At 31.9% G+C, this 72,089-nt stretch overlaps 1 protein-coding gene across 1 annotated transcript; it reads right to left on the bottom strand.

The window, feature by feature from the left end:
• Positions 1–27,763: 27,763 nt before the first annotated feature.
• On the bottom strand, positions 27,764–35,282 carry LOC126744057 (vanin-like protein 1). Its single transcript, XM_050451387.1, has 8 exons — positions 35,128–35,282; positions 34,947–35,054; positions 34,762–34,884; positions 34,566–34,708; positions 34,307–34,512; positions 34,051–34,253; positions 28,307–28,518; positions 27,764–28,204 (listed from the first exon to the last, which is right to left on the bottom strand). Exons 1-8 carry the CDS (start codon positions 35,188–35,190, stop codon positions 27,799–27,801), a joined length of 1,464 nt encoding a protein of 487 aa, XP_050307344.1. The 5' UTR covers positions 35,191–35,282; the 3' UTR covers positions 27,764–27,798.
• Between the last annotated feature and the right edge of the window lie 36,807 nt (positions 35,283–72,089).

The raw sequence follows: 72,089 nt of genomic DNA, 5'->3' as shown, positions 1-72,089 counted from the left end.
TTTTTCTCGAAAACAATAAATTTTTCGTTTCCTGTCTCGGGGAGGCGCAAATCTCACAATTTTAATTTCCAGGGGAGTTGCTTTTAACAAAATAGCTTTTAGGCCGGCGTAACTCTGCAGTTATTTTACCCGTAAAAGAAAATGGTTAATTTATGCACCGGTTATTATCTTGGCTGTTTGCATAAAATTCTCCCTCCGAAGGGTGCTTATATATCTCTTTGTTTTTCCCTTTTACGTTCGCTTCGGTTTTTGTTTTTTTTCTAACTGAATTAAACTTTTGTTAATTCAGTTTTTCATTTGGATTAAGAGAAAATTCATTTTCTTCGTATAGACGCTTTTTACGTTCGTTTTATTATTTTAATGCTAGTTTAGAATAAATTACTATTACAGTCTTATACAAAACGATCAGCTTAGTCTTTGGAGATGTATTAGCAGAGAATGCTCAGATCATTTAGTGAAAAATTGCATTAATTTTTAAAATTTACTTTTTCGCTACGACTTCAAAAGGCCTTTTTCGACATTGCCTTTTTGTAAGCCAAAAATGGGCAATAGGGCATAGGCCAGGTGCACATTGATCTTTTTAGTACTGTGGTTACAAATTTTTGAATTTCTTAAAAATTTTTTTTTAATGTTACCCTTAATAACCCTTCGATAAATTACAAAACTAAATTCAAACACAACTGATCACATTTAAGAAATTATCAGATTTTTGTTGAACTTGTGTTAAAAATCGTGTCTTTTGACCATCATTTCCCAACTTTAACTAACTGTCCTGGAAAAGAAAATCACTTCACTGTTTGGCAAGTGATTTCAAAAGTTGTCGTATCTAATCTAGATTTCAAAGTGGTAAGATACTTGCTAGATTATTGGTTCAATAGCGGTGTTTTTTTTAGTACATAGTCAAATGTATGCCGCTACTGTAAGCTAAGTTAATCTTTGTATAGTCAAAATAAATGAAATGAAACTTTTAGTCGCAACTAGTGTTCAAATTGTCCGCCTTTATTTCTGATACGACGTTTTAAATTGAATTAGTGTACACATTTTTTTTAGTTTTAATTTCTCACTTTTTATTAATTATTTTCCCCCGTAAAATAGGTAAATTTAAATGATTAATTTAAATTGGGTAAACATGGTGCCAGGCTATTCTTCTATGCTGCCCTATCTACATGTACGGGTATTTCCTGCTTAGAAATACTCCTACAGGGTAAATAACACAGGTAGTGATGCAACTTCAGACAGCAGGTCATTAATTAAGATCTTTGCCACTGCAGTACTGATTTTAGGTTGATTACTGTAGATTCGGATTGAAAGAAACCATGCTGGTTTGGTAATATTAAATCTTTTACTTGGTGAAAGAGACTATTATATAGGCAAATTTCAAAGACCTTAGAGAAGTTTGATAGCATGGAAATTAGACGATAGTTTTCCACTACATTTTTTTCTCCCGATTTAAAGATGAGATAAATGTTGGTAAATTTCCAATTTTAAAGAAAGGTGCTTGTACAAAGAGATAAGTTAAAGGTAGTACATAGAGGTTTTACAAATGCAGAGGCACAATCACGAAACAGATAGGATGGCACACCATTAAAACCAGAAGTTTCTTTGTTTTTCAGTTTTTTAAGAGCATTTAGCACATCTGCATTATTCAGTTTTGAAACTGTTATATTTTTGAGAAAAGACATCATCATTAAATAAACTACGGAAGGGTAGAGATTGATTAAAAACATTACCAAAAAAGTCGGCAAATGCATTGACTATGTCATCAGGATTAGTTAAACTGATATTGTTAAAACTCATTGACCCAAAAATTCTAGACGTTCTTCGCCTTTCCTGTATAAATTTCCAAAATTTTTTTGGGTCTTTTTTAATATATTTCTCAGTATTGACTATTTAATCCTTATAAGCTAAATCGATATTTAATTTAATGGTGCACCTTAATGCTTTAAAGACATTGTAATCAACAATGGATTTAATTTTTTTCCATTTATTATGTAGCCTAGATTTTTCCTTTAGGTCTGTTACAATTTAAGAGGTATAGCAACTAGGATAATCATATTTGCTATTACGCCTTTTAACAGAGGGACTGATTGTGCAAAAGCGGTATTTAATTTAGTGTAGAAGCTACATATATCAGAACTACATATATCATGCAAGAAGTCCTATTAGATCTCAAAAATAAGATGATATACACTTATAGCCCACACTTTGAGAGTTAGCCGCAAACTTTCTTTGACTCTGGATATCAACTCTTACAAAAATAGAAATAGCAGGATGATAAGAATCTTTAGGAACAAGTGGAAAACCCCTAGTACCAGGTCAAGGATTCTGTTGTGAGTATTTGATATAGTGTTATATAGAAGCATGCCAAAAAATTACAAAAAATCATGTAATAACGTTAATTTCCCATCAACACCTTGTGCTGGTACATACAAATTAATGTTAATATCACCAACGATTAGGACCTTACGGTTTTGTACACAATTTAGGGTTTAGATATAGTCAAAAAGAGCCTGATACAATTCCGTGGGCGAGTTGGGTGGCACATAACAAACAAATACAAAAATAGCATTAGAGTCAAAATATAACAAGTCTAAATATATCGAAAACAAACATAAGGATTTTTAAAAGGCTTCTTGTACAGGATTTGCATGTAGACAATTGGTTATATTAAACACCACAGAATATACATTTTTGGGTTAACATATTGATAACAAACCTAACTTTGAAAGACACATCAATATCGTAAACAATAATTCCTTATCAAACTGTTTTGCCTTAAAAGTAATTTTGAATGAGAGAGATAAAAATATATTATGCCGAGCACATTTTGCATTAATAGAGTGGCATTTACGTTATGGCATATATTTCTGGATTCTTACGCCAATAGCAGCCAATTCGTACAGTATTTCTGCTGTAAAAAGGGCTGTAAGAGGATTGATTTGAATTAGGCTAAATCCAGAGATTCATTTCAACATATGTTTTAAACAAAAGATATCTTATTTATATTGGGAACTATCAATGATCCACAAAAAATATAGGATAACCCTAGTTCAAAATTTAAATACTCATAATACAAGGCAAACCTATAACCTGTTCATTCCTGTACGGTCTTCCCAAGTTCGTAACTCTATTACCTTCTGTTTTTGAAGGTGGTAGACAATGGTACAGTGAAAACATCTTGTCGGACTTGCATTGTCTTATTTATTTATTGTAACACGACGTTTCGGTTGGTAAGTATCTCCAACCGTTATCACCAGTTTACACTTGATAACGGTTGGAGATACTTACCAACCGAAACGTCGTGTTACAATAAATAAATAAGACAATGCAAGTCCGACAAGATGTTTTCTCTATTACCTTCAACGGTCATAAGCTATTTAATGGTTTTCCCATAGAGATAAAGAAATTATCTATATATATCAATATTTAGACGTAGAGTAAAAGGCTTGCTCTTGTCAAAATGAGGTAGAGAATATATATGTTGCAAAATTTTTTCTCTTGTATTTACATTTATATGGAAGTGTTTTTCGGTTTGTGTCGGTATTTTTGTTTGTGTGTATTTATGTTCGACTAAGATATAGATGTGTATGCATGTTTTACCCATTTACAACATACAAAAGTTTTACTATTTTTCGTATAATCGGGTACATACCTTATTTTTACTACTTTGCTTTTTAATATAGTTATAAGTCTCCTATCTCCGTTTACTACACATCTTTCTGTATTCGAGTTGATATCGTGATTATTTATTTATTTTGGCTTTTTGGTATTTTTTCGATAATTTGACTAGGCTTATTGGACATGATTTCTGGATTTATTGCGGTAATATGCTAACATGCATCTCATCTATGAAAAATGTCGATGCAATGCTAATACTGCCGCTAGGCTGTATCGTCAAACGTACCCAAATGAAAAGCGTTATCGAGATAACAGAGTATTTCTAAATGTGCATCGATTACTTCTAGAGGGCCGATTTACAAATCAAATGAGTGGTGCAGGTAGACCACGCTTGCCCTACGAGGCTGAAGTCTTACAAGAAGTTGCACGTGATCCGAGTACCTCAGTGCGTTAAATAGAAATAAAGACAGACATGTCTAAGAGTTGTGCACATTAAATATTGAAAAAAAACAGTTACATTCGTACTACGTACAACAAGTACAAAGTTTATTACTTCAAGACTACCCGGCAAGACTTGAATTTTATCAAACAATGTTGCAAAGACATAGAGAAGATCCGCGATTCTTGAAAAGAATTATATGGTCCGATGAATCAACTTTTAAGAAAGATGGATACGTAAATCTCCAGAACATACATGAGTGGCATGTGGAAAATCCATATTTACATGGAGAGGACCGGTCACAATACCAGTTTAAAGTAAACAAGTGGACAGGAATACTTAATGGTAGAGTTATTGGACCATGCGAGTTCCATGCGGAAAATTTGAATGCCGAAGTGGACCTAGATTTCTTGGAAAATTATTCAGATTTACTAGAAGATGTGCCACTTAATATTTACCGAAACATGTGGTTTCAACCAGACAACCGCTCGGCCCACTATGGTCGTCCAGTAAGGCAATTTCTGGACAGAGAATAGCCGAACAGGTGGATAGGGCGGAGTGGAACAATGAAGTGGCCGCCACATTAACCCGATTTGAATCTTTTACATTTTTTTTATTGTGGAGCAAGAGAAAACAAAGTCTATAACAATCCTATAGAAGACGTAGCCGAACTGCGCCAAAGAATCCACGCAACCACTGAACAGATCAAAAATGAGCAAAAATCTGATGATTTTCTTAAAAATGTGAACAATTGTATTTGAATTTAGTTTTGTAATTTATCGAAGTGTTATTCAGGGTTACATTAAAAAAAATTGCTAAGAAATTCGAATATTTAATAATTAACCACAGTACTAAAAAAAATCAACAGGAGGTGTACATTTTTTTCTATGAATGCCTATAATTTTAAAAGTACTTAAGATAGATTTTTTTGAATCCCTGAGCACCTGGTCTATTGCCCGTTTTCAACTTAATTTTTGGGACACCCTATATAAGGGCTAGCTACCATATTAGCAAACCCTTTTATTTCAGTACCTTATTAAAGTTCAGTCCTTATTACTACCTAAATAATTCAAAACATACCTGACGCGTGCCAGGATCATTGTCGATCGTGCATGATAAAACCCTAAAATACAAAACATATTGTTTTGGTTTATTGTATAAGCACTCCGGTGGTGAGTAGCGTGATAGCTGTCAATAATACAACGTCAAGTAGGTTCTTCCGCTCACGCAACCTTCGTCGATCGCTATTAATAACTAAAAAAAAAATAAGGGCTATGAATGCTACTCATATCTTATTGATATTGCGTGTTATGTAATTGGTTATTTGCGGTCTATTATTTAACTTTTTGATGTTATGGGGTGATTATGATTTCCGATTGTGTGGTGTTAAGGGGATATACTTATGGGAGGTTTGTTTTAAATTCTTGGTAAAGGTAAGGGGTTGAAATAACATTCTTGGATTTGCCCAGATTTAGATCATAACCAGGTGAATTTTGAAGTCAATAATTAATGGAGAAATGTAAAATTTAGGCAAAATTGTCTTAAAGAAGCATCGTTTCCATCCCTGTACATATTTTAAAATCTACAGTTGAGTTTTTATAATATGCCAAAAAAAAGAAAATTTACTGTACACCCAGTATGCTTTTATTCTAATATAAGATCTTAATAGTCTCAAACTATCCTTTACCCTTCAACACGAAATTTAAAAATAAATTCTGACAACAAACTTATGACTATTAATCATGTCAGAGGGCTCGCGCACCCGAAAGTACGAACCGCTGTCGGTGATTTGTTTCCCCGTAAAAGTGAATGGAAACCGAAAAGGCTCCCCAATATACCTGCGAATTATTAAGCGATTCGGAAAGTGTCGGTTTGTGAATTCTTACAATTGCTTCAATCATTTATATTCAAATCTACAACGGAAATACATTTATAAGTCGGCCAAAGATAAATGATTTCGCGAGGAAAGTTCGCTTACGACCCGGGGTCCGATTTAAATATTTAATATTTTCTTTTAAGGGGTGGGGTCGGCGAGGGGTGCCAGAAAAGCGTGAAATTATGACGAATTAGGGATAATTTTGGGGTGGGTTTTTTTTTATTCAGACGTGAATTATTAATAAAATAAATTTGAATGTGATAGACCAATGAACCGAGATGATGTAATAATAAGTTGTTTAAGATAATAACAAAATTGGAAACAAAAATTAACAAAGCAGGTTTGTATTACTAAAAAATTTATATTATATTGATGGTCCCACATTGTTGGGCGCCAAAAATTAATAACAAAAAATTTCTTAGTTTGATGATAAATAAGATTACTGCAAAATGTATAATATTTTCAAATTCTGTTATGCTTGGTTCATTAGGAGCATAATTTAGAGATTTTCCAAATGATACATTTTTCGGTACTAAAAATATTTATTTTATTGAAATTACTTGAATCAGCTTGCTTGCTAATATATTATTATATACATTTTCATGAACTAATATCAAAAAACATACATAGAATAATTCTCAGTTTCAGTAAGTTCTTTATATCCTCAAGAAAATCCAGTCTGGTTATCTGGAGGGCAAAAGTGCAATATTGCAATATTTAAACTAACTGACCAAGTAAAAATAATTCATAGATTCAGACCAAAAGTGCATCGCTATTTTTTGTGATTCGGTCAGACATTTGATATTTGAGTTTCGATACTGGATTCATAAATTATGCCTCTTCAAGAGCTACTTATATTAAAGAACCCTAATTGTTCAAATAAATACTACTTAGAGATGATAATTTACATTAGTGTAGACACAAGGTTCAGTACTCGCTTAGTCCAATATTATTCATATGCTACATAAGCTTCCTTTTGTATAATGACATCAACGATATGCAGATGTATTTTATTCTATTTTACTTGTTCATTATAAACAAAAGAAAAATTAAGTGCATTATATACCAACGAACTTCTTATTAGTAGATAACTAAGCACTTCTTACACATAAAAGAGCTGAATTATCGTACTATATCTTTATCTATGTCCGTATGTTGTCTGAGGTCTCATATTTAAAAGTTTTCTGTATTCAGTATATGTATTACGGTAATTAACCAATTCACAAAATAAATATAGTATATAAAATATTCAACAAAATAAGATTTTATATCGCAATAAAGCACTTGAAGTATTAGTACATCTTAATCATTAAATATCTAGTATAAATATCAGATAACAGGTAACATCAAAAAATATAAGGATAACAATGGTTTTAAATAAAGTAACTGCAATAGAAAAGAAGAGCAAAGCTTTAAGCAAAGTCAAGATATAAAATTATATTGCACTTAAGCAGAATATAAAACTCCTTAAAGTAAACTCAGAGAACAATGAAACAAATCTATACTGACACTATTTGAGTTAATCATCTACCTATTACAGAGTTTTCACCATACAGTGTTCGATGTTGTTCAAGGTAGAATAATCTAGTCTGTCTGAGCACTGTAGTAGGAGGAACATTCAAATTAAGCTGACACAACAACTTAGGAGACTGTATTACATTGTTAAGAATCTTGTATGTTGTGACAATATCGCAGTTTTTACGTCGAGTCTCCAACTTTTCAATGTTCAGCAATCTATACATTTCACTGTAATTAATATCAATACAAGGAATATTAAGCTTGTAAGCAATGTATCTTATAAATTTACGTTGAACTTTTTCTAGACACATTATATATTTAGCATAATAAGGTGACCATACATGAATTCGACTCAAGTTGACTGCGAACCAATGAAAAATACAGAAGTTTGATGGAATCAATACTGCTGAAATCATGAGTCTCTGATACCTTCTCAATAAGTGAACTCATTAGATGGTACTGATGAAATGGTGGACTAAAACTCCTAGTAAATTGAATATATTTGCATTTCTTAGCATTTAGGACCATTCTATTGTTCTTGCACCATAATTCAAATTTGTGAAGATCAGAACAAAGTTCATGATGTGCCAAGTTACTGTCTATAATTCTAAAAATCTTAACATCATCAGCAAAAAGCAACACATTACAATAATCAAAACAATGAACAACATCATTAGTAAAAAGATTAAATAAAAAAGGGGCAAGATGGGCACCCTGAGGAACCCCAGAAGTCACTGGAAAAGGACTAGAATAAAAGTTATTTATCTTTACAATCTGTGTTCTTCCAGACAGATATGACTTCAACCAGGCCAAAAGACAACCACCAATGTCATAGAGTGACAACTTTGTAACCAGGAGAGAATGATTAACCCTGTCAAAGGCCTTGGAAAAGTCAGTATATATGGAATCAACCGACAATCAACCGCTCTGCAAGGCCCTCGACAAAGCTGTTTGGTAAAGCAACAAATTAGTGGTAATAGACATACCCCTGACAAACCCATGCTGCTTAGTTGAGATTATGTTTTTAAATTTCTCTGATAAAAAATCTGTGACAAAACTTTCAAGAACCTTTGCAAAGTGACAAGCCAGAGAAGCAGGACGATAGTTTTTCACATCATCCCTCTGACCTGAATTCTTAAATATAGGAGTCAAATAATTTAACTTCCATGAGGTTGGAAATCTACCTGTCTTGAAAGACAAATTATAAATCAGCCATAGTGGACAAGCCAAAGCAAAAGCACAGTATTTTATGAAAACAGCTGGAATACAGTCAGGCCCAGGGCCCTTATTAATATTGACATTGGTTAACTTTTTAAAGACTTCAGATATTTGTACATGCATTTCATTAATATTAAAAGAACATGCAATATCAGGCTGCGTAAATTCCTAAACATTAAATTCATCAGGAGAGTAGACTGAAGAAAAATATTGTGCAAATAAAGATGCTATTTCATGGCCATTTTGACCCACTACATCTTAATATTTCAGAGTAGATGGAATACTGTTATTTTGTGTCTTATCTCTTATATATTTCCAGAAATATTTAGGGTCACCGGAAATAGAAGATTGGATTTGCTCAATATAGTTTCAGTAGCACTGATCGGCCTGATTTTTACAGATTGCTCTAAGATTACTGAACATTTAATAGTCTTCAACGGCCTTATACTTTGCATGTTCCAATCTTTTTTGCAAGCCATTTGATTTCAATTCTGCGCTCAACCATATTGGAAACTTGAATTTATTGTTAATTATTATGATAGGTACAAAATAGGTGAGAGCGTTGCCCAATGCATTATACAAACAGTCCACATTAGCGTTAACATCAGATGAGAATAAACTATCCCAATCCGCATCAAGAAGGTAGCTGTTAAGACCTGCATAATCTGCATTCTTGAAGTCGTGTATTTATTTACAATAATCAAGAGATTCAAAATTGTTTAACTTTATAAAAATCACCAATGCAGGATGATGTCGATCACATTTAACTAAAAGATCATTTGAGCATGATAGGGTATCATTACTATTGTTACTAAAAATTAGATCTAGATATACTCCATTTGCATTTTGAATGTTATTGATCTGATACATGTTAAGGTATGGCATTGTTTCTAGTAAAGATTCTGCAGGCCCCACAACACCACTACTAAACATTCCAAGAGAGTCATTACACCAAGTCAATTTTGGTAGATTAAAATCATCGGCAATCAAAATTGAGCTGTCACCATAGTCTTCGGCCACCCTCTCGGTTATCTCACAAAAACGTTGGTAGTCTTCGGGCTTAGAATTGGGAGGTGTGTAAAAGCAACAAAAAATTCGTCTCACTTTACCAAAAATAATGGAAACCCAGACGGCTTCAGATTCTTCATGAGCCATAGGCAGCAATTCAGACTCTACTCCACCATTCCTGGTTTCACCAGTCCGTTCAAGACATCTGTCCCGTCTATAAATAGTAAAGCTATGCAAACCCAGTTCACTGTCCAAGAAGTTGCTGTTCAATGAAGTTTCACTCAACATCATCACACCATATACTGAAGTTGAATCATTTTTGCAAACCTTAACCAACTTTGTTCTTAAGCCATTTACATTCTGATTATAAACTGTCCCCTCCTTAAGTGTTTCTCTGTAAATGCTCATTTTAAATGTGTTTTTGACTTATGTCCAAAATTTTAAATTGTGAGTCCTTTTTTTTCATTATAATATGTGTTTTTCTTTCTCGTTTGTTTATAAGTGTATATCTAACGTTGCTTGTACTACAATTATGAAAATCCATTTTATTTATTTTAATTTCAATTTTAATTAAATTTTAATGTAGTTTTTAATTTCACACAACCTTTTTTTGTTGTCTTAGTTATTACTATATTCTAGCGCCCTAAATATATTTTGAGAAACGTCGGCAAGTTTAAATAGGATTGGATTTTTATTTTATTAATCCCCAAACCCAGCAAAATTACAAACCATATAAGGCTCAACTTTCCTTTAGCTGCAATCAGTTATGTAAGAAATTTTGGTTTATTTAGTTTCTGGAAGTTTCTTAATGAAAATCTACGAAAAAATGTTTGTGGAAACGCATTTTCTATTTTCCCACTTTAAAATAACAGTTATATAAGAAAATGTGATTTATTTAGTATTTGGAAGTGTCTATTAAACCAAAATTACCAAAATTTTTCTGCGAAAGTGCATCGATCATTTACAATTTTCTGACTTTAGAATAACAGAAATCCGTTACATGAATAGATGTTTTTGATTTATTTTTAAAATATTTTTTTAAATATAAATATGCTAAAAACACTTTGCGGAAATGCATCGTTTTTTTGCTAATAACTGATTTCTGCTAAAGGAAAGTTCAGTCAGTTGGGTTGAGTTGGGTTGGATTTAAGTTAAAATAAATTTATATAAACCGAACCCAACCAAATGCCTTATGAAAAAAATGATGCATTTCCGCAGTGTTTTTTTAGCATATTTATATTAAAAAAATTATTTAACAAATAAATCACCTACATCTATTAATGTAACTGATTTCAGTTACTCTAAAGTCGGGTAAATGATCGATCCATTTCCGCAGAAAAATTTTGGTGGTTTTTGCTTAATTGACACTTAAATATTAAATAAACCATATTTTTTAGTTAACTGATTTCAGTTATTCTAAATATACCTTATACCTATTATATACCTATATTCTACAGTTTAATAAATATACCGTAATCATAATTATACGCTTGGTAAATACACCAAAACCAAAAATTTCCTTAAAAATCCTTGCTTAAATATATATTTAACAAACTTAATGTATGTTGTGTGGCTTGGGATTCAATATAAATATTGTTAGGTAGCATCTTTAAGTTGCGTTCCTTGAATGGAAAGTCACGCAACTATACCAAAATGATAACTATCCTCATACTTAAATTAGACGTCTTCGCATCATCCTTCATTCAATATATATATTATATCTGTGATTCAGTAAAAAAACCCACATTGTTGGGCGCCAACAATATCTATTTTATGATACAAAAAACACATTTAATTCATACCTCCTATAAACTAAAGCAGTTGCCAAAAGATACTTCGCAATTGCGTACCTTTTATTCAAGTCATGCAACTATGCTAAAATGATAATTGTTCTTGTACCCAATTTGGACGTCCTCGCATCATACTATATCCATATAGGGTATTATTTATTGATTCAGTAAAAAACCTTTATTGTTGGGCGCCAACAATATTTATTTTACGGTAAAAAACCCTTTCAATTCATACCTCCTATAAACTAAAGCAGTTGCCAAAAGATACTTCGCAGTTGCGTAACTTTTCATTCAAGTCACGCAACTATACCAAAATGATAACTATCATCACACACAAATTGGACATCCTGGCATCATCCTTCATCCACCAGAGGTATTTATTGATTCAGTAAAAAAAACCCACATTGTTGGCCGCCCAAAATATTTACTTTATACCACAAAAACACATTTAATTCGTACCTCCTATGAACTAAAGCAGTTACGCCAAAAATCACGCAACTATTTCAAAATGAATCTATCCTCGCATGATCCTTCGTCTACCAAAGGTATTTATTGATTCAGTAAAAAAATCCGCACAGTTGGGCGCCAACAATATTTATTTTATGCCGCAAAAACACATTTAATTCATACCTCCTATAAACTAAGGCAGTTAAGTTACTTCGCAGTTTCGCAACTTTTCATTCAAGTCACGCAACTATGCCAAAATGACAACTGTCCTCATCCCCAGGACCATCGGTCGTCCCCGCATCATTCTCCTCCAGTTTTATCCGTTTGCAGATAAACTGCTCAAGAAACGGCGGTCCGTTGTTACCGGTATAATATCGACAGAGGCATCAACAACGGAGGCGGCATATACCGCCGTCGTCGGCCGGCGGCGCTTGAGATTGCGTGATGGCCGTCGCACCCCCCCGCGTGCCCCCTGGGGCCACCTGCTGACCGGGCCCTGCCCAGTGCCCGCCGTCTCCATGACGACCACCTCTCGTCATTAAAGCATCGCCTTATCATAACCGCCGAGCCGACCCCGGCCATCTTTGGTCACCGCCGCCGCCGCCGCCACCGCCACTTCGCGTTTGTCATCGGCAAGGGGGGTTGTGCTGCGAGGAGAGGAAATATCCACCACTATTCGATTTATATATACGTACGATTTTCTATATATACATTGCAGATGCTGCAATAAAGGCGGCAAAAATAAAAGGAGTCGAACTGCTGCGGACTTTGTCCAGTTCATAATTTCATTGGGTGTGATTGTCGTGGTCTCTTTTTATACTTCGATGTGTTTGTATTCGATTGGGGCTTCTCGTGTGGTCAAAGGAAATCGTTTTCGTAAAATAAATAACAATATATTACTAGTTACAGTTGAAGTTTGTAATCGACAGAAGAAATACTGAAGGATGGGCGTGAAAGTATTGACTAAAGTATATAAAGTATTGCCAACCGAAAAATCTACTAAGAGAATTTTTTAAAAAGGATCGTCGATTCATGTTGTTATTTAGATTTTGAGCACAAAAATGTAAACAATTGTCACGATCAGTTCATTTTAGCATCAATAAGCCCAGCTCCTTGGAAGATTCTCTGTCTTACTTCTTGCAAATTTCTTGGCTAGGTTTTGTACACTTTTTTTTTAATAACCCAATAAAAAATATTCAAGAGATCCACCGGTTAGAAAAGTCATAAATACATTTATTTTTGTTACACCCTGTAGATATAAAATGTCAAATTTTTAATAGAACTTACCACATTCGGTGCCTCAAAAACAAAAGATTTCATGTAGACTTTTTTAAATGTTCTGCGTGATTAGTTAAATATAAATATTGTTTTATGTCATAAAAGGGAAATGTAATTAACTGCACAATCATCAGTGTCAATAATTATAAAATTGAAATGTTTTCAATCTTGTTATTTTTAAAACTAAACAAATTTTAGTTGCGCCTAAGAATTAAACACACTTAAAAAATTAAATGAAAAAAATATCTCAAAAAATTAAATAACTTATAACTTATGGCTCTATTAATGCAGAGTCTACTTAAATTGCCAATAACTCCCCCTTATTTTAATTTAATTTTTTAAATAAAGCGTAATATTTTATAAAGAAATCATGTTTAAAGTCTGATAATTATTGATTTTTTAATTGTTCTGCGTTCAATGTGGGTCAAAAACTATACAAAATATAAAATTCTGATTTTCCCTATTTTTTGTTGATTTTTTATTTATTTATCACGACTTTGGTAAAATATCTTTATTTCCAGCTTTAGCCTTTTAGTCCAAACTTAAATTTATAATAAATAAAAGTCGAGTCCCTCCGAACCGCACGCAGTAGCAGCAATCTCACATATCAAAGGAAGTAATATTCGGGGAATTGTTCTGCAGTATTGCAGGCGAGCAAGGGTCAGAAAACATCCATTTGATGGAGCGAGGTCTCTAAAACGGGCATCGGTCAGCGCACCGGGCCCAGAATCCTCTCGAGGATTCTCCCCATACATATAATGCCCAAATTGATTGCTTTACGCGTTACGACACAATCGCCTTCATACATTTATACATTTTGGACAACTGTGCGCTTTTATTTTTCATTTAACGAGTTTTATTTCTTTGTTTTACATCGTCTTTTGGCCCTAGGGGTGATGTTGGAGTAAGTTGTTTTTAGGAAACTATAAAAGAATATACATACTGATTCGAGTAAAACGATATTAATATGTTTTGGACAACGTGATTGTTTCAGCCATATATTTTAGGATTTTAATAGGGTAAACCACCCAGTTATTGGACATTTAAGGATTTTACAAAGTTTGAATTTACGCAAAAAAAATATTTTTTTACCTAGAGACTTGAGTGATTGCTAGTTTGGATCGAAAATATATTGAATTTATATACTAGTATTAACAAGATTAAGATAAAGGGGTATATATTTTTTTGCAAAAAAAAATCTGGGGCTATGTCAAAAATCTTAGTTATTGGACAAAATTTCTAGTTTTTGGACACACTAAAAGCAGTTATTGAACAATTAAAAAACGATACGCAAGGTACGATCTTTTAATTTTTTATTTAGGTAAAAACGCGTTAAACTCAGTTTTTGGTCTACAAACATGTAATATAGGCAAATTCCATTATTAATCATTATTAACAATGTTTATATTCATTTTTATATAAAGCAAAAAGTTCATCCACTTCTTGATCCTCGTCCTCATCATTTTGTTTGTCTGCGTTTAATTCACTTAGATCATCGCCGACTAGTTGCTCACTATAAAATTGATTAATTTCGTATATTCCCTCATTTTCTGTTTGATTTTGGTCAATTAAAATATTCTCCGACATGTCAGTCGGTCATGTTACTTTCTCCGAGTCGATAGCTTTTACCATTTCATCTTCTTCTTCTTCTTCTAGATAATTTATATTTGCCATGCTCGCCAGATCCTTAAATCTTCGTTCGCCAATGAAGACATTTTGTTCTGTTTCTAAATCCTCAAAATTCTCCTCACTATTAATATCTTCATAATTTTCTTCTTGGTAGCAGTTATGAAATAACAATAAATCGTTATCATCTACATCGGGGACATGCTCCTTATGTTTTTTTGCGATACATATGTTATGAAACTTTTTATGGCAAATATTACATGTCCAATGTTTACTTTTGGCTATGCGTTTCTTACAGACCGAGCAGATGGCACCTTGTTTATTTTCGGTTGATTTACAAACTTTTTTATTTTTTAGGTTAGGTTTAGTTGCAGCTTTTTCTTCCCTTTTACGTTTTTTTTCAATCTTTTTATTTTCTTCCTCCAACTTAAGAGCCTTTTTAGCCTCAAAATTTTCCTGGTAGGCTCGTGAAGGTATAGCAAAAGATACACGTTCAACTTGGCGCTTATTTTTGCGCTTAGGCTTATCGGGAATTTTAAGGAAGTCACTAATACATTTACCTATTGGTGAAAAGCTAGGTGTCTTGTTCTTCAAATCGGTACCTATTTGTTCGTTAGAAGGCGCAATTATCCCAATGTCAGGAGAAATGAGAATAAGTACATTAGCAATTACATGAATTTTCTTACTGTTTGAAGCTTGACTTGAAATCGAATCAATTTCTCCATTGAAAGTTTGATTTTCCTGCCTAGATTCTTCATTTTTTTCAGTGTAATTTTTAAAGTTATTTGGTTCATTCGTTGGATTGTGTTGATTAGAAAATTCCTCCAATTCTCTGGCATTAGGTTTCCTGAAGAAACTCCACATCGTATGGAGGGCTAAAAACTCAGGAGTAAATCCTTCTTTGATGAGAATGGCGTCATATGATTCGAATTTAGTAATAAGGTCAGCCCCAACAAAATTACTAAAAGTCTCTTCATCCATCATTACAGGAGCAGATATCGTTTCCTAAATATCAAATAAAGTAATATGAGAAAAAAACGGAAGTAAAGTAAGAATAACTTATAAGCTTACCTCAACAGTTTCATGGAGCTTTCCTAAGCATTTAGAATAGTCAATAGCATCCGGATTCAATGGATAGAGTTCGCATGCTTTAAAACCATTGATAAGCGTCTCTGTTTTGACTGCTTCTGTCACCACCTTTTCTAATAAGGGAGCAAAAAAGATTTTAATTAAAACTTGTCCTGGATTTTGCTCATAATAATAGCTTTTATCCAGCCCATCTTTATTGGTCTAAATACCGCAACATCACAAGGCTGCAATAGTCGAGTTGCATTAGAATAAAGGGCAAATACTTCTATTTGTAGGTCATTGCAGAGAATACTTAGATCATATGTTAAGTGGGACTTATGCCCATCCAAGAATAATACAACTGGAAACTGAATATTGTTTTCAACTAAGTATGGATGGAATATGTTTTTAATATAATCATAAAAAGTATCTGATGTCATCCATCCATTATCGGATCGCCCGATTTCCAAATTTGGATTCACTGTAACGGCTATTTTTTTCGGTATTCTTTTGTAGGGATATATTATCATTGGTGGAACTGTCAATCCTGAAGCCGAAAAGCAGAACATAACAGTAATATTTTTTTGGGCGGGAACTTGGTGAGCGCGGTCGGTGGGGTGGTTTGGGGTATTTATTCTGTGATGGCGAATGATAGTACCATGCAAGATCAGCAGGTGCACACTGTGTTCAGTGTTAGTCACGTAAACATACGTTCTATAAAAACAGGCTTTGATGAATTTGTAAATTATGCCTCTGACTTTAATTTTGATATATTGGGGATTTCAGAAACATGGCTTACTCCTGAGGATGACACTTTATATTTTAATATTCCAGGATACAATTTTTTAAGAAAAGATCGGTGTTCTCGTGGAGGAGGTTTGGGCATTTACGTAAAAAAACATATAAAATTTTCGTTAGTCACATTTGAAGATGCCACAGATGACTTTGAGTATCTCAGTTTTAAATTTACGTTAAATAAAAAAAATATCCTTGTTACAAACTTATACAAGCCTCCTTCTACGAATACAGGTTTCTTGATTTTTTTGAGGACATGTTAAGTGTCTCTGTACCATATTATGATAGTGTAATTCTTTTTGGTGACTTTAATATAGACTTATTAAAACAAACTACAATTACTCAAAAATTTAAAAATACTTTAGAAACGTTTAATCTTTCTCAGAAAATAATGGATCCAACTAGAATAAATATTTCCTCAAATACATCTACCCTTTTGGATCTAATAATAATTAATGATAACCTTGAATACATGAATGCCAAATCTGTATACATGCCAGAGAGTGTAACTGATCATAACCTAACATATATAGAGCTAAATATTCCTAAATATCAAGCATATAAAAAAGTTATAAAATATCGTGACTATGCAAAAACTAATACCATAGCTTTTAAAAATGAGGCAGAACAACTCCCGTGGCATGATATATATTATACTTATAATATTAGTGAAAAAATTGCAATACTAAAAAATAATATTACTTACTTAATTAATAAATATGCACCTTTTAAAACTAAAATATTACAAGAGAAACCTTTTACTCCCTGGATCACGAGCAATATAAAATTTTTAATGAAACTTAGAGATAAGGCACGTCACAAATATTTAAAACAGAAAACTCCTGGGAATTTAAATTACTACAGACAGCTTCGAAATTTCACTAAACATGCCATAAGTAGAGAGAAAGCGGCATATTTTAAACAATTTTCCTTAAAAAAAGGTAAAGATTTTTGGAATACCGCTAAAAAACTTAATTTTACAAAAACTAAAACCAATCCTTTACCAGAAACACTAAATAATGCAGTTGACCTAAACTCATTTTTTTCTAACTCCGTGGCTTTTACAAAATCAACCTCAAATGAAAAAATTGACTTCTACAAAAATAATAAACTAAATGTTAATCAGGAAGAGTTTTATATCAATTTAATTGATGAGGAAAAAACTGCGAATATTATAAAAAACATTGGAAGTAATGCAATGGGAGTTGATGAAATTTATATTAAAGATTTAAATATATGTCTTCCTTATTGTTTAGAGGCTTTAGTTAATATTATTAATAGTTGTATTTTGCAGAAAATTTATTCTAGTGAATGGAAACAAGCTATTCTTATTCCTTTACCTGAAATTTCCTCCCCTGAAGAATTTAAAGACATAAGACCAATAAGCATTTTACCAGTTATATCAAAAATATTAGAACGTCACATTTATAATGAACTCTCTAAATATTTATATAAGTTTAAAATAATTTCTGATTGTCAGTCGGGATTTCGAAAATCTTTTAGTACTACAACAAGTCTCATGAGCCTTATTAATGATATTAGAATTAAAGAAGACAAAAAATAGATAACTTGCTTAACCCTACTTGATTTTAGTAATGCATTCGACACCATTGATCATACATTACTATTAGCTAAATTACACTATTTTGGGTTGTCTACAAATGCCATTATATTTTTCCAATCTTATCTTGAGGGTCGGTCTCACTGCGTTCGGGTAATCAAAAAGTCAAATTATGAGTTCTCCAACTTCTTGCCTCTTACCATGGGTGTTCCACAAGGATCCATATTAGGACTGTTGCTGTTTTCTCTCTATGTGGCTGATATGGAAAAGTGTCTTCAAAATTCAAAACTCCAACAGTATGCTGACGATTCCCAGGTATATATTGCTTTTGATACTCCAGGTCTGCATGAGGCGCAAAATAAAATAAATACTGATCTACAGAGCTTGGCCGTGTTTACTGAGAATCATAACTTAAAACTTAACGCATCAAAATCGTGTGTAATGTTTGTAACACATAACAAGAGTCAGCTGCAAGAGGTTTCAAACAGATTTAAAGTAGTTGTTAAAGGCGAGTCTGTTCCAGTTGTAACTGAAAAACGTAATTTAGGTGTAGTTATTGATTCAAATCTTAACTTTACTTCCCATATTAAAGTCAAACTTCAAGCCGCCTACATCAGATTAAAGGGCCTTTATCAGTATAGGAAAATGTTGCCTTCAAAAATTAAATATTGGCTGTAGTTCTTTCATTACTTGACTATGGGGATATTGTATACGGCGATTCTTTAACTAAATACTTATCGAACAAAATACAAAAACTTCAGAATAGTTGCATGAGATATTCATTTAATATTGCCTCTAGAAACCGCATAACTCCATATTTAAATTCTAATTTAATTCTGAATATGAGCAATAGAAGGAAAGTCCATATGTTTAATTTAATTTATAAAATAATGAAAACCGGACAGCCTGCAAATTTAAGAAATTTATTTTTTAATCAAGATATTCCTTATAATACAAGAAATCCCCATTTGCTTAGAATTCCTTTACATAGAACAGCAACCTTTAAAAAATCTTTTTTATATATGGGCATTCGGATGTGGAATGAACTACCTATTTATATAAAGGAATGTTCGCCTAAAAAATTTATTATAAACTTAAAAAAATATCTCTTAAACACGCAAATTATGGTAACCTAATGTGACCGTATTTTATAAAATGGTATTTTTGTTTTAATTAATGTTCTGCACACCTGATCTTGCTAATTGCAAATATTTACATTAAAATTAAATTCTCACTCGCCTGTTATCTACCCTTCGTGCTCGCCCCTATACCGTTCTCGCTCATCTTTGGATTCTTTTGTTTTTTTTTTGTTTTTCTTTTTGCCCAGCTTCATAGCCACTCGCTAGTTCATTGTAAAATGCACATATTGTCCCTTTTGATTTTGGTATGGACCTTATTATATAATATTACGTTTTTTAGAAAATAGTTTATTTAGGAACACGGGTTGTACAGCACATGTACAAGTAATCTATGTACTTGCAGGTGTATCGGTTTTTTTTTATAAAAATCGCGTTGCACTCCGATTACCAAACAAATTGTTGTAATTTTGAATTATTTGTATATTCATGGAATTTTGTTTCGTATATTCTGTAATAATGTTTAATAATTTTGAATGGTAATAAATTTTTTTTTTTTTTTTTGAGAACACGTTTTTAACTCCTTTTCCAGCGAAAACTTTTCCAGTGCTAGGACAAATCTGGAAACCTATTTCGTCCCCATTAAAGATTCAGGATGGATTATTCATATTAATATTTTTTATCGTCAGATAATCTTGAATTTCCGTATATCTTTTTCAGAGATACAAGCACTTGCGTTGCTAACTGCTTCACTGGTTCTTTGCACGATTGTCGGATTTATCCGTAGGAAAGCCTAAAAAAGCCGTCAATGAAAATTTAAATAAATTAAAAAAAAAGTCCTAAATAAGCATAAAAAATGTTTTTTAAATACATTTACCTTAAACCAACAGTCGCCGGGCCAAACCAACAAAACGGATTAGGTCGTGGATTTTCGATTAGAAACTGTTGAACACTGTTGAGAATATCTTCTTTTTTTTTGGAAATCCTCTATTTGCTAACTCTTCTATCCACCTGTAAGAATAATCACGTATGGATTTACTATATTCATACGGTTAGATGGTAAATATTTAACCTACTTTACAAGCTGTTGTTCCTCTTTTAAGGTCAATATAGGTGATGGGCCGCAAGTTTCCTTATGACCAGGGTTATTGAGTTTAAATTCAAAGGTGGACTTTGGAACGCCATATTTTTTAGCCGCCGCGCCGCCCTTAATCCCACTTTATTATTCTTAACCTCGTTAATTGCGGTGTCCATAGAACTGGTATCATATTGACCCTTTTCAGGCATTCTAGCAATACCTAAATACAAAAGTTGTAGCTATTGGACAGACCAGTACCATTTATTGGACAATGTCCATTAACTGCTCGACAAAAGAATATTTCAGGCAAGCCTATATTAAATTAACCGGAATTAAAGATTTGAATTTTTAGCGAAATAACCAAAAATAACCGCCAAATTCAGTTATTGGACAAACGTCCAATAATTAAAAAAAAAAGGTTACTCATTTCAGTTATTGGACACACCTTATATTCTAACCTAACTAATAATACCTTCTGTCATGAGCCTTTAAATTCTTACCTTAATTAGGTCCTCAGGTATTACGAATATCCTAGACAAAATAACCACACTTTTGCACAATTAAAATAAAAAACTTACCTACACTGTATTTCTAAAGAAAACGATAAGTTAAGGCTCCCCTTTGTTGATGTACCAAAGACTAATAAGATTTGGCGCCACAACATGCCGATACTACAGAGTAAAAAAATAGACAAATCGGAGATATTTAAATGGCGCCATCTAATATTATTATCGATGAAATATTAGAATTAGGAATCTTGTTTTTATTTGTTTAAATGAATATGTCCAATAACTGCAACATGTCCAGTAACTGTCCAGTAACTGAATAAATTTGCAAAATCGACTTTGAAATGATGAACCTTGATGAACCTTCAAAATAAATATTGTAATCGATAAATTAAGTTAATTTAAGAAAAAAAAATCAATTTCTTATTAAAAATAACTTGTAAGCCATTAAATAGATCTTATATACGTAACCTAAATGAACAATCTTAAAAATAATAAAATGAACAAAGAATAACACAAAATAAATTTTTAAAAATATGATGGTACATGAACGCCATCTTTATTAAAAAAACTTTAAAAAGAATGTAATATCTGGTCCCTTAATACTCACAAGCCTTCTTATTATTATTATTATTTACCCATGATTTCTTTCAGAATGCTTTATATTTAATTTGCATAAAGGATGAAAAATATTGTTGAATCAATTATCCGAGTAGTTAGAAATATGGGATACGTTAATAATGGCAAATTAAATAAATCATGAAAATTGTAACTGGCTGCATGGTTAAATGCCACATGCCACAAAAAAATAAAATAAATATAGGTACGTGATATTTTATTTTCGTTTAATTTTTATGAGAAAATTCGTTTCTTTATCGTAACAAAATTCTTATGGGAATAAAAATTGAAATTGGATTCTAAGCATAACTTAAATGGATCTGAGCCTGCTTTTCTTACTTTAAAAACATATTATTGTGGGTAGTATTGATTTATATAAGAATAAATACTTGCAATTAAACCGACGGTATGTTAATAGAATTTGGAACATAAGGGAATATTTTTCCAGGCGCTTAAACACCTCCGCGACGATTTATGTTCCATGTCGCGTCTTGTTCGCAACCTCCGGCAACTATTTCCGCAAAATCTCATTTTTCGGGACCGGCGGGGGAGGGTGTGGGGAATCTGTATAAGATTTTACCAAGACATTTTGTAGGAGTCGGGTGGCGCGTATCCAATTATAACTTCCCGGCGAATTTCTCATTTCGAGACAATTAAGCGGCATATTACAGCAGCAGCCAGCGGAGCATCCTCTCGCATCGCAATACACCCGGCTTCAGCAGACTGGAGGCCCAACTCGTCTCCACAAATTATACTTTGGGGAACATTAATTTTCATGATGGAACAACTTCTTCCCGACACTTTTATATATTTGCTTTTGCTGCAGTTTCCTTTAAGCAGCTCCCGGAGATTTATGAGTTTTTATTTGGGTTTTTCTCTAGTTTTAATGGCCTTTCGTTAAATATATTGTCTGTGCCCTGTCAGAAATCCCCGTTTTTTTTAAGATTAATCTTTTTTGCGCTTATCTATGTACAGTCCATCTGCACTCAAAAAAGAACCGTCAGTTTTGAAAAATCTATTCAAACATTGTTTTTTGACGAGACCTAAATCCACAGAACCGAAACTGAATATCGTCAGGCAGAATACATACATTTATTCCAATGTACTTTTGAGTCATTTGGCTTTATGGATTTGTATTTTTCATTTTCTCTTAATTTGGTATTTCATACATTTCAAATATATTTCACACCTATATGGAGTAATAAAATTGCATATACAATTTAATTTAACTTTTCAAAATTATTTTATTAAAGGTATATGACTTAATATATTTTTCATGTAAGGGTTGATTTAGTGTATCATACGATAATTTTTTTTTATGACTAGTATACTGTTATCTCAATGAAGAGGACTTCGCATTGGAGGATTATTAAAAATCTAGGTATAATATTGAAAATAAACTTAGAGTAATAAATCTGAACTAGTTCATGTTTTCTTCTTCTGAATCAGTATCATTTTCAAAAGGTAATTCGGGTGTTATATACATTTGAACCAGAAGATGAACAAGGTAAATTTTTATATTAGTCTCGTTTTTATAAGGTCGACAAAATAACGTTTTTGTTGCAAAGCTTTTTTTTTCCTAGCAACATAGATCGGCAATTGTCTTCGATATAACAGCAAAATAATTGTCTCTTTCAAGCATCTTTCTTTAATCTTGCGATTCGAAGCTCGTCTGGTAAATTCAATATTAATTTGTTAATATTATAGTAAAGTATGTTTGGAAACTGTTTATCATATTTGAAGCATTTTACTTTCAACCAGTTAATAGTATTCCGACTTTGGTCTTCATTTTTGTTATTAAGTTGAACCAGTTTCTTTAAATCAAAAAGTCGTCGAATTGCACCCTAAGGGGATGACACTTCTACCAACCCTGGCCATTTTAAATACATTAATATATTTATGCACACTGACGCTAGCTCTCATAGACTCCATATAGGACTTGATTTTACAATGCAATATGTTTTTTCTAAATATTAATAAACTCTGTTATAAATTCAACTTCATTATGTTTTTTTGAGCCATCCTGCATTTATTTGTTGTTAGCTACCATACACAGGACAGCAAACAGCGAGCGCAACAACAAGCCCAACAAAGATTTCAAATCAAACTGAAAACCGGCGAACCGCCATCAACGTGTTTCGCTCGCGTTGGCGCCAAACACCGATTGGCGAACATACGGCGAGCGCAACCATGTTCGCTAGTGAATGGGCCCCTTTAGTCTTGTAAGAACCAACGGCTACTGTCCAAAATGTCAAATGACGTCACGGTGAAGGCTATTTCTTGGATGGGATGTTTTAATATTGCGGTCAATCGGTTATTTTACTTGTTTATATGTTTATTCTGTTGTGCTGTACTGTATTGCACATGGACGTTGTTCTTAAAACTTCATTATTCGTTTGAATGGAATTTGTTAGGAGCGTCTGCGACTATATTATGCACGCGAGCCCGGGTCCGAAAAATCGTGTTTTTTGGAAAATAAAAATTCATATCTTTGGCTGTATGGATAGCGAAACGATGAATTTTGGCACAGGGCCTCTCAATACATTGAGAATGATGGATCCGTAAACAATTTTTTTTTCGGTACCTACAAAGGGAGCGGTACCGAGTCAAAGTAAAAAATTCGTAAAAAAACGGGTTAAAATTCATTTTTGCACGAGATCTCAGTTTTAACGCTGTCAAATGTATTGAAATTTTTAGACGTAAAAGACTATATAGTGATTCATGTTTGTGTACTTTTTGGGCCAGATCGGTGTACAGGGTGAGTAATTATAAGCGAACAAAAGTGACCAAAAAAAAAATTCAAACTTCTCCAGAAGCTAAAAAAAAATTCTTATAAAAAAAGTGTTTCGGCGAAAAGACTTCATTTTATAAGAGATTTGACATACTTGGAGCTTTTTTTTGTAAAAAAATTATTTTACGAGTTCTGGCATTTTCAGTTTTTGGGAATTTTCTGCCAAACGATACTTATTTAGGAAAAAATTTTTTTTTTCAAAAAATGGCTTCATCCTTTGTCTTTCATATGCTATATAACCGACATTTTTGGGAACCGTATAGGGCGAGCAATAAGGAACTTTACCCATGAAGGTCCGACCCAAAAATCACATTTTATTTAATAACTTTTTAGTGGTGGCACCTGGACCATTAATATTCTCAGGTATTAAATACTTTAATAACCCCATTATTTGTGTAAAATTACAATTTTCCAACTTTAATAGGTTCCGAGCAATTCGAATTTTCGCGTTTAATTCATTTGCCGCGTCCCTGTACATGGTGAAAAGATCAGACATCTAAAAAGATCCGAAATTTTGTTTTACAACACACTAAAATTTCAGGGTTCCAGCGATAGTACAAGTACCCGAAAATGCGATTTTATAAAAAAAGTCATTTTTTTTGCGTTTTTGCAGGTAATTGGAGGTGTCAACCTAAACTCTAAAGAAATGGCTTGTGGGAACAATACCTTGACGCCTGGTGTGGGAAATTTTTTTTTTATAAAATTATCAATGAAAATGAACCGGAAACGATCAGGGAAAAGAAACACCGAATCAGAAAATGAATATGTCCATATCAATTGGGGAAATTGTGTATTGCGGCCAGGAAAATTCGACAAACATTTTGACGTTTTCGAAAAATGCCTTTTTTTTTTAAATGTCAGTGTTTTTATACCGGGGTGAGTCAAAATAAAATTTGTCGTATTATTTTATTAAAAATATTCGAATGTATACGCGGGTCATTCGTAATGATCCATTTAATTTAAAATATGAATTTAGATATTAGGTGAGTTTTATGCTATTTAGTGTAATAATAATAAATGTTAATAATTCCTAAACATTGGTTTTGGTGCGATTTGGTTGAAATTTGGTATTTGGGCTTTATTTAGGATACAATTAATAAATTTTGACAGATATTTGACCTTTAACACATTATATTGACATACCACGCGACTACATAACACATTATGGTTCTTTGAAGCATGATACGCCAACAACTGGTCCTCTCTATCCTTGGCATATAAACGTTGGCCCCCCCGACTGACCAGACTTAAGTATTCTAGCCGGTCCATTCTATTATGTCAGTGTGTATAAACTGTAATTTTTGTTTGTTAATACAATCCGTCTTCGAATTTTTTTATTTGTCAGCTGTCAACCGCTATAATTTTCCCCACTTTCCATAAAATTTTGTTCGACACTGTTCGGTGTACTCTCACAATATACAAAAGAAGAGCTGTGATCTGCACATTTCTATTTTGACCTGCACATATGTATTTTAAATGTTTCACCTATGGTATTAATTAAAAAAATTAAGGCCAATTTCACAGCTGCCACACTTTTCATTTATTTCTGTCCAAAAAAGTAACAAAATTCCTCAATTTGTGAAGCAGATTCATAAATTGTGAAATTATACAAGTTGAGTTTACGAAGAATAAACTAACTTGCCGGAATTTGGGGCACGCTTTGCATGTTACATGTTATACATTGAATCTATCATTTCATAGATTCTTCTTTCCCTCTTAAGTGATCCTGGCACTTTGACTTTAACTTTTCCTGATCGACAACCTGTTGTTATTCATCGTAAGTAAAACTAGTATTAAGTGCAAAATATTCTTTTATATATAGGTAATTAGAATTTAATTTTTTTTTACATTCTTCCATAAATTAATCACACATTTTCTTAATATTAAGCTTAGGACCTAAATAGAGTCGTGTAGTGAACTTTCTTACTTAATTGCTTTCGACGATAGAGAAGCTTTAATGTGTCCTTTCACTTTTCTTATTAAATCTTCTGGCGTTTTATTGCCTGGAGCTTTTTGACCTCTCTTGTCTTTATCACGGTACTCTCCAGTTTCACTCCGATTTTGAAATTCTATATATTGTTAGTCATAAGTATTTTATAAATAAATTATCTCTTATTATCACAAATTGTTATTTTTAGGTTTAAAGTAGTTAGCAGTAGATGTTGGATAAAAAGGACACTTATTTATTTTTTTAATTAATATGAATAGGTATTAGGTATTCTATTGGCATATGTTATATTTACTATTTACATACTTCTTTATTGATGTTTTTTATATTATATTTTCCCCTATTATATTTTTTGTTTCCCCTATTATAATTTCATGTTTTGTTTTTTGTCTACTTATTTTACATCTTTTATTTATATCTGATCTATGTTTGTGTTGGGTCTACTTTAATAGTTTGTAAAATTAAGCTTTTGAACTACGATAATTTGCATTGGCCTTGTCAAGGAGATCTATATCTTATAATAATAAAACTAAACCATTTCATAGCAATTTCGATCTAAAATAACAATATTTTTACACGTTACTATTTATATGGTAAAATGATGATTCGCCGTCATTTCGGAATGACCCAAGTGGCGCACCGCACGACGTCTCGAAGGTTGTCGAGAATCGTCTGGAACAATGTTCTGCTGAGTATATAAGGAGCTGCATCGCCGGTGAGTTGTCAGTTCAGTGAAGTAAAGTTCGGAATATTGGTGCGAGATTTAAATAGTTGAAAATAAATACAGTAAACATAAATTTTGTTAGTAGTGGTGAGTGATCGTGTTTTCGTAGTGTAAGGTTCTAAATAAATTATTTGACTATTTTCGATTGTTTTAATTCACACTTAGGGAAAGGAAAAACGCTTCAGTATAAATAACTTAGATAAATTGACTTTGTGGGTTTGCTTGTAATCCGACGATATAATTATGAATCTGATTTTACTTATTTTAATGATTTGAATAGTAGTGATGACAATAATTCTGATAATAATTGCAAGCTCCTAAAATATCGTACGTAAGAAATACCCCATTTTTTAAAAAATTAATCTTCTTCGCATTTTTCTCTTAACAGTTCAACCCGTTTAAGTAAAAATAAGATCTCTTTTGTTTTAGCTGCGAGTAAACTGAAAAAACGTCAGGCAAGGGTAGCGGGCGGAGGGGGAGAAGAGACAGTAGAAATAAGAAAATGCGAAGACAAATGAAAGCCCGGCCGGGGCACTCCCGATTCTCTTATGATATTACTCAAGTTCCTAAAGTTGGCCTGTAGTGAAGCCAACTTTTGCGGGACGTGTCCGGCATTTCCAGTGGCCACAATCAGCGATGCCAGCGTGACGGCAATGGTAAGTTTCTCAGCACCGGGATATACAAGGCGGAATAAGCCGACGTGATCCTTCGTAGACGAAGTCCGAATCTGAATGCGAGGAGTTCTTTATTGCATACCCAACGAAAGAAATACGAACTAAATATCAGTTAAAGTATACTTAAAAAAAACATCAGTCTTAAAAATACTTTACAAACTTAAGAGATATCATAATCAGAACAGCCCAACTCCATGGGTGCCTAAATTCACCACTTCCAGTAACATACAATCCAAACGATACCAAATCGTCAATTGGTTGGGTGGTATTAAAACTAACCCCCACAGTCTCGTTAGTCTTGTTCTCCAAATAGGTGACGTTGTAGGAAGGCTCCCAGTTGCCTCGGATATTTACAGGGCGGACGAATAATCCAGACTCAGCCTCCCAGTTGCCCCAAACAGTAATTTGACGGAAAACTGTGCTGTAGGCTGTAGGTGGCCAAACACCACAAGAAGCGATATCGTCGTTCACGCAGCCCAGTAGAGCACAGATTTTAATTGGGACTGTAGCACTGTCGTAGGTAATGGGTCCCTGGTAAGCAACTAGCCTAAGAAAAATATTGATTTATTTACAGCTTTTGATCTGGTAGCCAACAAACTTTAAATAACATCGCTTGAGAAACATATTTGTCAAATGATCTTTAACTTACTTATAAACCTCGGAAGTGTTAGTTTGGCCTTTAGCAGGAATAACCTCGAAATTGCAGCAAAAGTTGCCATCACAGATTTCCTCGGTGATGTTTTCTGCGGAAAGGCTTATTGGCTTATACAAAAAGTCATCGTACCAAAAGTCCGTTAAATTTTTAAAATTTGATAGTGGCTGACGAGATTCTTTTTGGAAAATGTTAAAACCCATTAATTCCTAAAAAAAAATAATGTACCTATATTAGGTTATTGGACGGTCAATATTTTTTAACGAAAACTTAACGAATTCTGATGGAGAAGCAGAAAGAGAGGCAAATACAGTAATGGACTCACGAAATAACAAATAACAATTCACCCAAGAAGAAACACAAAAGCAATAGAAACAGAAAGTGATATTAGTAATAATAACAAAACCTGCTTTAATTTCGATTATGATTTTAATTAATATTTTAATTATTTTAATATTGATGATATTATTACTTCTACTAATGATTTCAACGGATTTTGACGATTCTACTGGAGATAATGTAATACATAGCCTACACACATTGAAGAATGTAACCTGTCAGTAGTATCAAATCAAAATGAATTTTCCAGGCTGTGTTTTTGCTGTATATGCCGCTGTATATGCCCTTCATTACAGCTTGCTGATTAGCTGCAACAAAAGAACTGCCACGAAATTTAGAATTTTTAATTTATGAAACCTATGACAAGTTTTCAAAGCCGTCCATGAGATAATCATTATATAATGAATTGTATAAAACAATTAATGACGGTGCTGAACCTCTTAAGATAGTGCAAGCTTGTGCAACTAAATGGTTGTCTATTGAGCCAGCTGTTGGTCGCATACATACTCAGTGGTTAGACTTAAAAACTCACTTTTAAACAGCTAAATTAAGTAACGATAAATGTTATACTGCGGATTTGTTACATCAAATGTACTCAGATGACTTCAATTATGCCTATATTTGTTTTTTAAAACAAATATTAATTGATGTTAATAGAGTTAATAAAGCTTTTATGACAAACAATGCCGATCCAACAAAGTTATTAGATGATCTGATGAATTTACTGACCTCATTAGTTAATAAAGTTGTTACACCAAACTCACAATTTAATGTATTCACCGATAAGCTGAAGGATTATATCGATAAAAGATGTTAAATCGGATCGTAGCCGATCGAGAGTTCTAGCCGTGACACTGGTTTCGTGGCGTCAAAATTGAAGCCGAGATTTGGTGGCGCACGCCGTACAGTGGAACGACTAAGTGGAGATACCGCGAGACCTACGCCAAATTTTTCTTGCTTATTTAAAAAATGGAAAATTTGAATGATTCCGAAGATAATTAAAAAAACCAAAAAAACAAATTAAAATCCATTTTAATTTTTTCTGAGCTTAAACAGGAATGCAGCAAGATGTAGGCATTATTCTAAATAAAATTAAGATTGTAAAATGCAAGTTAAAAATAAAATTGTTAATTTACCCACCTAATTTAAATACCGAATTTTTATTTTTTTAAAACTCAAAGCGAGTATCAAAATAGTTTGGTAGTTTAAAATTTTAAATGCGTAATCTTACTATAAACTACAATAATAACTGCAGTAAAATATTATTTCGAATCAACGCAAAATATGTGCCCCAGCGCGGAATTTTTGCCATCGCGATGCGGTCGTCGCCTCGCATGATTTCGGCTTCTGTTGTGAGGTATCGATGGAAGCGGGGATAAGTGTCCAGGCTAGAACTATCGATCGGCTACGCTCGGATACCTCTTTGAAAATCAATTAAAAACTATGGTAGCAATTTCAGCCAAAAATAAGCTTAGAAATCGCATGAAACGTCCATTACTTAATTCAATTTTCGCCATTCGTAATGGACTACGAAAAAATGGTATTTGCTGTAAAGATTTCTTGCTGCCAAATGATATTATTAAAAAGATCAAAACCTACGAATCCTATTCCTAAGCAATAGCTGAAAAATTTAAGAACTATACAGTTCTCATAAATCAAGTCACGTACTGAGTCAAAATTATCATGCATGGTTTAATGTTTAGGAAAGACTTTAATCAGGTTAAGAAGAAGGCTCTGTATGTTATGTATATGCAGATGACTCAACTTCTTTAATTGTTTATGCTGGTGAAGCGAGTATTTCTTGCATATCTCAAAAGTCATGTGCTAACTTGAAAGACTGGATTATTTCAAACAAATTATTTTTGAACGGATATTTCTGAAAAGACCCAGCAGATTATTCTTGCTCTTCGAGATATTTGTTCTTTTCCGCTTCTCCCGAATGTAACAGTAAATTTCCTTGGTGTCACTCTTTTTGGTGGTTTAACCTGGCTGAGTCATGTTGAAGAGTGTCATCCAAATTGTCAAGATGCATATTCTTTATCCCTTATTTATCAGACTTTGTCTCAATGGGTACATTTAGGATTACTTATTTCAGTTATTTTCATTCTATAATGCCATACTGTCTTATCAGTTGGCGACACTCGGTACAATGCACATATCTAAGATATTTGCATTGCAAAGAAGATGTGTGCGGGTGATTGCTCGTTTGGGCTACAGAGAATGTTTTAAGTCCTACTTCAGGAAATTGAAAATCCTTACTCCACCCTGTGCATTTATTCTAGTATTTATAGGGAAAATGTGACTGAGTATGCGATATATGCTGACACCTACCGGCACTTTATCAGAAATAATGACCCCTCAATTCCACCTTTCCATTGACTCTTTATATCAAGAACTGGGATTTCGCACTACGAAGTAAAGCCCTGCCAGCCTCTGTAAGGGCTCTGCCACTTTCTATATTCAAAAATAAAAATAAAGATTTTTTATTTAATAACACTTTTTACTTATTTGAGGAATGTTTTCACTTTACTGTATTTATATGTTTATATTATATTTCTGTTAAAACTGCTTTGTATTTGTTAGTTTTACTTAATACTTGATCCTTAAGGTTTTTTTTCTTTAATTGTGGATTATCTTATTCTATTGTATAGTTACTGGATGGGTTTCATTTTATTATTGTAATTTTAATTGTAGTACTTTTTTTGTCTGTATTTTTACTTCTGTAAGAGTTTGTACTTTTTGGCATGAATAAATAAATAAATAATTCAGGATAGCGATTTCTCTTTCAAGGCAACTGCTGTCACGATCAATTTATAAATATTCTTCTACCTATTAAACTTATACCTACAAAGTATTGACTTATTGGGCAAGTCAATATTAATAGAAAGTACTAACAGTGAAACATTAACGGAAACAGAACAAAAAAAGAGATGCATTAATGGCAACAAAAAGAAGGCTTGATATAAGAACAAAAACTTAAATTGAGGCATCAATTCATTGAACAAAGTTGCAAAATGAATAAAAATAGTAATTTGGAGCAGAAATTTGTACTAATAATGGTTCCGAATTTAACTCTAATGTTGATTTAATTTTTTAATGATTTTATTGTTGGTGAAAATCTTAACTGATATAAGTTTAGCTGAAAAATGAGTGAAAAGGATGCTTCTTGTTCCTCTGTAGGAGTCAGTCATATGCTTCTGCCAATTGCAGCATTTTTAAGTTCTTGGAAGCTACTTATTGCCTACTATTATCTAATATTCCGCTATAACAAAAGCGATCTTACCCTGAAGGATACGAGGCTGGAATTTATAGCGTTCTTTTCTCATAATATGTCTTAGGAATACTTTTCTATTTGTGATCTCTCGAAGAACTTCTTCATTACTTATCTGGTCTACCCACGATATTCTTAGCATTCTATTTAAATACCACATCGCGAATGCTTTCAATTTATTAATGGAACTTGCTTTTACTATCCAGGTTTCAGCACCATACAAAAAAATTGACAAAAAGTAACACTTTAGAGTTCCTTATCTTAGTTTGAAGCTTAGATTTTTATTTGTGAGGAATTTTTGAGTATATGGAAGGTTGCTCCTAATTGTTCTATTCTACATCTAATTTCTTGTTCTGGGTTCTAATTTTGGTTCAACATACATCACAGATACTTAAATTACCTCACTTGCACAACATTCTTCTTATTTAACTGAATTCTGATTTCTGGAATATCAGTCCTACTCACGGTTATAAACTTCATTTTTTTTTAAATTAATTTTCAGGCCTAATGTTATGTTTGTTTCATTTAAGTGATTCAATAATTCCTAAAGATCGTTTGATTTATCCGCGACTATTAGAGTATCATCTGCAATATCTGATATTGTTGATATGTATCCTGTGCACTTTAATACTTATAGAGTTATCTAAAACTGACTCAAAAAATAGTCTTTCCAAGTATAGAATAATCAATCAATATCAGTGGTAAAAGTCAGCCTTGTCTTACACCCTTTTTTATATCGAACTGCTCGATTGGTAAAAAGCTGTTAAATCGAATATCTGCTTTCTGGTTCCATTACAGATTACTAATTAATCGATTGCCTTTATCATCTAGATCCATGCCCTCATGTCATGTTTTACATTGTCGAAGGCTTTCTCATAATCTTTTTTTTTTTAGACAATTTTGTATCAAGGTTTGACTGGTTACCAAATATTGCTTTTCTTGCTCCGAAACCATTTTTAAACTTAAGCTTCTTCAAAGAAGAAAGTGCAAATCTACAAAAATATTGGGTGCCGAATATATGTATGTTTCAATTTATTCTGTATTTACCAATAGAGCATTAAAAAATGTTATGAGGCTCTTACACTCTTATGACTTCAGCAATCTATTCTATGAAATTTAAGAATAGACTTCCACTGAAACAATATGCAAGAAAATCGAAGCCGATAATCTACATAACATCTCACAGAATTAAATAATTGGACACTCTTACAACGTCCAAAAAATGAAAAAGAGGTTCTTAATATGAAAATTAAAGTACTTTGCATACCTAAGAGAAATACAAAATATGAGACAAAATAAAGATCGTGTGGCACTTTAAGAAGTAAAAGAAAAAGAAGAAGAAAAAGAAGACAAATTTAACTCTAGTAATAGGATCACTGAATCTACTGAATTGAATGTAAACCACAGATTCTAAATATTGAAGAAGTCTAGAAGTGTGTACCAGTTTTCCAAAAAAAAAACTAAAATTAGTTTTGTAAGCTAGAAAATTACGTTTTTAGCCGTCAGAATTAATTAATATATGTAGAAGTTTGTCTTGTAAAAATTAATGGCGTGAAGATCTCAAGTAAATTAAATTTATTAAAGTCATATCTTATATCTTGAGATTTTTTCTGACATTAAGAACATATGATAAACTCAACAATGAAACAATCAACAAATTAGACGATCCACCTGTTCTCTCAAAGATAAACACGTTTTTATCAGAGCTACTGTTCTAATTAAGCTACCAAGGTATCACAATTTACTTAGTTTCAATTAAAAATTTTAAGTACCAGTTTGCTTTGTATGTTTTAGAGTTATTAGGAGAATCTTGATAAGGGTAAATTCTTCGGAAAACCATGACATTGACGAGGATTATACCCAGAAAATCTTTCTAAACTTTAGTTATTCCTTAAGAGAAAACTGTCACTCGGACATACTCAGTGGTAGTTGATTATTTTCAGGTAAATCAAGAGAATAGAGAAATTTGCTAATCTTGTATCTATCTATAGTAATAGCGTTCATTTGGAAAAGGATTTCAATTAAGTCAATAACGGAGAAATCAATCAAAACTGAAAAAGATCCCAGCTGAAGCCTTTTGAAGTATTAAAGTTGACTTCACACTCTTAGTTAGCAGCGATCTAATACTTACCAAATTCCTTGTAGCACTCCCAGGTCGCTTAAGATTAGCATAAGCAATATTATTAGAAGCAGTATCAGTAAGGATCCTTCTCAAAACAATACCATCGCTACTAATGATAGAACTACTTCCAAGTGCCATTGAAGGATCATTTAAATTAGCAGCCAGTAAGTTGACTTTATTTGCCAGGGCATAACCATGTTGTATGCTTAATGCTAAAAAATAATTTCTTTAAGATCTTTTTGAAATTTTAACTGATGAGTCTAACCCATATAAAAAGGAAATTCAGAGGTCCAGGCTGTGGGAAAAATAACGTCGGTTACTCCAGTGTTCTCCAGCACAGTTTGGGAGGGGTTGTAGTAAATTATATCTGCGCAAGTGATTACCCCAAAGGTACCAAAAGTCGTTTTAAAAATAGTTGTTTCATTACCAGGGGTGATTTTCGGTTCATGGTACAAGTTCATTTTGCGATGCCTTAAAAAAAAACAAATAAAATCAAGTGATTAAATTTGTAACAGATGAGGTACTTTGCCACTAGAGATCCATTACTAGAAAAAACTACATTGGTATTATACGTTAATGTACCATCAGTGATATTGGATTTCTCATAAAGGTTAGCCACAACGTACATTTCATGCTCTAGAGCGGCATTACAGAGTTTTAAAAGAACCTAAAATTTTTACGATATTCTTATTTCAGAGATTAAATAATTTTCTTACATACAAAAGATTCGTTCAAGAAATTGGTTGTTCCTACATCCGGAATCGCTACTGAGTAGTTTTCTGGATTGTCTGCAAATGTTGTTAGTCCATACTCTGGAAATACAATTATCTGCACACCAAAGACCTAAAAATAATTTCTAATTTAAATATTTATTATGAAATAAACTGATATTACTTAATGCTTACCTTTGCTTGTTCAATGTGAAATATATAATTTTTCAGATTTTCTTCTATGGTGGTTTCTGGAGTAGGACCTTCTAAAGGATTGTATTCAACAACAGCCCCTATATAATCCTAGTTTATTTAAATGAAAGTAATTTAAGAAATAATTGATAGTTTTTAGATTTAGAATTAAAAAAAAACTTACCCCATACACAATATTTATTAATAAACACAATAAAAGAATACTAATAAACCAACGGAGCAACATTTTAGAAAGTCTCGATGTTCACGTAGTCGAAAAGGTTAAATCGACAGTAATATAATATTTTTGATTAGAGGAACTTTTGTTATTATTACTCAAGATAAGACGTAATCATAAGTAAGCCCGCCTGATTTGGATTTAAAAAATCTTTTGGTTGTCTATAAATATACGTTTAATATGTATTTATTGTATGTGACAAAAGCAATCAGTACTATCTTACTTCATTTTGATAATTTGGAACTTATATAAAGCATGTATTGTTTTTCTAAAGGTGACCAATTATTTAACAAAGAAAACATTTTGGAGAATTGGGTCAAAGACTTTGAGTTCTAATAAAATTTACTTGTGATTTTATCATTAGGGCGTTCTTTGAGACTCATTCTATAGCAACTCCATACTGAAACACTCCTATTTGGAAGGCAAGAGGGGGTTATAATAAAAGTCCATTAACCAGGGTCCTGTTATCCCAATTTTGGCAATATAGGGACTCTCTACAATATCAATGGACTATATTATGTCCTTTGGATAAAAAGAATGAGTTGGTAGCCAAGGTTTATGAAGAGAAATTAATTTCTTATTTTTGTTAATAGATTGTCTCATGAACTCTCTTTACTATGGAGTTAAATGATGATAATAATACACATTTCATCGTGTGTGATCAGATTTTATTGAGTTAGGATCAGTGCAAGAGTAGATGAGTAAATATGTCAGTTACTAACCAACACTGCAAGTTCAGTTTCCAATTAAGAATTTCTGTGTGAATTCATTGTTAAAAAAAAACGAAAAAAACTTAATAATAAAGATCGTAAAGCGACAAATTTTGTCATTAATTCATTTCTTCCAGGTTATAAAATTCTGGCTTATAATGCTGAATTATTTCCATTTCCTTGGAAAATTTAAAGAAGAAGCAAGTGCTGCTTTAAGAAAATTTTTTTAGAGATAATTGAAGTATTTTTTTTTTTAATTCGTCCAAGTACTTCAAACTATTTAAAACCTTTTCTAGGAAATCTTATTTGGTAATTGACAAGTATTCTTTTCATCTAGAGATTTAAAATAAATAACAAAAATAAAGTCAAGAATATTAAGAAAATAAAAAAGAAAACTGAGAAAACTAACACACACTTGAAAAACAAACCTAAAAACTCAATATAAAGCTCGTGAAGCGACAAATTTTGCCATTTTAAATCTAGGAATACAGAAGTTTTATTTCCGGTCTATTGTAGATTCATTTGTTTCTTCCAAATTTTGGAAAATTTAGGTTAGGAGTAAGTACTGCCTTAGGTGAAATTTTTTCCAAGCAGTTGAAGTCATTTTTAAATCCCTGCAGTTACTTAAATCTATTTAAAATCTATTCTAGGAAATAAAAACAATAAAAGAAATGAACAGAATAAAAGAATACTAATAAACCAACGGAGCAACATTTTAGAAAGTCTCGATATTCACGTAGTCGAAAAGGTTAAATCGACAGTAACATAATATTTTTGATTAGGGGAACTTTTGTTATTATTACTCAAGATAAGACGTAATCATAAGTAAGCCCGCCTGATGTGGATTTAAAGAATCTTTTGGTTGTCTATAAATATAGGCTTAATATGTATTTATTGTATGTGACAAAAGCAATCAGTACTATCTTACTTCATTTTGATAATTTGGAACTTATATAAAGCATGTATTGTTTTTCTAAAGGTGACCAATTATTTAACAAAGAAAACATTTTGGAAAATTGGGTCACAGACTTTGAGTTCTAATAATATTTTATATGTGATTTTATCATTGGGGCGTTCTTTGAGAATCGTTCTATAGCAACTCCATACTGAAACACTCCTATTTGGAAGGACAAGAGAAGGTTATAATAAAAGTCCAATAACCAGGGTCCTGTTATCCCAATTTTGGCAATATAGGGACTCTCTACAATATCAATGGACTATATTATGTCCTTTGGATAAAAAGAATGAGTTGGTAGCCAAGGTTTATGAAGAGAAATTAATTTCTTATTTTTGTTAATAGATTGTCTCATGAACTCTCTTTACTATGGAGTTAAATGATGATAATAATACACATTTCATCGTGTGTGATCAGATTTTATTGAGTTAGGATCAGTGCAAGAGTAGATGAGTAAATATGTCAGTTACTAACCAACACCGCAAGTTCAGTTTCCAATTAAGAATTTCTGTGTGAACTCATTGTTAAGCTTGAAACTATTTAAAATTTCTTCTAGGAAATTGATATCTTTATGAAATCCTAAAAAATTATTACCTTCGTAGGGCTCTTGACTCTTGCCCATTTGGCAAATATTTTTTTTCATCTAATGATTAGAATTAAATAAGAAAAAAATTAAAATAAAAGGATAATAAGAAAATTAAACAAGAAAACTAAGAAAACTAACACATGTTTGAAAAAAACCAATAAGAACAAAATAGGAAAGCTTGTAAATAAATACATTTTTCCATTTTGAATCTAAGAATCTAGATGTTTTAATTCCATTCTGCTGGAGAATTATGTATTGCTTCCGAATAGTAAAATTGCTTAAATTGAATTTTTTTAGATTCCTCTAAGTTCTTGAAACTATTTGAAATCTATTTCAGAAAATCTTGCACATTTGATAAATATAGTGACAAAATTAAATAGAAAGAAAAAAAAAATTACAGTGAGAAGATATTACAAAAATTAAATAAAAAAACTAGGAAAACTAACTCACATTTGAAAAAAAATTAAAAACTCATTGAAGTTTTCTTTTTATCTAGCGATCAGAATTTAATAAGAAAAATAGATTTAAGTAAAAAGTTATTATGATAATTACATAAGGACACTAACACATAGTTTGACATGTTTTCCTCATTTTGGAAAATTGAGATAAAAAGCAAGTGCTGCTTCAAGGGAAATTTTTGCCAGGCAGTTGAAGGGTTTTTGAAATCCTCCAGGCACTTGAACCTATTTGAAATTTATTCCAGAAGATCTTGCCCATTTGACAAATATAGTGACAAAATTAAATGGGAAGAAAAAAAAATTACAGTGAAAAGATATTAGGAAAATTAAATAAAAAAAACTAAGAAAACTAACACACATTTGGAAAAAAAAATTAAAAAACACAAGAATATAGCTCATAAAGAAAAGCATTTGGCCATTTGGATCTAAGAATCTAGAGGCTTTATTTCCAGATTTTTTTCATGATTTTGGAAAATTTAGATAAGAAGCCACTGCTGCTTCTTCCAGAGAGCTGAAAATTTTTTTTACTCGTTTCAAGCACTTGAAATATATTTCAGGAAAGCTTGCGCATTTCACAATTTGACAATTATTCCTTTTATCTAGTAATCAGAATTTAAAAAGAAAATTGAGAAAAGTAACACACTTTTGTAGAAAGGAACTAAAAAAACCCTGCCATTTTTGCCATTTTTGATCTGGGAATTTAGAAGTTTTATTTCAAGTGTATTAAAGAATTATTTATTTCTTTCAGTTAATAACAATTTAGCTCATGATGCTAAATATTTTTACATCATTTTCATCCAGTGATCTGAATTAAATAATAAGAAAAAATAATAAAAGTGAAAAAATATTAAGGAAATTAAATAAGAAAACTGAGAAAACTAACACACAATAAAAAAAAACGAAAAAAACTCAATAATAAAGATCGTAAAGCGACAAATTCTCCCATCAATTCATTTCTTTCTTGTTGTAAAATTCTGGCTTATAATGCTAAATTTTTTCTATTATTTTGGAAAATTTAAAGAAGAAGCAAGTGCTGCTTTAAGAGAAATTTCTTACAGACAATTGAAGTAATTTTTTTTTAATTCGCCCCAATACTTAAAACTATTTAAAACCTTTTCTAGGAAATCTTATTTGATAATTGATGTATTCTTTTAATCTAGAGATCAAAAATAAATGACAAAAATAAAGTCACAAATATTAAGAAAATAAAGAAGAAACTGAGAAAACTAACACACACTTAAAAAACAAACCTAAAACCTCAATATAAAGCTCGTAAAGCGACAAATTTTGCCATTTTGAATCTAGGAATACAGAAGTTTTATTTCCAATCTATTGGAGATTAATTTATTTCTTTTAAATTTTGAAAAATTTAGGTTAGGAGTAAGTACTACCTTAGGTGAAGAAAGTCATTTTTAAATCCCTCCAGTTACTTGAAGCTATTTGAAATCTATTCTAGGAAATCTTGCTGATTTGACCAGTATTTTTTTCATCCAGAGATCACCATTTAATAAGAAAAAAAAATTAAAGAAAAAAGGTATTAGGAAAATTAAATAAGAAAATTGAGAAAACTAACACACATTTGGCAAAAAATTAAAAACTCAATAATAAAGTTCGTAAAGCGACAAATTTTGCAATTTTAAATCTGGGACCACCGAAGTTTTATTGCCAGGCTATTGGAAAATTATTAATTTCTTTTAGTGACATTTCGGTTGCTGATGCTGATTTTTTTTCTATGACTTTGGAAAATTTAAATGAGGAGCAGATGCTACTTTAAGTGAGTTTTTTCGAGGCAGTTAATATAATTTTCAATGCTTCCAGGCACATTAACTATTTAAAATCTATTTCAACTCTTTTTACTATTTTGACAAGAATTCTTTTCATCTAGAGATACAAAATAAATAACAAAAATAAAGTCAAGAATATTAAGAAAATAAAGAAGAAAACTGACAAAACTAACACACACTTGAAAAACAAACCTAAAAACTCAATATAAAGCTCGTAAAGCGACAAATTTTGCCATTTTGAATCTAGGAAGAGAGAAGTTTCATTTCCAGTCTATTGGAGATTAGAAAATTTAGGTTAGGAGTAAGTACTGTTTATTTTTTAGTTTTTAATTTTTTCCAAGCAGTTGAAGTCATTTGTAAATCCCTCCAGTTACTTGAATCTATTTGAAATCTATTCTAGGAAATCTTGCTGATTTGACCAGTATTCTTTTCATCTAGAGATCACCATTTAATAAGAAAAAAAAATTAAAGAAAAAAGGTATTAGGAAAATTAAATAAGAAAATTGAGAACACTAACACACATTTGGCAAAAAATAAAAAAATAATAATAAAGCTCGTAAAGCGACAAATTTTGCAATTTTAGATCTGGGACCACAGAAGTTTTATTGCCAGTCTATTAGAAAATTGTTTATTTCCTTTAGTAACATTTCGGCTCTTAATGCTGAATTTTTTTCTATAACTTTAAAAAATTTAAATAAGGAGCAGATGCTACTTTAAGTGAGTTTTTTCGAGGCAGTTAATGTAATTTTTAATTCTTCCAGGCACTTTAACTATTTCAACTCTTTTTACTATTTTGACAAGAATTCTTTTTATCTAGTCATCAGAACTATATAAGAAAAAAAAAGAATTAAAGTGAAAAGATATTAAGAAAATTAAATAGGAAAACTTAGAGAAGTAACATACATTTGAACAAAAAAATGAAAAAACTCAATAATGAAGCTCATCAAGCGACATATTTTGCCACTTTGGATCCAGGAATCCAGAATTTTTATATTCAGTGTATTAGGGAATTATTTATTCTTCCATGTAATTGCATTTTGGCTCATAATGCTGCATTTTTTCCATTATTTTGGAAAGTTTAGGAAAGTGCTACTTTAAGTGAAAATGAATGTTTTTTGAGGCAATTGGAGTATTTGTGACTTCTTTCAAACTATTTGAAATCAATTCCAGGAAATTATAGTTACGATAAGGTTATTAACTATTTTGGGTTCTATAACTATCCGTCATCATTGATGCTTTCAAAGATGATGCCTTTGTTCTTCTTTCAATCAATAAAATAAATATTAAAAAAAAATTACATTCATTATCAAGTCAATTCTTCAAAGTTCACTTTTTATGTTACTTTTTTATTTAAGAATAGTCTGTCACTTTTTGTTTTATATTTTAAACAAATATCATAAAAAAATGAGACCAATAAATATAATACTTCTTCCCCTTACCAAATTTTTCGACCCAATAAAATAAAAGGTGCTATTATTTACACCCTTTAAAATAGATCCCCTTTCGCACAAAACACGACAAACATTTTTTTTAATCATTATTTATCCATTAATTGAATCTGTCTTATTTCCCTCTCCTTCTCCACATATTTAACCAGCTGCCGGTGTATCAAATTTTCATTTTACGCATATGGCCCTGTCGCACGAATAATGTCTTATTTCGCAGGTCCCTGCACCGCAATCGAAATCATTTTTCTGTTTTGGTTTTTAATAAAAGCGACGACACAGACTTAATAGGGCCGATTACACGGTAAAGTTGAGTCGTACAGATAGTAATCCTGAAAGAAAAGAGGGTAATAAGCGTTCCAGGGGTGGATCAATCCGGTCGACTGTAAGAATGTCGTGGAATTGATGAATTAAGGCACGCTGACTGGTTGTAGTAATGGCTGGTAGTACACAGGGTGATAAAACGTAAACCATGTTTTTTGGGTATTACATATCTTATATGCAAGAAAATAGATTTTTTCTTGTCAAATTCACATTTAACTTAATTCATATTCAATTCATTTATTTCTGTTATTATATAATTTAGTACTTACATACATCACGCTGGTGGGATCTGTTTGAGGTAGATCATTTATATCAATAAGAAAAAGAAGGAGGCTCTTTACAAAAAGGGTACTTTACCAAATGTTGTTTTCCCATGCAATTATGCTATGGCTGAGAAATAACCATGATGGAGCCAACCAAGACCCAGTAAATGTTGTAGTGAGTGCTACTAAGAAAAAAAAAATTGTTAGTTTGAAAGAAGTTGAAGCTAATGAGTTTCCAAAAATGACAAATATAAAACACCATCCTATAATAAATATTAAACTTTTCAAACATCTCAACTGAAATAAAGAAACCAATAGGTCTATATTCCCATATTATTGATGATAAGGCATTCATTACAGCCACCGCCACGTTTGGTTTCTTAAATGGGAAACTTTTTCCAGGGCCACGTATATTTATAAGTCTCCACCCCCCGAGTAGGAGAAAGAAATAGGTGATGTCGAGACTTATGGGATGTTCGATAAGATTCATTTTCGGCCCGTTTCGCTAACTTAAATGGCTGGAGAGAGGTGTTTTTATAACGTAGACTTTACCTCGGCCCTGGATTTATTACGGACGATGTAGCGAAATAAAGTGCTCCATAGATTAAAATACGGCGGCTCTTATTGCGAGAGTCGGAGGAAAAAAGGAAAATTATATTTTATTTAGGGGGTACGTAAATGGGTTTCGGAAGTTTTTTTGTTATGTTTTATTTACAATAAATAGTCTTGTCTTATTGTTCACAAGTAAATAGTTAAGGAGTCAGAATGGTTTGAAATGAAAGTTTATTTAAGTGACCTATTTCACTAGAACCTAAAAATGGTGATTCTCCTAAACCTGAAAATAATAATAATAATAATGCATGTCTTTTATTAGAACGTAATTATTCACACAGAGCTGAAAAACAAAAATGTTAGATGTAGAAGACTGGCGCGGTCTAACTAATAGCCACTCTACTGAATCAATCAAGCACACCTTAATTGAGACCTGTCAACAAATACATATATTATTTATAAATACTCAGAACCACTTAGAACACATTTCTCAGACAAGGACTTAAATTAATGCAAAATAAACAAGAAACAAATTAAAAATTAAAGACAATAATTGGTAAATTTAAGAGATTTACTGGTAATTTATTGTATGCTGCTGCTGCGTTATATGAAAAAAATCTTTGAAATATAGCACTCCGATGAAGTGAAACCGTTAACCTATCAGGAAATCTAATATTTAAATTATAAATATGCCTACAGAAAATCATTATTTTTTGAAGAGTGGTGATCATTAATAATTTTTATTATAAAAATGCCAAAATCTAGCAGCCTTCAAAAATCAATTCTAATCCATCCAGTATCTTGATATTAGTAAGATATATGGTCTAACTTTCTTAAACCATACACAAAACGTAGACAAGCATTTTGAACTTTTTGAATTCGTAATTTACTTTCTAGATCCAAAGAGGACCCACAAACCGAAATACAGTAATTAAGGGTTGATAGCACAAGAGATTCATATAGTTGGTTTCTTACTTTAACGTTTAATATGCATCTATTATTGAAAAGAATCTTAAGTGTCACAAAAGTTTTTTGAAAAATCTTTAGGTGTTCTTTAAATCTTAATTGATCGTCCAAAATGATTTCGAAATGTTTAGCAGACTCAACATATCATCAATATAAATATCAATATTAGATTTTAGAAATTCTTTTTGGTTCTTATTTCTACAGTGTGACTTAAGTGGATTCAATTTTAAATTATGACATATTGGTAAAGTAGTTAGCGTTTAAAAATCTTGATTGATGTAGAATTGAGCCTCCTTGTAATACTCGCAAAATTTAAGTGTCATCAGCAAATACCTGTACAGATGTATAAATTGTGAAAAGCAAAGGACCCGATATTGAACCTTGTTGGACACCACAAGTAATATTTATTTAATATCTACTTATTGTCTGAGAATATGCATTGACTTATATTGGTTAAATACGATTGCAAAAGAATAAATGAATCATTGTTAAATCCATAATATTTGAATTTAGCCAGTAACAGGTTATATGGTTGATGGTTTCGAACGCCTTAGAAAAATCCAATAATACCAGGAAGACTCGTACTAATTATGTTATCTGTAACATAAGACAATGCAACTGAAATATTAAAATTTTTCCTAAAGCCGCTCTGTGCGATAGGAATTAAATTGTTTAGCGTACAGTATTCATATATTTTATTGTAAATTATTCGCTCAAAAATCTTAGAAATTGCAGATAAAATGCGTATTATACGCAGATTGTTTAATGTGGATGGAGTGTTAATTTTAGAAAGAGGCTTATCAATTGATATTTTCGATTGGTCTGGAAAATAAGTGGCTCGATGCAACAGGTTATAATATGAGCCAAAAAAATATCAATAAAAGGACTACAATAACTTTACATTAATGGCCAAATATTATCAACACTCGCGGCATTTGTTTTTATATGATTTAAAATTGAGTTCGAAATGAAAACCTACTCATCATTCATGATAAGAATTTTGAGTTTAATATAAAGTGCGTTCATAGCACTAAAGAACTAACTAATATTATATGGATCTGAAAGGACAATTGGCAATGAATTAGTTAAATTTTTACATATATTACAATTTTTTAGAGCATTCCTTATTTGGCAAAGATTTTGTTCAATTTCAAATAAAGAACTTCAGTGAAGTTTTTACTACCTACTGCACTATAAACGAGAATCACAAATTCATTGGGGCTTCTATGTCAGAGAATAAAATGATTTGTTTATAGTGCTTAAATCAATTTAAAATTGTATCTTTCTCATGTAATTAACATCAGTATAAAAGAAAATCATTATTTCATAACCATATTCTTATTGTAGCCACTATAACCTTCCCGGTTAATTATGGATAAATGCCGAATTTGGGACACCTCTATAGAGTGTATAAAATCAACAAGTAACGTATGTTTTATTGTATGGCTTTTTATAATTTAAAGCAATTGATTTGAACTGCTTATATCAATTGTGCTTTTCTTTGCTTGAGCTTAAGCAGCACTCCTGCACGTCTCTACCGTTGATTTGCCTTTGTGTAGCTGTGATATACATTACACTGCATTACTGTTTTATCTAAATAAAAAATGTGTGAATGTGTGTGATGTGCTTTGTTTTTTTTTAGTTAATTTTATGATGCCTAGTTGGGCTAAACATGAATCTTAAAATAATTATTGTAAGTTGGTGTCTTCGTAGCTCACCATAGATCTTATAAGCATTAAGTTCTATGGTGCAAATAAGATAAAATAAAGTAAATCGAACTAAAATTTGTAAAAATCTTTGCAACAAAGGTTGCTACTAAGAAACCGAATATAATATTAAAGAAAAAAAGAAAATAAATCCGACTAATAAATGCGGGGGATCAGTTCGGTAATCGATACCGTATCCCCGTGTCTTGGCAGGGAAACAGATGTACGACTTTGTCCTGCCGTAATCTAGAATAGACTTTGCCATTACATATGTTTTAATTAGCAGGATAGATGGTTGTGCCTTCGAGATTTGTTGGGCCATCCTATGCTGCCAACCGCGTCGCACCGGAATGAAACACCGACTATGGCTGCTATAACTTTAATAGACTTGGGCTATTTTACCTGGAATACTTTGAAGTTTTTATGCATTTATTTTATTGTTATGGCAAACGCATGGTTTCATTTAATAAGCTAAAATTAAACATTTTTGGGCTCAAAAACGAGTTCAAAAAATTACTTCTTCCGAATTTTCAAAGTGATCTCAATCTTTTAGTTCTGCTTGAATCCCGCTATAATTCGGTGTTTTCGTGATATGAGTGATGGGAGCAAACAGCTGGTATAAGTAGTTCGAATTCAAAAAAATCTACTTTTGGTAAAAAAATTCGATACGGGAAAATATACCTGAAAAATGAAAAATCCCACACTTTGGAGGTCGATATCTCAGCTTCTATAGACACTATTTGGAAAATGTTAACGGTTTCGACTTAGTTTCATCCCGTTATTTCAATACACCGAGATCATTGTAAGGCTGTAGCTTTTATATAAGCCAAGATGTAGCATTTTTAGGGCCCATTTTTGGGCTCAAACGCGAGGTCAAAAAATGAATTTTTCCCAATTTTCAAAGTTCTCTCATTCCCTTGATTCTGCTCGAATTCCGTTATAGCCTTATAGTTTTGTAATGTTGGTAATGGAAGCAAGCCACTGGTATAGTCAGTTCGAGAAAAAAAAAACAATTTTTACTTTCAAATCACAAACTTTAGTAGTGGATCCAACATAAATATCGAAGGCAGAAGAGTAATTAAAAGAAAGAAGATATCATGGATTCAGAACGTCAGGTAATCGACAGGTTTACATAACATCCAGACACTCATGCACACGGCTAGAGAGAATGGTAATGGAGAATATGGTCGGTAACATCCAATAATTGATTGCAAATCAAGAAAAATAGTTGTTCATTGACAATATTCTCATAATGTAATGCATATATTTTTTAAATAATATTCATAAACTTTGTATCCAGAGTCCACCCCTGCTGTTCATTTTTAAATATTATCCGAGATAAACTTTAGTGTAGCAAAGTAACGTTCAAATCCAAGGCAATAAAAAGCGATGCTATCTCAGCACGATAGCGATCCCACCTTGCCTCGCGCGTTCGCAATCCATATACCGTCGTATTTTATTATTATTGTATTCTGGCAATTCAAATTCAGGGGATAAACCCCACGGTTTGAAACTGTTTCTTTAAAATGCCGTTTTAGTTTTACTATCGGGCGGATATGATGGCGTCGTATGGCATATTGAAGGGAGCGCGCAAGCGAAGATGGCTCGCTGCATTATATCAGTTTTAAAAACAATTTTAGATGCAATTTATTTGCGAGGAGACTCCTCGGGAGGGAAAGTTTGTAAAAGTTTATTGGTTTTTTCGTTGGCGAATGAAATTTACTTTTTAACATGTCTACGCCATGTTGGAGTTTTTCGTAAGAGTATTGACAAGTGAAGGTAGATTTAATAGATGTTATGTTTTTTGTGGGTTCAGGGATCGGAACTTTAAATGGAAGTCATCTTATTATTTTCATCCAACGTTGCGCAATTTTATTTTTGCATCATCAGTGCCCTACAAGAAATACCCATAATGAGAAATTTTGAAATATAAAGCTATAGACAAAAAACGCAATATATATTAAATAAAATAATACACACATAAATTTATGTAATTATAAAAAACAAAAAAAAAGTAAAATGCTAACATCCAAGTGTGATTTTCAACATTGGCAACATCCCTGATGCAATGATGCCAAATGCCTATTTAGAAATGGAAAAAAAACACAATTTATACCTAATATCATACAATTTACAGTTGTGCTTATTTTGTCAGACGCAAAACAATACTTTTCGTCTACTAATAAAATATGATTTTTTTTTTCATTAAATATAATAAGATACTGTATAAAGAAGTCAACATTCAAGGCAAAATTAATGTAGATAAATATGTAGAAATATAATAATGTAGATATTATGTATATTAAAGAAAAAGGCAACAACATCGCAACGCCGCTCGATCTCATTGTTGATTCCACCGACATAAGTAATCTTTACCAGTGACGTCATCAAAAAATATTTACATAATAAATATTAATAGAATATGCTTTAAATTATAAACAGTATTACCATATATGAACTCTATCCGTTTTTTTAACGTACTTCATTAGAGCAAAGGTAATTATCTAATAAAACGCATTTTTATGGAAATGAAATATTTTATAATTATTATAGATTTCCTAATAAGTTTTTACTATTCTACGTTTTTGTCGACGGTTTTCCCCTTTTCAAAAGTATGTAGATACAAAATATATAATATATATTCGTAAATATATACGTATGTATTTCAAAAAAAATTAGAAAAGTGTATTATGCAAGGCAGTTATGAACGTACAACTTTAATGTACATGTAATTGGCACCGATAATGCGTTTATGTTTCTTTGGTACATCAAAAGGATGCGAAGAAATTGTATCGTGTTTATGCATTAAACATAAACATATACATCAAATTATTGCCCTCTACAGTTACTAACTTGACCGTCTTCTGTGATAATTGTGGTGGGCAAAACAAAAGCTAACTTACAGCAAAATTTTGGCTGTATGTTGTAAACACAACCCACATTGAAACTATTTACCTAAAATTTTTGCTTAATGGTCATTCTTATAATCATTATGACCGCGACTTTGGTAATGTCGAGAATACCAAGAAGAACACAAAAAGAGGTGTTTTCGTTCTTAATGATGGGATGGATATTATAGCTACAACCACCGAAAAATTCTTAGTGAAAAAAATGTTGGATGAAGACTTTCTTATTCTGGATCCAATCAACAAATATTTTGTGAAAACTGTTAAGGGTATTAGAAACATGCAGTGGCTGCAGTTCAGGAAGAAAAGTCCTTATAGTTTGATTTACATATCTACATTTAATAAAGGAATACCATTTTCCAAATACAACATACTTGCAGAAATAGCTGGATAAGGATTCCTAAAACCTTGCCTTTCCTTGTCCCTAAACAAAACAAAAAGAAACTTAATGCATCAAAATATAGACCAATCAGTATTCTTAGTACAATTCCTAAATTGTTTGAGAAGTTTGTTTGTGTTGTCCGTACATCTTTTCTTCAGGGCCAATTATTAGATGAACAATTTGGTTTTATTGCAGGACGTTCTACGGAACTGAATATTCTATCCTTTACTGATTTTCTGTCTGAGTCCTTGGAGAGGGGGTATCAAGTGCACTCTTTGTATACCGACTTCTCCAAGGTTTTCGACAGAGTTAATCACAGGCTTTTGATCTTTAAGTTGAAAAGATCACGGATTGGGGGTCCACTGCTGAAATGGCTTGAGTCCTACCTGGTGGGTCGAACGCAGCTCGTTAGAGTTCTGGGCTTTGAGTCTCGGGAGATTTTGGTGCTGTCTGGTGTCCCACAAGGATCCCACTTAGGGCCTTTGTTATTTAACCTCTACATTAATGATATATCAACATGCTTTCAATTCAGCTTCTTTTTTCTTTTTGCAGATGATTTAAAATTCTTCCTTAGAGTCTCATCTCTGGAGGACTGTTTCAGACTTCAATCGGATTTGGATAGGCTTGTTGATTGGTGTACAACAAATGGTATGGATCTAAATGCTGGAAAGTGTTACTTAATGTCCTTTAAAAGAAATAGAGACCCCGTAAACCACTCCTATTTTATTGGTAACACCATATTGAAATCTGTCTCTCATATTAAGGATTTGGGTGTGACACTGGATAGCCCTTTAAGTTATAATCCTCACATTTCGGGGGCAGTTACCAAGTCTCTGCAGATGCTTGGATTTATCAAGAGGTGCTCAAGGGACTTTTATAATATTTCATCTATTTGTTTGCTCTATTGTACACTTGTGCGTCCTCATCTAGAATTCAGTTCCTGTGTTTGGTCTCCATACGATAATAATCGTATTCATAAGATTGAAAGTGTACAACATAAATTCTTAAGATATATTGCCTTTAAGCAAAATGGAGTACCTATAAATTATCAGGATGAGTTTGACTACCAGCAAATGGAAGCCTCATTGAATTTGAGAAGTCCTCAAACTCGTCGTAGACATAAAGATTTGAAAGTATTTTACAACATCCTTCACTCTCTTCACTCAAAGCTTTTGTCCTGCACTTCTTAATAAAATAGGTCTTTATATTCCACCTAGGTCAACAAGGCAAGTTACTTCTTTTTACAGCCAAACATACCGCACAAATTATGGTCACAATTCTTTTCTGGCAAGGACTGTTAGGCTGGCTAATCAGTATTCTGATGTAATTGATTGCTTTGAGGGGCGCACAGGGTTCATTAAGAAATTAAATCTTATTAATTAACTATAAGGTGTTGTGAATTGTGATGGTAATTGTTCCTTTGTGTTAACTATAAGTATTGTCTTTTTTTTTTCTCTGAACTGATTGTTCCAAGTTATAGGTAATCTTTATATTCTAAGCTTTAATTGTATGTTAGGTTAGGTTAGTTTAATCATCCAATTATTATTCTTATATTTTTTTTATAAATAAATAATCTTATAAATAAATAAATAAATAAATAAAATACAAAGACCTTGTTGGTCTTCTATCACTTATACCTCCCATACATCACCATTTCTGTAAATCATTAGGCTATGAGGGAAATCATTTGGTGCATACCAGGCAGGGAATCCAAAAACATTAAGAGGCCTTTCAAGTGGGACAGCAGAGTCGTGACGATGAATAAGACGAGGCTCTAGAACTCGAAAACAATGTTTATAGCAGCGATTCATAATAGTTTTGCAAGTGCTACTTAAAGGACATTTTGATACAAACTGTTTGTATTTTTAATACCTTACATTGAAAAAATATATTTCTTTTAAATTGTGTATCAATTTATTTTACTATATTGTCATAATTCCTCATTTCTGTTAGAAGCCAAGAGGTACAAAAGTGACGACTTTTATCAAATATTGCCTGCCTCTGTATGAAAGTATGAAGTATTAAGTATGAAAAATATAAAAATAATATTAGTCTTTTTTTATTATGTTAGTCTAAAATCCACGCATTAGACATATACTGGTTTTAATAACCATAGCTTTGTCTGCATTTAATTGTAACAAATTAACTTTAATTTGAGTGTTCTCATAACTGAATTCGGTACACTTATATCCCTTGACTTCTCTCAGCTCTTCATGTGTATTGTGCTTTTTTTATCTATAGCTTTATTTTATAATTGTAAAAAAAAGTATTTATTTATTTTTTTAAATGTTACTAATGCCAGCAGTTTTCTAATTTAAATGTTCTTATTATGAGTATTTTTTATATGGGCCTGGGGATGACAAAATAAAATTGCGAAACGTTGGATAACTGATAAAGTGTCCAAAATAGTCCATTCATTTTTTCAGCTCATTTTAGTACATTTGTACAATTGTAAAAAGTAACAATTTTTTAAATTTCTTGTTGACTTTATTATAATTTATAAATAATATAAATATATAATAACTTTATAAATTATACTCGTTATTGCTCGTTTAAGCTAACAAACTTAGACAAAAAGTAATCATTTTAGTAAAAGAAAAGTTTCCCCTAAATCCCCGAAACCTCTTGAGCCATAATAAAACTGTTAAATCGCAGATAAAGTAAATCTAGAGCAATTTATATAAAGAATGTTTCGTTTTTTACCGGTAAGCTTAGGAGGCGATTTGTCTCCGCTAAGTCCCCACTTGACGAATCATATTTTTCGTATTCGGGGTAGGTGGGCTTGCGAGATGACTCTACATCGATCACGCTGATCCAGCGACGGCACGGCGAGATGATCGAGCTGAGCGTCTACAACATTTCTGATAAGAGACGCCTCGCAAAAAGCGCTCCCCTTTCCTCCCCTCACAGTGGAGATGTGTGTCTCGAAATACTTTATGTATAAAAGAAAACGACGAATCTCGCGCAGATCAGGCGAAAGCTTCACATTTATAACTAACCTCATCCATCTTACTCCGGCGTTCGCCATATCCAACTGGGAGACTCAAATGCAGCTCAATTTGTCAGAAAATGTAATCAGCAGTGCCGGCGCGACATTTTACCAGCTAAAAATCAAATTATGAACGGCAGACAGGCTCTATGGGGAGTTGGAGCATATTTTCCGGCGTTTCTAACTAAATGAAACAAGAAATTTATAAGATATATTTAAATGGAGCTATAGATAAAGAATGTAGTTACGTAGAGGCACGAAATGAGGTTCTTAATATTTTTTGCTGAGAATATTGAAAGGCTATAATTAGCAATGGGCAGTTTGTTTGCTTGTAGAACCTCTGATACAATGATTCCAAATGCTTATGTAGAAATGGCCAAAAAATACTTTATAATATCATAAAAATTTGTCACTTATTTTGACAGGCACAAAATGATACTACTGTTCCTCTTTAATAAAATATGAAGCATTTGCCTTAACACGTTAACTGCCGCATGACATATCTGTGGTGTCTCAGAGGTAATTGTGTACTATAGCCGTATGAACTTATTTGTTATAGATATAAGTTATATGGAACTGAAAGAGCGCAGCTGTAACTGTCTGACACTAGTTTTGGTTTTTAAATTTGATACTCAAAAGTGGATCTTTATGGTTTCAAAAATAAGTCATTCATAAAATCAAAATGTATAGAAAATAAATATTTTTATTGATTAAAATACAGCATAAAAGCAAAAAAGCTAAGAAATAAATGAAATACCTACATCCAAATTCAAATATTATTTGGTACAGTTATGTACCTGAAAAAAACGTCCAGGTTCTCTTTGAAGCTTTTGATAACAAATAACGCATTGTCGTCTGTTACCAATATCTTCCAAGGAATGTTGACGCCTTAGAAAATTAAAAGGCTTTCAATGTTCTAAGGTTGACGCACTTCCAAAGCAATATTTTGCCTACAGGTTGCAACAGGTTGCTCAATATCAAGACCTAAGAGATTGTTTACGATCTTCTACGTGAACTTTGTGATGGACAGTTTTTCATTCACTACTTCTTGATGTGCAAAATATGTGCATTTACCAAAGCACTGCCAATAAGAAGCTCAATAGCAAGCTTACGGTTCCACTTCACCCCTCGGCGTAAAGAAGACTTCATTTGATCTGAAAGATCAATGTAGGCTTTATGTTTGTCAACAATCGCAGCAGGTTTTCGGAATTCTTTATCATGGTTACTAACTCATCAGTGTATTTTCTGGATAAGGTAAGCACATCTCTTTTGTCCTTTCACATTGGAACAATTACACCTGAGGTGCTTTCAGCTGCCTCGGTTTCTCCTTTCCTGAGTTTTTTGTTAACAATTTGCTTAGGATTCATTTTTCGATTTGATCGAAGAGTGCCAACTAAGTGAGTGTTCCTGGCAGGTAGAGCATGTGCCAAAACCACAATTGTATAATAATTATCTGTAAAAATAATACGTCCTTTGTCAAGTAAGTAATTTGCAAGAGTGAGTACTACTTTTTGTAATAAAGATTGACCCTCCACCCGATCTTGCCCACAATAAATGCACAGCTTATACAGTTTTATTCCGAACTTGTGCATTCGGAGGAAAAAGGATGCCTAATACGGATGCTACGTACGACTCTGCTTCACGAAATAATAGGCTCAGGTAGGTGGAAGTGAGACGCAACATTTGTTGCACGGCCGTTGATTTAAGTTTTATGTGTTGAGGCTACGTGACCATATGAAAAGTCTCATAAAAAAATAAAATACCTGCATTTTTTTTCTAAAGAAATGCACTTTTCATTCAACTTTTCTAAAGTTTTTGAGCGGGTCCTTCATTCAGCATTATACTTTCCTATAAAACATCTTATAGACACTAGACAGCATGGCTTCATGAAGGGCAGATTCACCACCACTAATCTTATTACGATCACGGAATTTATTTCAGAATCTATAAATGATAATTCTCAATTTGATGTAGTCTATACAGATTTCTCGAAAGCTTTCGACCGTCTTGACCATTCCATTCTTATATCAAATCTTTCTGACCAATTTGGGTTTTCATCTCGTTTAACTTCTCCGATCTCTTCTTATCTCACTAAACTTCCTCAACATGTTGAATGCTTTAGACACAGCTCACTCAGGAGCACCACAAGGTTCCATATTGGGACCTCTACTTTTCAACTCATTTATTAATACCATTTCTAAGGACCTAGAAGTAAACAGCTTATTATACTGTGATGATAATAAATTATACTGTAGAATTGATACTATTGAGGACTGCATTAATCTCCAAGCAGCCATTAACGCAGTGAATGAATGGTGCAAAAATAACAACTTGCCTCTAAATGCCTCTAAATGCTGTGTAGTCTCCTACTCCTTAAAAAAGAACTGTGTTACTTACCAATACAAAATTGATAAAGTGATACTACCAAGATCAACCCACTTCAAAGACTTGGGAGTCATTTTTGATAGCTCACTTTCATTTAGTTTTCATATCGAAGATATCATAAAAAGAAGTTATAAAATGCTGGGTTTTGTTATCAGGAACTCTCCATTCTTTGAGAATATCTCTAGCATTAAACTCCTGTACTTTACCTATGTTCGTTCAATTTTGGAATATTCTTTCCAAGTCTGGTCGCCACATTATCAAAACCATATTCAAGAGCTTGAAAATATGCAGCGAAAATTTCTTAAATTCCTTTGGTTTAAATGCGAGAGTGTACCCGGAAATCGTTTGCTTGAAAGATTTCAGGTAAAATCTTTACAGGAAAGAAGGGATTCGGCAGGTTAACAGTTCTTATATAAATTAATTAATGACGTAATTGACTCGCCAGAGATCTTGCAACTTCTAAATTTACACACTCCTCGGCTATCAGCTCGCAGTTCTCAAACTTTTTACCTTTCAATACCTCGAACCAACATTACAAAATTTTCGCCTATACGTAGGGCTTGCAATACATACAACTCTATACAGAATCAATGCGATATATTTAACTGTAGCCTAGCCGAAATTAAAAGAATTCGCTTAGTTTAGATAATCTTGTTTTCTTCTTTTTGTATATTTATCAATAATTTATCATATCTGTAACATTAATTTTATTTTAATAAGATGATTTCATGTTTATATACATCGTTTCCACTGTATTATTAGAGTTTCTCTGTTGAGTGATGTAAGTAAATAAATAAATAAATAAAATTTTGGCTTTTAAAAAAAATTTGTTAATTTAGTAGACACAAAAAAAAATATTATGAAGCTATATCGGGTATCAAACACCTACACCTATTTTATTAAAATTAATTTTTTAAGATTAATTTTTTTTTTGCATAATACTTTGTTTTATTGGTTATTTAATTATTTTTACCAAAACAGCTTAAACTTGCCTTTTTAAAAAGTTTTCAAATTATTGTTTATATTTCTTTTACGGTACATAGTCCTTTTCAATTGCTTCTTGATAGGTTGCTTTCATATTTGCCTTTAACTTCCTTTTTTTAGTTAGTAACCAGCACATCCTTTGAAATAAAAAAAGGCTAATTAAAATATTAAATACCTTACTATGTATGAAATTCCTTAATTTTTTTCCAGATGTTCCTTTTGTTTCATTCAATTCACTTTTTTTTAAACTACAGACAAATTTAGGAATTGGATCGAATTATTAGGTACCAGATAACGAAAAACATTTTATCCACATTTACACTAGATTTTAATAATTTATATGTTTTACTGCAACGTTTTTCTTAATTTTTTCTAACTACTTAAAATACAAAAAGGACCAATTTAATATATGTTTAAATATATTTTCAATATTAAAGGTAGCACTTCACCGCCCTTTAAGATTTTAGGAATTGCTTTTGACATACCTAAAGAGCTTCATAATTTTTGTACAGAGGGGTACATTTGTAAATCTACGCCCTATTTATATAGTTTTTTACGTGATTTTAGAGTGTCAAAATTATTTATTAAATCTTTAAATAATAGTAATACATAAGTTATGAAAATCACTAGGTTTTTGCAATTAAAAATACTTCTCTTAAACTCGTATTTGTTATTAGATATCTATGCATAACTTTAATGCATATGATTCACGTTTTTTTAAAAAAAAGAACAAATATTCAAAATATTTATTTAATTCGAAAGAAAATTAGATTTCCCTACGTTTTGACGTCGGGATAGACCCTACGAGCAGGCACTCGTTAAATGTTAACGTCGATTGTAAAACTCGCCAGTTATAAATCTTCCCAGCCCAAATTATATTTGTACGGAAACTTGTTTTATGTTTTTCCATTTCCGGTAAAATGGATCCGATCCATATTTTATGAGTTGGCTGACGAACGGAATTTATCACCCTATAAACTTATATTTACTGGGATAACGGGACTTTTATTCGTTCGTACAGCAAAAAAAAAACTAAAAATACAACGTTCAGGCAAAATAACGTTCCACAGCAATTTGTTCGACCGATAAGAAAGAAATCAAAACTATGGAGAGTGCCGATCACGCATGCAACAGTTCGGAATGAAATTCCGATCCAACAAAACCAAAAATATAAACATAAAGTTCATAGGGAAAGTGCACGCGGCTGATCGGATAAGCGCCCCCTGCTTTTATTTAAAACGGTTTCCATAAGCGTTAAAGTTTTCCAATTTAATTTCAGCGACCGGTCGGCCGCCGAAATCGGCATGAAAATGTGATCGTATCAATTCATTCGTAATGCCATTATTCAAAAATGAAAATGCCATGATAATAGTCACGAACCGTGCATATTTTATGACCGAGTTAATTGATTTTGTAAACATACTCCATAAATTTGTTTTTAGGTTTTTATTCTCGGCATTTATGTCGAAATTTGTTTTATTTTTAATGGGGGTGGATTGTCGAAGGGTCGAATCCAGTACATTGTGGTATAGGTTAATAAGTAGAAATAAATTCAACTTTTCTTATTAAATCAAAAAATTTTACTACGTACTATTTATGAGAAATGGCGTTTAGCCCATAACATTTTTTAAGTTTATAAATTTGCTATATAAGGAACTGCCTTACTTTTTTTTTAGGTTTTCTGAAATATTGCTTTTATCGTCATTTCAATTTAAAGTATCATAAGACATTATAAAATATTTGTGTCCTTAATATATAGGTGAAAAAAACAATAAATAAAAACACATTTTCCAGAATCTTCAGTTAGCGTCCAATAAATTCTTATAAATGGCTGCAAGAAGGCAAATTTTTTTTAGAACTTGAAGGGTTTGCACTTACGATTTAAGATTAAGTTATGTAGCTATAGTTATCAAAAAATTATCCTAAAAAATACAAAAATTGTTAATAATGTAAATATATAGAAAATGACACCAACAACAAGAACATACAACGAAGATGTAAAGTATTAGATGGAACAAATTATAGAGGCAAAAATAATACACCAAAAATAGCTCTAAAGCAAAACTTATACGAGATAACAATTATTCATATTACCATTATACTGCAGAAAATATTCTTGAAAACAAAAGTTACAAACTATATTTTGATGATATTACAATTCATACGGATAAAACAATCCCTGCTAATCGATCAAAGAGATCGATAATAAATAAAAATACGAAAAACGACGTACCTTATTGACATCTCAATACACTCAGGTATAAACACTACCAAAAAGTACAGAGAAGAAATTATCAAATCAATCCTTGTTATGGAAGTTCAATGAATTTGGAACCAAACACATGTACATATTATACCATTTATCATATCTGCAACGAGTATTATTTATAAAAAAAGTTATTACACATCTAAAGGATTTAAACTTGAATCCATAAATCCAGAAGGCGATCATCCTAAAATCTTGTAATATTGACCCAAAATACCATACTCAAGAGAGAAACTCTTTCTAGAATTTTTTAAGAGTAGATGAAAAACTTAGTAATACATAGGTTACGTGATATGTTCAAACTTTAATTTTTTATTCTCCAGAAAGCAGTAACTCTGAGGGTGCAGGCATGCGCCGATCGCGCGCTACCTCTATCTCTCTTACTCTCCTACAGAGGATCTAAAAAAAGAATTTATTAATCCTGGCAGTCCTAGTAAGAATAATGGGAAAACTGTTATCAAATTATTACATTGTCATCTTTTGATACGTGTGCAAAATTTCAAGTTGACCAGAATTTTAGAAACCAGTGAAAATTAAGCTCAACGATTCCATTACATACATACATACATACATACATACATACATACAAACAATCTGAGCTAATAAAAGCGCGTTAAAAATTAAGCGAATAGATACGTAATAATGAATAATACATAATTACGATCCAGACACAGAATAAGAAAAAATTAAAGAAGCCAAAGAAAAAGAAGCAACAGAGTAATTCACAGAAATAGAAATACTGCAAGCTAAACATGACAACTTTAACCTAGACAAAAAATAAGAGAAGTAACTGGAACCTTCAAAAAATGACAATTTATGAAGATCTTAGACACAAATGGAAATATTATCATTGACCAACATGATCTAAAAACAGATGGAAGTTATACTTAGAAAAGGTTTTTAAAATGAAGCTACAACCCCAATAGTTGATCAGGTCATCCTTATTACAGGTTCTGTTATGCCTTATTTGCATCTACTTATCGCTTCTCTAGGGACTTAAAAGTACTTAATCGAGCTGATGTGTTCAAATTTCTTTAGAGCTTGCCAAAGAGTCTCAAGAAAATTATGAAAATAAGATTTATTTCAAACGCATAATCTTAATTTAAATTATATTAAAAATATAACAATGTTTGAAGAGTTTGCAAAATTATTTTATATAATTAAAAATATTTATAGCAAAAACTCACTTGTCAATATTCAATGAGAAAGAATATATGATTAACGGATTGGCCTACTAATTTTTCATAACCTGCATATCTAAATATGCAAATGTAAGTTTTGACCTATAAGTAAACTTAGAAGGTAGTAAATCACGCATATGGACTAGTATCATAGAATAATAGTTCATTAATGTATATGTTTGTTGCGGGTTTCCCTATCTAAATTACGATTAGATGATATCGAGAAAATCAAATTTAGTAAATAAAACAACGAAGAAAATCGAGAGCCGGAGTATACGTGAAGCTGCGCCGAGCAGTTTTCGCTCCGTAGCTTAATGGCCGGTTCCCCGGAAATTGTGAGCACATATATCTCGAGCCAGATTTATGAAAGTGCTTTTCTTCCGAGTACAGAGGCAGCAGGAGAGAGATATACAATAGCGCTGCTATATACCCCACCTGCCCGGCCAGCAAACTAACGGAGGTGCCGCCCCTGTATGCTTTCCCCACTTCCCCCCTACGCTTTGCCCACTAAATTATTACTACATCCACGTCTTCTATCGAATTTTGTTTGGTTTATAAGGATTAATTTATCATATCCATTAAGGTTATGCATACATTATTGGTACGATTTGTACAATGGGAGCGTATCTTGTTCGGCAATATTTTCTAAAACAAAAAAAAAACGAAACCGTCCGGGCAGAAGAAATAAGAGAGAAAATAAATGCGCCGAGTAAAAGTTTCGTTGTAGTTATTTGTTCTTTTATCAAGAAAGTAGAGTTAGAAGGGCTCGAGGCGCGGCCATCAAAGTTTGATAAGTTTTAGCGAAGGAATGAGGCAGCGCCCGGGGCTCCGATGGACAGCGGTCATTTTTCTCTGCTTTTCAATCTACGCAGCGGCCCCCGGGCCAGTCTTGTTTCCTACTTTTGTTGCCTCTAGGAGATCCTACGACGTATTATTTCGAACGAGAAAATAGATTTTAAATTTACGTTTTAACTTGTATATTGCTACACAGATTTCTAATAATATTATTAAAACACCTTTAAATATTCATTTATTAATACGATTGTATGAAATGGAATAATTTAAAAGTCACATGGATCCAGGCTCTACGATGAATATCACGAATATCACAAGACTGAACCTTAAGGATGAGAAAGATTTCATAGTTTCTGAATATAGACTTGTATTAACATTTTCGTAACTGTTACCGACAATTGATTCCTTTATTATTAATACTCAAATTAATAAATGTGATGGGTTTATTTTATAAATTAGAAAAAATACGTGAGAAATAGCGAAATTATAACTATTAGTGGCAGTATATTTGTTAGGGCGGTTGTAAATTAAAATGGGCTTGGTGTGAGTATAACGATTACATACAGGCTATTATCTTTAAACAAGAATTATTTTTACTAGATCTTAACGAGCCATTTTATACAAAAATAACTAAAAAAATTGGTATGGATAAATTTTTGGGTGACATTAGCTAAACTTATTAAAACAGGTTAAAGAAGTTGTTGAATATTTAAATATTTTACAAATGCATGGTCTAAATGTTCGTTTCAGTAAACTTGCAAGGGTGAAAGAAGGTCAACAACGTCTGTCTTCTGTCTGAATGTCTTTACTATTATATTGTCAGGAATTTAACTAATTTATCGGAAGTAGATCCAAAAATAATATACAGTTCTTTCATTTCAAAGAGAACCACACTTAGTATTTTTTAAAAAAACACGTCAATTTAGATATACGGGGTGACGTTTAGTTTTATATTTGACAAAGTTTTGTCAATCATCTCCTCACCTCCAGATAACCTTACTTTGATATGTCAAATGCGAAGCCCCATCGTGTGACACACCATTATAAGCAGAATTAAAACATATATCCAACAGTGGAAAAATAAATTAAGTCGGTTGATGTATCAGCGAATAGTGAGCTAAAATGTCTGGTAATAATAAATATTTTATCTACGTCATACTTTGGTATTGCAAATGGCTATCCGATAGTGTGATACATCATTTAAAAGGGCATACAATTTATTTTCCAATGCTGTATAAAAAAATTTAAGTTTATAGACCTATAAACAGTAAGGGTGTAAAAAGGTGTTAAAAAAAAACAATTTAATCAGTTCACAGAATTAATTTTATTAATTGCTCAAAAAGTGCTCCATTAATGGCGAGACACAAATAAAGTCTGTTTTGAAATTCCTCACGAACATTCGCGGGTAAGTCGATCCTTTAAATCTTTAATATATTTAGGTTGGGTTTTATAAACTTTGATTTTTAAATACCCCCAAAAAAAAGAATCTAGTGGTGTTAAGTCTAGCGACCGTGCGGGCCATTAAATTGCACCAAAGCTGCCAATTCATATCCCTGAATACTTTTCATTATGTCACTCTTGAACTGTCAAAGCGTAGTGCTGGAGTGCTTCATCTTGTTGGAAATACAAATTATTTTCGTTTAGGATCCCAATTTCATCCACACAAAAATATTTGAACTTAATGAACTATTTATTACCATACATTTTTATTGGCTGTGCTAGGAGAACCATTTTTCTCAACAAAATGTTTTCTTAAGACTCTGGCGAGCTTGAAAACCATTTGGACACTCTTTGACTAATATTCAGACATACAAGAGAGAAAAGCGATTAAGCTCTTTCTTTAAGTAGTACTTTTTTGAACGGCGAATGATCTGATATAATTATCACTAAGAATAACATACCATATACAAAGGTAAAAAGAAGTGTTATTGAAAATACGTTTCTGAGGCACCAAAAACTTATCCAATAACCTCGACTCTATTGTTCGATTTAAATCGAGGCGATTGTTATTGTTGCATATGCTAGGTGAACCATATTTTTTAATAATGAAGAATATCTACTTCTAGAGTGGCTTTTAAACAGATAACCGTTTTGGACAAGAAGCAATGCATATTGCTTAATACACTGCAACGTGGTATACTTCGAATAGGGATTATTTGATCATACTGTTCTACTTCAACTCTTGCAATACCATTCTAATATCCTAATCTAAGTGAAATTAATATTGTTCATTTAGCAGTGTAATAATAAGCCGAAATTCAAAAAAGAGTCCACGAATAATCTACAAAAAATTAATTACGGAGGCCTTTTAAAGGTATCTTAAATGGTAAGATTCTTTTCATATTAAACGTGGATGATTAAGTAAGTCAGGTGCAATACAATCATAAACGAAGTTGTACCTACTGCAAAAATTCTCTTTCCTCATTGTTTTCTTGAGATTTTGGCAACCTTAAAAAAAACTGGATACTCTGTAACTAATATTCAAACGCACAAGGAAGAAGAGCGGGCAAACTCTTCGTCTAAGTAGTACTTCTTTGAATAACTGTAGCAATTATTACTATTACTGTTAGCAATTACAATTCGTAAACCTATTTTGAACGGCCTAAAAATATATTTATAAATATCACATCATACACCAAGATTGACTAAGAAAATATTGCTAAAAATGCGTTTTTGTGGGTCCAAAAACTGATCTAATGTCCTCGACACTTTTATTCGACTTAGATTAAGACGATTGGCTATTTTTTGTACGCTAGACTAGGTTTTTCAACAATATGAAGACTAACTCTGTTACAGGTTTAATTTCCAACAGATATAAATTGTTTTGCTTTACTAATTCTCTTTAAATTCAAACACAGAAATATTAAACAATTAACTGATTTTTTTTTTGGATAAGGATAAAGTAAATTTCAATCATAGTTTCATTAAATAATTTATTTAAAAATTATATATAAATATATACTACACAGATATGATACACCTTTAAGATGGTCCCTCCTAACATATCCGATCTGAAACAGAAGGAAAACCATTATTGGATGAGAAAAGTAAATAATTATATGGGATATTGTTTCATATTTTTGTTACTGTTAGTTCGAATAGCATTAAGAACTGCCATTGATTGATTTTACCTTGCAGCTCAATTTGGCCTATTTCAGATTTTCATGAATACTAAGCATATATTATTTGTTTATTTTGTTCAAGTCATTAAGATTTATAGTAATGTCAACAATCTGGTCTATCAGTTTTTTTTTGGAAATCATTGTTGCTAAATCATGGCCTCAAAATATAAGTTGTTCCATAGTTGCAAATTACTTAAGCCAATGTTGGTACCAGATAGTACCTAGTAGTTAAACTCAGCATGTCAACACCTAGGTACTTGACAGATAAGTGTATACCTTAAAATATGGGAAAAAATTAAAAATCCTATTTTTAATAAATTCATTCTTTATCTGGTCATAAAGTATGACAGATAGTTTCGCTTAGTGCGGATGTGAATCTTGGCCTAATTTTTTTGTAGTTACTAGTATGTGCTAGGATAGCTTAATTGCTGATTCACTAAGTAGGCCTAAGAGTTTATAGGACTCCCTGTTTTTTTTTGTGTTAAATAAACCCCAGAAAAGACCACATTTCATCTTCGGCCTGTAGCTTCTGCTTATCCTGTGCTTCTACTTTTGCTACAGTTTTTATTGTTACTGCTTCCACCTCACTTGCTATTCCATGTGTCGCCACATTAAGTCACTTGGATCATCACCTCCGGAACCTGCATTCTTTCAAATCGGCTACACCTAATACCTATTGCCCTTCACTACCTGCTAGACATTCCACAGACCTCCTAACTGGTTGATCTACTGCTGCCTCTTTTTGGCCCAAACGTATAGCTGCCAACAACGAAGCCCCATTCAGTCTCAAAATTCACTCAAAATTTCAAGTACCCCTTTTTGGCCTGGCTTTTTCAGGTACTGATTTATCGGCTTGCCGTAATTTATACATTATTTTCTTCGGAATTAATATGTAATGGTCACGGATTTTAAATTGAATTTAGCAAAATTGTTTTTATAGCCACCATCATTGATTTGATTTAAAACTGGGAACTGACTATATACGTATGCGAAATACTATCAGATGTACAATTGAATAAGTATTGAGTGCTGATTGTACTTTGTTTTCTCTCATAGATTGGGTATTGCGGTATTTTTTTAAATTGAGTTTATAGGTTAAATTAGTTGTCAATTGTGATATTGATTTATCCTTTGATACTTAAGCTAGGTTTACCGACATAAAGCTGCGTTTTCTTTGCGTGCCCTAATAATAATAGCCCTGGAACCCACATTTAGGCATTGTGCGAGAAACAGTGCAATAGCTCCTCTGTTGATTTCTGAAGTGGCTTTAGAAAAGTTAACAGTTTCTGAGAAGAAGCAATGCATAATACATTGCAACATGCTATCCTTCGAGCAGCGGATATTCGACCATACTCTTGCATTATCATACAGGCAATGATTTAGTAACAAATCGAAACCTAAATCTTTTTGTCTCTGGTTTTCCAGTCATCACGTTACAAATTAGCGTTATGAGGCTTATTTTTTCTACAGGCACCAATTTAAAATACTTTTGAAAGGATTTTAAATTGTTTGTTTCTTTTTATATTGAAAATTAATGATTTGGATTAAGTAAGTAAAACGCAATACAAACAAAAAGCTATATATACTGCAAAAAATCAAATTGATTTTTCAATACTATCCTTTATGATACCTTAGAAGGAGACGATATTATTTTGTTTAAAGTTGGATCTGTTAAACATCTGCAGTATCAATCAATAATAAGAAGTCCCTCCAAAAAGAAATTTCCAAAAGTTCTTACGTTCTACGTATAATATGATTTGTCTCTCTCTCTGACAACGAACGCAACGGTCAGAGGGCGGGCCCGTCGTTCGCTTTACAGAAATGGACTGTCCACTTTGTTTCTTCCCCCTTACCACCCTCTACTCCCCCCTTTTCGTCCATAACCCGGAATATTGACGGTTATTTCGCTTTACCCGGAATTTATATGATGTTCGGTATTGGCGGGCCCGGAAAGCATCCAATAACTCTCAACTGCCGCTTCCGTTGCCCTGCTATGCTTCTAGGAAAGAAACCGCAATTTCAGATAAAACACGTTAGCCTGCCGGACCAACTGGACTGTATAGTGACCGAGTCGACTGTTCGTTCGTGTTTGGACTAATAAAATATTTAATAGGAAAAAGAGGGATTCTTGCAATTTCGATATACGTCAAACCGTACTTGAACGATTGCAAAAGGAAAACGGTTTTTTTTTGTTCTTTCCACAAACTGGGAGATTTGTTTTATATTACAATTTAAACTCCACTTTAGCTAAAAGATATGAGTAGTGAATCAGAGAGCGAGGGCCCTCTCGTATCCAGGAAATTAATAGCGGCAATATAAGTCGTGGGTCGGCGGAGAGCCCGGCTAGTTTACTGCCGTTGCAACCCAGCAGCCAGGCCATGCCAGAAATTACGTCGAGGTGACCATTGATTAATTTTCTCCAGTTATGTTTCGCAATTTATCTCGACGGTCAGTGCAGCGATATTCCTGCCCTAACCAGGAGATCCTGCCGTCTGAATTAATGGTTTCTATATAAATGTCAGTTTTGGACCCCGTACGGGGGAGATGAAACAATGAACGGGACCGTGTACTCTATTTTATATTAAAGTGACTCGGTAAAAGATTGCCCGGTGACACGCTAGATGTCATTAGCATATTTATCTAAAGAGTTTTTTTTATTCTATAAACTAGCTGTATTTGCATACTAGATGGTTTAATAGTTCGCTAGGTAATAAGTTCTCTTGCATAATAGGACTCCTTGTCAAGAATTAATTTTTTTCTCTTTATTCATATTTCAATCCGTTTGCTTAATTCGCAAGCATGTATCATCATTTTCAGAAAAGCCATTCTTACATCTTTATCTTTAATCCCACGATTCAAAATTAAGCAAGATAGTCTTTAAAGGATATTTACTCTGATCATTTCCAGAGCATGTGCGATCTGATAAAAAATGTCTAAGTTATCATCAATAATCCACTGTTTCACATTAAATAAATTATTGATCAAAAGGTCAATGTATTAAAGTTAAGCATGATGCCCATTTAAGTTATGCATCAAAAATTCTTTTAGAAGATTTTAAAGGTTTTTTATTAATTGATCGAGGCACACTAAATATAACCTAGCAAGTTCTGATTTTTTTAATTTAGAGGGCAGTAAGCAGCCAAGAAGGCTGATGGACGTCGTCATGCCCCATCGATGGTTATCTTAGGCTACCAATAGCTTCGAAAAAGCCAATGGGTCGGTTTGGTTTAAGCTTTATAATGTACAATGCCAAAAAATGCGCAATAATCTGCCCTTGAATCTGGCTTTGAAATCATACTTGCTCCAGAAAAATATTATATGCTATAAACCAATTTTTTTCTTTAATAATGTTTTAAGTACTAGAATTTTTACCTTTGATCTTTTTCGCATTTGTACTATGACAATGCACTAAAATAGTTATTTATGTAACAAGTGTGTAAAATAATCCATTTTTTGAATATAGGAAATTTGAAAATTCTCATGAATAAGAAAAGGAGATTTTACACACGTGTAACATACAAAAAATTTTCTACTACCGAAGAAAACGTAAACAAAAATCAAAGACAAATTATAAATTTAATGTCAAATAAAAGTCAAATTACTTTTTACGCACTAGTGCGTAACACCTTTATATCTTTAATTTTATTTCTTTTTTTTGGAAGTCCAAAACTTAAGGAGGTCAAAACTGGGAATTTTGGTTGAACTTTCTTTTAATGTTTCTTATTTTATTTATTATATTTCTATCATTAGTGCTTTAAAGAGGCAAGTATTTATTCTGATTTTTATTCTTTTTTTATATATTTCTTTTATTTATATTTGTCTTGTGTTGTTTTGTAGAGAATCTAGACTCCTATCCCTGTTAATCATTGAGTTAAATTATTTTAATGGACGAAATAGGCGCATCTTTAGTTTTTTCCTTCCACAGTTAATAAGTTGAGAAATAGAGTGAAATCTAATATCTTACGACATCACTCAATTTACTTTTTTTATTAAGAATATTAAAAAAATTTAAAACAGACATATTTCAGGTAGTTAGGACATGTATTTTTTTTCAGGCAGTCAAGAATATTATTCCAATATTATGATTCCAGATATTTGAATTAGAAATTAATTGATTTTTAATTTTTTGTATATGAGTGATTTTATTGTTCCAGGCAGTTGTGCGAGTACTATTTTTTTGATAGATAAGCGTTTTTAGATTTAGGCACTTAAATCGGGTGTTCTAAGCCATATTTTTTGTATTTTTAGATAATTAAAAAATTTCAAACAATTGACTAATTAATTAATTTATTTGAAATTTGACGCGGATAAATGGTAAAGGTTAAAATGATCTTTGTCAATTATAATTAAATAAATCTAAATGGATGACCTTACTAAAGGTTCGTAAAACGTTTATAAAGGAACGTGTCTAAATAACGTTTGTTTAAGGTCCAAAAATATTAAGATGCCATAAAGCATGCAATAAAACATCAATTTAAGGTTTACGTCAATTTCAAAACGACGAAATCTATTAATATTAAAATTACCTCAGAGTAATAAACCAAGACAAACAAATTAACTTATATATCAAGTCGATACGAGCTCACCGTCTAAAAGCAAATTAATTCAGTTTTAATACTCAAATAATAGCAATAAAGTTAAACATTCATCAGGAAGCTTCTTAATGGATTACTATATATTCTCTTAGACTTATCATTTAATTACATTTAAAGTTATTAATCCCTTTACTGTTGCCTGCCTTCAGACGAAAAATTTATTTGTGCTATATTCTGCAAAGCTACTTAATTACGCGAAGCAGATTAAGATAAAAGCTTATATTTTAAAGGTACGTAAGGTCTGTGCCTGAATTTATTTAAATAGTTTAAAACTGTGTGAAAATTACGAAAAAGATTTGACAATGAATTTAATTTAGAAGTTTTATAAATGCAAAACTTATTATAAGATTTTTCAGTATTTTATATTTTCATTTTTTTTTAATGTATGAACCTTTTTTTCAGCTTTTGTTGCTAATATAAATAATAGTATTAGTGAAACATATTATTACGGTAATCGTAAATATTTTCTATTTAAGTCTTTAATTGATATTTTTTGTGATTTAAATAAATTATTTAAGCAATACGTAATTAAGCAATTTGTTTACACTTCACTTGTTATGTTAACCTTCGGAATAGGCACTAAGAAACCTTTATAAAACCATTATAAATATATATAAAAGAGTAATGGCATCTGATTTTATAGACAAATTTTAAAAGTCACTAGTTAATGTGCAAATAAGCGTGTGAAACAATGAACACATCTTATTTACAAGTTGACAAAACATCGTTTGATTTTTAATGCATTGTATAATAAGTGACTATTTATTTAGGTTTATTTTAAATATTTTTGGAACAGATTGTTAAAAATAAAAAATAATTTTACAGAGATTTTAAAAGGCTAGAATTAGTAAACAACAACTTTGTTTGAGTTCAGGGTGCACAGGGACAAGGGAGGGTGTTATGCTAGATTCTCTGTCGTCAAGTTAATACGCATTTTCAAAAGAGAAAATTTTCAGCTATATATCAACACATATAATAATGTTAATTTAACTTATTGATGTTAGATTTTGTATTATGTAAATATTTGTATTATGTGAAGTGTTCTTACCCGTCTCTTCGAGATGATAAAGATTTCTGGAAGTAGTACCCAAGGATCGAAGACGTATGATTTTGGAAGAAAATCATGTTCATCCTTTGGCTGGTCATGGTGGTGTCATGAAGACATACGAACGATTGAAGCGTCGTTATTATTGGCCAAAAATGAGAGCTGATGTCCTCCGATATGTTCGGCATTGCGCCAAATGCCGAACATAAAACAAACTCAAGTTTTGAAGCCATGGAGCACGATTAGCGTCGATCTTTTTGGGCCCTTGCCTCGTTCTACTCAGGGATACAAATACGTATTGGTCGTATTGGATACCTTCACTAAATTTCCTTTGTTCTTCCCTCTTTGCTTAGCTAAGGCCCCTATGATTTGTCGTCTTATAGAGGAGCAAGCTTTTCTCATTTTCCGTATTCCCCAATTTCTTATTCGTGAGCAGTATAAGGTCAATATCCGATATACTCCGGCTTATCATCCCCAGGTCAACCCCGTGGAGCGTGTGAATCAAGTCCTTAAAACCATGGTAAGTTGTTATATTGAGGATAATCATAAGAATTGGAATCGACTTCTACCTAAGGTTGGTTCGGCCATAAGATCTTGATAAGATGAAGCCACCGGGCTCATTCCCTATTTTATGAATTTCTCCAGAGAATATATGCCCTTGGGCGACCAACACAATAATAGGGATGTACCCAGTATCACGGTTGGCGACTTTATGGCACGTTCGCGTGAATTAAGTAAAGTATATAGGGATGTTGAGTGAAGACTGAAAGTGGCGCATCAAAGATCAAAGAATCGTTATAATCTCCGATGAAGACCACTTAGTTTTGAGGTCGGTGAGCGAGTTTATCGCAAAAATTACGATCTTTCTGATGCTAGTAAAAACTTTACTGCCAAACTCGCACCAAAATTGTTGGGCCCCTTTACAATAAAGAAAAAGTTATCTCCGGTAGTCTATGAACTGATTTACGAAAAGCGCAAGTTTAAAGGTGCTTGGCATGTTAAAGATTTGAAAAAGATCCCAGAAGAAGAGCTACTCGTTGATTCCGATTCCGATTAGACCGATTTTGTGTTTTACTTATTAGTTCTTTTGATTTTTCAATTCTAATATAATTTCTTTTTTTCCAGTTTCTTTCCTCAAAGCTGAGCGGACTGGGTATTTTGATGTTTTTGCGGTTATTGGATAGTAGCTACCTTGTTTGTTTTTCTCTTTCTAGTGAAGTTTCTTGTGGTGAAGGCCTACCACTTGAAGCGTTTTGGATTTCCGATTAAAAATTCTATCAGAAATTACTAGAAATTTTGTGTTATTTGGTATTTCGTTGGTTATTATAGTATTATTATTTCATGAGTCAATCAATTTGAAGTTTTCATTTTTCTGACTCATGTTAATACTTGAATAACATTTTCAAATAATTAGATTGTTCGCACATTCTTTACTTCCCTTTCCAGTTGTATGCTTACTTCTCATCGCATGAGAATTACTTTTCTGGTAATTCTCTTGGGGGAAGAGGGGGAAGAGGAGAACAGGATTAATTACGCTTTAGACGGGATCTGGAGAATCCTAACTTTTATTCATTTGAATAAAATATTTAAAAATGAATTTGTTCTAAATCTGTCTTTCGAAACTTTATAAGTACGAGACTGCTGACTAAGACACCCACCATAATTACAATTGCCTTCGACTCTTAATGGAATTCGCCAAGATTTTTCATTGAATCACCATTTTAATTCTTTGTTGACAAATTCAATTGCCGTGAACTGTGTCTTAATTAATGAGGCATCCTAATTTTTTGTAACCAAATATTTCCCAAAAATTATCTATTATCAAAGTCAACATTTTATTAAAATTTTAATTAAATTTTAAGATTTTTTAATTAAAAAAATAAATAAAAATGTATTTTTTAGAATTTTTTAAAATAAATATATTTTTTTTTAATTTTTAATTTTTAAAATACACATTTTTCAGAATTATCATTATTTCAAAATTCTTTTATATGTCTTAAGAATTTAAGAACTTTGGAACAAATTGCCAAAATCATAATTAAATTTATAAAATTCACACATTTTGGAGAATTCAAAAATGTTAAAAAAACATAGAGAAAAACTAAGAGCTCTAAAAATTAAAAAACAAATCCTAAATTTTAAAATTAATAAATTTAGTAATTGCAATTGAAACCCTTTTCAGACTATTTAGGATATTTTTTAAAAATGTTAAACTTATTCAGCAAAATTTAAGAAAATATACAAAATGGCCAATCAATAATTCCTAAAGTTTTGAACTAAAAAAAAACCGTTCAAGATATAAATTTCTTTGTTTTTTTTTTAAAATTTGATAATTAAGAATGTTAAATTTTAGTACTTTTCTCAAATAAACAACATAAAAACTCATAAACAACATGAAAAAATCGAACTTTAAAAATTGACATTTTTTGTAAATTAAAATACTTGGATAGGTCAAAATTATATTGGCAATTTTTGCGTTAATTATCTGAAAATATAAAAACTTTAAAATTTACAAAAATATCCTTAGATTCAATACATAATTTGACAAGGACTTATTCCTTACAACAATAAATAAATAAAACATTTTTGCTTAATTTTTTTAAATTAATTTAGACCTAATTAAAATTTGGATATTTTGATCGACTTTTTGAAATATAAATTCAGTCTAATATTTCGCATACAAATAATTCTTTTGAAGAATTGATTATTAAAGCGTGGTTCGTCTTTTATGTTGCTAATCAAGTTGAAATGCGCATTACTTAGATTGTCAACGTTTTGTCTTTTATTTATGGTACTTGAGTTTTTGTTAATTTCAATCATTTAATTCTTTTTATAATTTTGTTGTCCAGATAGAATTTCTGTTTTTTTTTTTAATCAAATGGATGTTGAAACTTTTCAAACTGCTTATCAAGAGCGGTGTTTGTATTTGGCATGATTGCATAAGAGATGTTGCAAGCAAACAAACCGCCCATATCTTTGGAACCATTTGGATTTTTTAATTTTTTTATACGGCATATTACTAAGCTTAAGAATTCTTAACTTTGCCCTAATTTAACCATCTTTGTATCTCTTATAAATTCCGAGATTGCTATATTATGGGTCAAATTTGAAAAACCCTGTATAGTCTACCGCACTTTGTCCTTTGAGAAAGGTGATTTTTCCAATGGAAAATTATTTATTACTTCTCTCTAGCTCTAGTAAAACTTTATGATAAACATTAATTACAAAAATAGAAAATATAAATATAATGTATATTTTCAAAAACATTTCTTTGATTTTCTCATTTTCCTATCCATTTTTTGTCTGTTTTTACATATTTTAAAACAAGAACTTTCTTCAACAAAATTGTGTAGGTGTCTGTATTTTATACTCAGATTCTTATGCAAATTACGTTACGTTTCTAATTTAAAACATTTTTTTTCTCATAAATTTTTCGAAAAACTTTACCTATTATACAGATTAATATCTCAGAAATACATTTTCCTGTTTTCCTTCTCTGTTTGTATGACTCTTATTAATTTAAAAAAAATGTCTTGAATAATTTATACGAGATTTTCCAGAAGCAATTTACCATAGACAGAAAACTGTGTCTAATTATTTTAATCAGAATTAAAACTACCCCCATTCCCCTCATAATAAGTAGCCAGCATAAAGAGGGTGTTGGGGAGGCTCTTCCCTCATCCCAGCCAGCACTCCGACCCGAACCGTCATTTGACCTTCTGTCACTTTGCCGTGCCCGTCACGCGCAAAATTGATATAATGCCTAATCCATGTCTTTTGCTACGGATTAAGATTTGTTGTATTACGATCTGGGAGAGAGCAGCTAAAATAAATAAGGGTAATTATGAAAGACGAGTTAATTATTTTTTAATAAAGGGGACAAAAAGGAAAATTCTGCTTTCTTATCTAAGTCTTTAAATATTTAGGAATAATACGCTCACTGTAACACCACCTTTAAGATCAAGTTTAGACTATACTTGGCTATATATTAGTATTATAGTTATTACTTAAGATTAATGTTTATTATTAATATATACTTGAAATGTTATAAATAAATAGAATAATCTATTAGCAGCTGAGATTTTTTTTGTTTTACTGAGGATATCTAGTAATTAGTTTTATTTACCAACTCTAATGCTCATTGCTTGTGTAAAATCTTTGCACAAACACTTAATAAAATATCGAATTTTTGTGATCTGAGTCACACTAGTCCTATTTCATCAAAATATTGTCTGAGTATTCGAATCATTGACTTCCAGTACATACACACTTCAAAAAGTTCTAAATATGTGCATTCTACAAAATGGGCAGGCATTTTTTGATAAGATGTTTATTAGAAAAAATATTATGGAAATTCTGATGTTCTTCATAAAGTCCAGTTCAGAGATCTATTAGAATCGCAGATGCCGCATTAACTAGTCCGTGCGCCTATGTCGTATTTATTGTCGCATGATATACATGTTTAAATGGCAAAATTTTATATTGTTTATCTATGAAATCATTTTTAAT

The sequence above is a fragment of the Anthonomus grandis genome, chromosome 13 (assembly GCF_022605725.1).
Source record: "Anthonomus grandis grandis chromosome 13, icAntGran1.3, whole genome shotgun sequence".
Classification (NCBI taxonomy): domain Eukaryota; kingdom Metazoa; phylum Arthropoda; class Insecta; order Coleoptera; family Curculionidae; genus Anthonomus; species Anthonomus grandis.
This window is presented reverse-complemented; position numbering and strand designations above follow the sequence as displayed.

Coding starts and splice junctions, on each gene's coding strand:
- LOC126744057 (XM_050451387.1), bottom strand. CDS start 35,190: ATGTTGCTCCGTTGGTTTATTAGTATTCTTTTATTGTGTTTATTAATA. Junction 35,055..35,127: donor TAATAAATATTGTGTATGGG/GTAAGTTTTTTT, acceptor TAAATAAACTAG/GATTATATAGGGGCTGTTGT. Junction 34,709..34,761: donor ATTTCTTGAACGAATCTTTT/GTATGTAAGAAA, acceptor TAAAAATTTTAG/GTTCTTTTAAAACTCTGTAA.